The sequence below is a fragment of the Gymnogyps californianus genome, chromosome 3, assembly GCF_018139145.2.
Source record: "Gymnogyps californianus isolate 813 chromosome 3, ASM1813914v2, whole genome shotgun sequence".
Lineage (NCBI taxonomy): Eukaryota > Metazoa > Chordata > Aves > Accipitriformes > Cathartidae > Gymnogyps > Gymnogyps californianus.
Window position 1 is genome coordinate 33557134 of NC_059473.1, and position 72089 is coordinate 33629222.

General features: G+C 41.2%; 1 protein-coding gene across 2 annotated transcripts; it reads left to right on the forward strand.

The window, feature by feature from the left end:
- The first annotated feature begins 12465 nt into the window (after positions 1 to 12465).
- On the forward strand, positions 12466 to 49396 carry KCNK5 (potassium two pore domain channel subfamily K member 5). 2 transcript variants are annotated; one of them, XR_007766174.1, is made up of 6 exons: positions 12466 to 12705; positions 40303 to 40414; positions 41851 to 42017; positions 43155 to 43323; positions 44163 to 45927; positions 46168 to 49396. XR_007766174.1 is itself a non-coding variant. In XM_050893610.1 (5 exons), exons 1-5 carry the CDS (start codon positions 12520 to 12522, stop codon positions 44981 to 44983), a joined length of 1455 nt encoding a protein of 484 aa, XP_050749567.1. In that variant the 5' UTR covers positions 12466 to 12519; the 3' UTR covers positions 44984 to 49396. The 2 variants fall into 2 exon arrangements, 1 of the variants encoding a protein (XP_050749567.1); XM_050893610.1 differs by having other exon boundaries at positions 44163 to 49396.
- The last annotated feature ends 22693 nt before the right edge of the window (positions 49397 to 72089 follow it).

Sequence of the window (72089 nt, forward strand, 5' to 3'; positions counted from 1 at the left end):
AATTTGGGACCATTAAATAAAAGGTATAAAAACACTCTTTCTATTATTGCATTAATTCAAAGAGCTTCTGATGGTATATTTTTGGGCCAAATCCCGCTCTGTTTGCAACTCAGAGCAGGGCAAAAGCTTTTTCAGCCCATGATCATTTTGTACTACTTCCAACTTGCTGAAATATGTTCTGTCCACAGCTGAAGAGTTCCTGACGAATTCAGCCTGTTTTAACCTAAGAGTGCTTGAGTTTATGATGTGGTTATCTGTACAAATGTGCAGACCTACATGGTTAAAGTTCAGTGGTTTAAACAGTATATCTTCACACATACTTGGCCTCAGCTTTCTTAAGCATATTATTTAAAGCATTTTAAACAATGAAATTATTACAGCCACTGCACTCACAACTGATTTTTCTACATTTTTACCTTGAGTGATATCTTGCGCACACTATTCTATAATAAACAATCCATGACAACAGAGGTTAAGTGAGTTGACAACAGAGACAGGTCTGCTCCAAAACTCCAGTTCTGAATGTATCTGAACTTCAGCAAGTTCAAAGCGAAGTGTAGGGCAATGAAACTCTGCCCTTTCTGAAGTCCTTTTTTTCCTGACTTCATGGGTTCCTTTCATTTTCTGTGATACAAATTAGTCCTCACCGGGGGCATTTGCATTTACTTCTCTGAAACACAAATTTAAATTGAAGCTGGGGCTGGGAGGAGCATCCTGCTAGCACAGAAAAGAGAGCTGGTGGTTCAGAAACAGAGCTGGTGGTTCCTCTTTTTCTTGCTGGTTGAAGGGGCACTGTTCGTCTCACTGCCTCTCCTTCCTTCAGCTGGCGCCAGGAGATTTCCTCTCCTCTTCCACACTTCTGCAATTGCTGACACCCTTCTGAGAGCACAGAGCGCCGCACTTTCTGTGTTTGAATAGAAGCGCTTTTCAGTACTTTGGCTCTGAAACAGAGGAACCCAAAGAACTCGTATATTCTCTGACCTCCTTGCTATAATTTTTTTTTAATTCTTTAATGTACGCTAATCCCTTGACAATTTCAATGTTTTTCTAGGGAAAAGGGAACACTATTTGCTTTGTGAGGAAGCTACAAGAAGCTTAGTAACCTGTATGGTAACAGATTCTCATGAAAAGAACCTCTCTAGCCTAGCATAAACAAACTAATCTTTCAGCAATAAGATACAAGACACAGCATTTTTTGGAGATTAGAGAAGGCCTTGGGCTGATCTGGTAAAAAGAAACTGAAAGCTGACAGGTTGCAGCCATTTGGCAAGCCAAATAACATCCAAGCAATATGTGGTTCACTATATGAAATTTCTCCATTTTTAAAAGGAAAAGTCACCCTTGGTCATTATTTCTACCGTTGTGATGGCAGTGACGTGATCCATCGGTAGATGCCAAGAGGAGCCCTGCTGAGCCTGAGGCATTTTGAGTGAGATTGACTCTGCTGCCGCTCCTCCGCTGCGCCCATCCCTCCCGGTAGCACCCCCCAAGGTAAGAGCTGTTGCCAGCACTGCGGCTGCAGAGAGGAAGCGCTCAGGGCCGGAGCTGGAGCAGGTGGAGGAGACCCCGCAGGGGCCCGCATTCAAAGCAACCTGGTTAAGCAGCACGCGTCTGCCGGCAGTGGCATGCCCTGTGCATCTCCTCCACGCATGATCTGACATGCCCTGTGTCAGATCACGTATAGGAGCTGAGATGTGGGCATACATTCTCAAGTGATGATTCCCTCCGACCTCCTCCCCTCTCACGTGATGCAATTACCCGGGAGCCTTGCTGTTCCAGACTTTTGACAGTTCAGAGGTCTGCAAAGGGTTGAGCCAGACTCGTTTTGTATTAGGGATGAAATACATCTGGGAAGATGGTTAGAATAAGACCTGTCTGTCTATAAGACCTGGAGGATTTTAGAGGTATGGAAGACTTGTATCCATCCCCTGCATAAACAGAATTTCTTTCGATAGATAAAACAGGTTCCTGACTGGACCAACAGGAGAGGAAAAATCTGAACGAATTAAAGGCCTATTTGTTTTTCAATGAGATGCTTGTTGGTTTTTGCTTGTCCTATTCAGAGACACTATTTTTGGAGAAATATATTTGCTTCAGAAGTGCACTTGGGAGCCTTGACCCATGTCATCACAGCCACTGCACTCAGCTGAGCACCTTTTGCAGCAGGTTGGAAAGGCAGACCAATGCTCCGTGCCAGGCACCATACATGACACAATGTTCTGTTAACTGTCGCTGCATGTAGCAGACACTCAAGTGGCAATATTTCTGAAGAGAAACTGCACTGTCCAAGCATGAACAATGTATGGAGGTGGACCACTCAAACAGGACAGAGCAGCGGTGTAAAAGCTTTCCCCTGCCATAGTAGTTGCAACCTTCATTGTTTGTCTTCATAGTTCAGTAGGCACAAGGGCTTCAGTGGTCCTTTCCAGACTGAGAAGAAGAAGAAAAAATAAAGATCCCCACTCCTCCCAAATAATCTTTAGTTCTCTTTAATAAAAATTCTGCCATGTGCAGAAGTGTAACACAAAAGTTATATCCCACTTACAGCCAACCTGAGTAGCTGAAATTCACTCAGTATCGTGCTGTGCACAGTCCTTCAGTGAGAAAGTCAATACAAGGAATAAAGAATATACCAGTATTATCATTCTTATCCGATGTATGTATCTGGTTCCACTGTCTTCCCTGTTGGCCCCACAAGTGTTGATATTACAGCAGAGGCAGCTTATCCAGCTAGAAGACGAGCTGGCTGCAGGACTGGCCATAGAGAAGATACTGTGAGGAGAAACAGAATATGAGAAACTGTCAGAGCTCAATGGGAGTAAGTTGTGTGCCTAAAACTCCCCACAGAAGAACAATAAATCTTTCTAGTTTGGAGGACTTCTTAGTATAGAGGACTTTATAGCTCAGCTTTGTGAATGTGACCGTTTCAGCTGAGGGCTTTGCATGTCGCAGGTGGCCTGTGTCGGTTTCAGTGGTTTTTCACAGGTGCCTAAAAGACGATTTGTGAGTTCTGATATATTGCCTGGAAATGGCCTCCCATATGTGAGATAATACTTAGTGTTACAGAAAGATATGACTTTTTGTGTCCTGCATTCCAGTTCACGTGTAACCTCCCACTCTCATTTTTACCTACTTTACCAACATATCATTTGGATAGCTTTAAGAAATATAAATGTGCTGGGAGCAGGGAAAGTTCTACTGACTTTTTCCTCTACAACTGCATAGTCTGCCTTTCTGTGGAGCTGAGTTTAAAAGTTGGATCAGGTGTGCTGGAATCTCTTCTCCTACTCAGTCTGTTTAAAACCAGGCATAAATGGTGTAAAGAGACTGACCAAAAAAGGCAGAGAACTGGATATGCAGCTTTGAAGTTCGTTCAGGAGAGTATCAGAGTCATTCTTTCCATTGTTATTTGAACGCCTTCATTACTGCATGGTACGGTGTATTCTTTGGAAAAGAAGAGGAGTGCATATGGGGGAATAGATTGGACAGTGTTATAGTCTAAAGTTATTTGCTATTCACTCTGCAAGGTACAACTGGAAACATAATTCACTGCAGTGACTAACTGAAAGGTGCGTATTGCTTCTGTATGCATTGGCAAACTGTCAGGCTGCTAGTGTGAGCTCTTCCTTACCCCTGCATCCTCACCCTGATGTGGGGTACTCAACTGTTGTGAAAAGCCTGTGTGGAACTGCAAAACTCACACATGGAAAAGACCAAGAGGTTATTTGATCTGTCTCCTTCGCAGTTCCAGATTGCACCTTCTATATTATTCAAGGCATTTTTATTCTCCCTTTCTTTCTCTCTCTGCCACTGTTTGAAGGTATTAAATCCTGCTATCCACACAGGACTGAATTCAGGCTTTATGTCTAAACCATGATCAATGTAACAATATGAGATTTCTGATATGGAAAACTGCCAGACTCAGAGGCATTCTCCACAAAGTGGAGACCAGAAGGACAGAAAAAGTTCAGATTTGAACTGGATCTTAAAACTTGGGATCTCTGTTCAGAAACAGATATGAGTTTGCATCAAGATTAAATGGAGAAAAGACATTTTAGTTTAGCCGCTCCAGATATGAAAGCCAACTTTTTTCTGGAAAATACAAATGATAGTTGTAGCATCTGTTCATCATGTGGCCCTGTCGCCTACAACACGTTCAGTGAAGGCCTGCAATGGCAGCCAGCCTGCACAACCCTTCCTGTAGGCTTCTGTGCCACCCTTTCTTACAGTGCCCAACTTACTGCAGTAGCAGCCTCCCCACTGTGTCTTGTCAGTGAAGGACCACGCCAGCTTTTCCCGCTCTTCTGTACTAGTGACATTAGGTATCAAAATCCCCTCTCTGCTTTACCTATGAGCCCCAGTAATGTCCTTCCCACACTGCTCTGTTAACCGGTGCCAGATTTCCACACATTATCATGATAATGGATATTCCAATTGTAATCTTTCCACATTGCTCTCCAAGCAGATTTAGATGCCAGCATTGCAGCATGCCCTACAAGCAGTCCAACTATAAAGAAGGGCAAAGGAATTTAATCTCTCTAGATTTCATACAAGGCATCTGAACATTCCAATAGAGAGCTGCAAAATAACTCTCTTCCCACTGCTGAGAATAATTATTTGTTAGTTAATGTATAATTGTGTAACTAGGGCCTTTCCCGGCATTAGAAGGAAATTTGAAAGGCAGGTCTTCAGCTGATACATGCAGGTTTAATGATCTTGTCCCAAGTGCTTGTAAAAGACTAGTGTTGAGACAAGCCCAGAACTAAATGAGGCCTTGTTTATTAAGCAAGGCTGCTGTATTTGCACTAGACAGCACAGTAGAAGAAAGGTATTTCTGGCAGTTCTTTTATTCAGCTGGCTTAGACATTGCTTATTTGTCACGTTTTAATAGCTCTGTGTCAATTATCAGTTCCTTTAGTCAAAATGAAAGTTGCATTGTCATCTGTTTATAATAGACACACATTGAAATAACATACAACACAGTTAACGTCAACTGGCAGGTTCTGGCCACTTCTATTTAGTGAAAGCAGCACAGTTTCTTCAACCCAGTTAAGGAAAATGATGTTTCCGGTAGGGCAGAGGCAGATGTCGTGTGGTCTGTTGTAGACGTAGGACAATAGCTTCAGCAAGGCAGCCTAAGCCTGTCCCTGTGCTTGTGACACAGTGGCAGTAATGCGAGACTGTAAGCTCCAGACTACTTTTAGACTTATCTTGGACGTGGTGGGGTGGAGGCGGGGTGTGTGTGTGTGTGTAGTTTCTGCAGGACACATTTCTGCATTGAAATATGGGCTGTGGTAATCAGATCTCTCTTATGAAAATTAAGGGCTTCAGGCTTCTTGGTATATTGCCAGGGCAACCTTAACTTGGGCAAAATGTTGCGGCTCCTCCTTCCCCTGTGAAAATTTCATCACAAAAAATGATGATGCAAATTGCTTTATAGGATCACAGACACACCTTTTATTAACTCTGATTGTCACTGAATTGCAAAAGATTGGGGGTGAGAGTAGGGAGTGAAACAAGAGTAGAAGATGAGGCAGACCTAAGAGCCAGGCTCCCCAGCCTGTGGAATCTTTATTGTTACAAGTATCCCCAATCAGTGAGAGTTCTTGAGCAAAGGCTGCTGACCTGAGTAAGTGTTTGCAGATTGGTCCCATTATTTGCATACGCTTCCTTGTTCCAAAGAAATCTTAAACACACGCAAGAAAAGCACTGAATTTTCTGCCCTGACTGAAGCAATGCCATCTGCAGAGTTCACCCATCTCCTTACTGACTCAGTGTTTTAAAATAGATTAACTGCCCCATGTAGTTTTTATTTCCTCCTCCTCCCTTTTTCTCCTTCTGTCTTTGGCAAAAGAAATATTCAAAGGAAATGAGTTGTGAAACCTCTAACAGCCTGCTAACCATTAGTTTCTATAACCCATGTTGGCAATGCAATATTCACTGGGGACCTCTGGCTGGCTCAGATGGTCCTCTTGAGTAAAAGAAGCAGCTAGGGATGTTCACCTCTGTTTGGATGCCCTTAAAGAGCACCACATCACTTCATCTTGATGCGATCAGTGTTCCCTTACCCATCGCTCTTCTCTCCCTCTCCCCACCAACTGCTCCAGAGATTTTTGCAGATGTACCAGATCCCCAGGTATAGTTAGGGGTTGTCTGTTCTTACACTCTCTGCCTTCCCTCAACTCTGATTCCTGCCAGGCCTCTCCCACACCTCATTGCTGGCACCATTGTGAGTCTGACCTGAGTTACCAGGACTTCTCCATGAGCTCCTGAAGGAGAGCAGCAACGTGGGCAATTTGAATCTGCTCCCATTCACTCACTGCTTCCTCAGTTTCCCCAGACTTTGTTCCAATTCTGAGACCAACAGGCCATTGGACAGAATGAAGAACAGAGCTCTGCTGAGGTGCTACACAATACGAGGAAAACCTCCAGCATCTGACTTGCTTTACCACCTCAGTCATGGGTTATCTTGCAATTGACTGTGACCCTCCACACACATCCCTGAAAAGCCATTGAGAGCCAAGAGCATGGTGCTCACCATGAGACCAGAACCAGTGTAAGATATAACTTGCAGGCAGCTTTTATGTTTACAGCAGTGACAACAGTCTAGCTGTTGACTGAAGCACTAGACCAGGTGGATTTTTTCCTGATGTTCTAACTCAGTCATTTTTGTGCTGAGTTGCTTCCTTAGAGTCACATCTGCTAGTGACCTGGATTTGCTTGCTACTTCTACACCAGGTTTTGGCATGTGGGAGGCACCATTGGAAGGCAACAAACACTGAAATCCAAGTCCCCTCCAAACCTTCTGCTGATAATGGTCTAGGAGGGTACAAACCATAAGTTAAAAGCCACAAACAGCTTGCAAGCACTTCACTTGCAGGACAGCTGTGGGTGTTATGGCTCAGCCTTTGCTGTCTTCTTTCCCAATACCACACATGATGGAGGAGGGACCACAAAGGACCACATGACAGGCGAAGGGGCTGTGGAGGTAGACTATGCCAGGAACTCTTGTCTTCTTACAAAACTCCTTTAAGCACAGAAGGAAGAGGCACATGCCTGCAGACAGCGTGGGCCATGACTCTTCTTTCGCTCCAGGACACCAAGCACAAGAGCAACGAGTGTCCATAGAAAAAAATTCTCAAAAATTCGTATTCCTTTAACTGTATGTAGCCAACTGTCTCGCTTGCTTACTCGATCTTTCTTCCCCCCATATAAGACCCAATCTAACCTCACAAGTTGTTGCTGCTGCAGGATTTGGAACGGGAGAATAGATGATAAGAATATGATCCTTTTCAATATTTTTAGGGTGTATAGCTGTCCTCATTTGTTATCCACGAGACTCTATTCACCCAAGAGGGAAAAAAAAAAGCTGTCAACCTTCCCTCTGCTTTTCCTTTGCCGAAATTAATGTGGTGACTTTGTTTCTATAAAGGGAAGAGGTAGGTGGGAACAGCTCTTCAGGCATGTTGGCTAACAAAACGTGAGCACTACACGCCGGGCATGGAAGGGAGCCTGATGTGGATGTGGGAACTGCCCGGTCACACACAAGGCCCTCCGTTGCACAATGTGGCACACAGACATGCAGCTATGCAACCCAACTGGGAGATGGGGGAGGTCAACAGCTCCTTGAATTCTCCCCGTAATCTGCCCCCATCACATTCAGGCAGACGCTGTAACACTGGAGGAGACTTTTGCACTGCGTGACAGGAGATTGATAAAAGTTAATTTAAACTGGTTTGGGAAACAAGTCTTACAGCAATGTGCAGACATTCATCCATATTACTATACAGAAATAGAATTTAACTCCTTCTTAATGACACAAAAATAAGACTCGACAGTGATATTTTACATAACAAAATAACAGATTGTTGCATTATTCACTGACTCTGTTACCATGGTGCTCAGCTAGCCTTGAGCATACTATCTAGAACAGTAATGTGCTCCAGGTATCATGATGGTAAAACCCAGTCCAGGACCGACATTGTCCGACTTGGGGTTTTTTGTACAGCTGTATGCTGAACTGTCTAGATCGCTGACTGCCATAAGCGTTTGGTACTATCAGTGTTTGTCTGCAAGACTGAGGCCACGGTGAAGAAGAAAGAGAAGGCCAGAGTCTTTCTTTGTAAAATATTTTGAAGGAAACCGGGTTTCATCAGCCAGTTCTGAAGATCCAGTGACTGCTGTGGATGGCTGAGGAACAAGGCAGTCAAGGAAATACACGCAGAAGAAATGTTGAAATACCTGGACTTCCTGATGAAGACGTTTCTCTTGAACACTGCAGGTATCTCAGTGAAAAACAGATGATCCAAATGCGTGTTTTTCCTTGAACACATTACAGCCATTCCACACAGGTATTGTACTCATCACCAGTTATTCATTAAGCAGCATGACTAACATCTGTCATGTGGTGTTTGTTCACTCATTATCTGTCCATGGGTGAAGAAGTCTGTTGCAGTGGTATGCAGGTTGTTTTGGTAAAGGTTTTTATTCTTTTATTATTATTATTTAGTATGTGTTACTGTACATTCAGGGCACAAAACGTGCTACGTGTAAATACTTGGGCCAAGAGGTGTGAACAATCCCATGGAGAATTTTTGAACTTTCTACAAATGTCTCATATAAAATTCTGCATCATCTGCAGACCAGCCTTACCCTTTCTGTACGCACCGGACTGTACCAAAGAAGCCAAACTGCTTGTCACGATAGTACACCCCTCAACTTACTTAAAACCACACACGCCTAGATGTATGACACTTGAAAGCAATGTTGGAGGTGTCCAAATTTCTATGTATAAAGCAAAGTGAAAGATGGAAAGTTGGCAGGCATCATCGAGAACAGAGCCATCAACCAGCCAAAAATAGACTTCCAAGTGAAAAATGGCAGAGGATTGAAGAGAGGCTCATAGCTCATATTCAGTACAACATGCAGTCTTTGCCACTACATGACAGGTTTCCTTTGCTCAAATAATGTCTTTTATTTGCTCCATCTAAAACATTTTCTGACATTTATTCATTCATTTCAGGCTGTTCTAGGAAACATCTGTACAGCAAATGTGTCTTAGACATACGGCTTGGATGAAAGAGATTTCCTTTTGGACTGGACAGCCTGAAATAATGACCTATGCAAATAATACAAATGATTGATACTTGTGGTATTGCTCACCACAGTGCTATCTGCTGTTTCTCCCCTGATTTTTTAATGAGATTTAAAAGCCTTTGAGTGAATAACCCCAGCCTTTTCATTAACTTCGCTAGCATGAAAAGCTGTGGGGCCTATGTGGCAGGTGCTGTGGGTTAACAATAGGGGTACTGTTTAATCCAAGGGAAACAGAGAGTAGAAAAGGGCCATGAATAAAAGGATCTGGGATCTTTTATGAGGTCAGGAGAGGCATTTTGGATCAGGAGGTGCAAAGAGAGGCGAGCTACATAAAACATTCCTTCTTGCCACACTCACTTGGACAGCAGCATGAAATTATGCCTTGTAATTTGTTCTGCAAAAGACAAAGGAATCAAAGTGAAATATCTAAATGCAAGAAGTTTGTTGATACTCAGATGATCACCTCTACTTGTAGAAGTAGTTGGCTACGGTTCCTTGGGGAATAAACCATTCTTCTGGGTGGTGTTCCTTACCAGGCTCACCTCTTTGAAACTCTGAGAAACACAAAGAGACAGTCTAACAACTGCAATAGCATTTCAACACAGGGAAAAGTGGTATGTGATTTACAGGTTTGTCTGTTTTTAAACACTGACTCAGTTACTGAGAGCACTAGTTACGCAATCAGTGATTGGGAGTTTAGAGTGGAAAGTAGAAATGTTGAATCAAAATTGCAAACAAGCTTTCTATAAAATGCCTGAAAGTGGTTTTGCTCTCATATGCGCTTTATAATTGCAGTAGGTTCAGGGTCATTTGTGTCATTCCTTGTGCCTTTAAGATAGTGCTCCAATGGTATAAATGGGCCTTTAGAGACTTAGAGACAGATGGAGAAGAGTACAGTTTCAAAATTTAATCAAATACCTTCCAGTTACGAAGCACAGATGTTCAGGGTCAGGAACACACAAGTGTAATATTGCTATAATGTGTCAGGCTACTGATGCTGCTGTTGGAATAACCTAACCATTTGCAGGTGACTCAGAAGAAGGTGCAAGAGCACCAAAAGGAAAATTATATCATAGTTTGCCTATGGGAAGAGTTCTTCCTCAATGCTTTCAGTCACTTGCCGTAAGTATTTACATACCTTACAGTTTTTAACTTTAATTTTAAATCAGTAAGTGAGGCAATGATGGATGCCTACATTATTCATTTATGTGGCCAATGGCTTTTCAAGTTTTGCAAAGGTCTTGGGCCAAGTGATAACACCTGGGAATAATTTTCATGTGGTAATTATACATCATGAAATTCTTCTTTTCCTTTTAATTAAAAGTTCTGCCTTACAACTTCATGAAACTTCCCCCATTTTTGCCTTAATGAAAAAAAGGTTACTGTAGTTGCTCTATGACACTCATTTTAAAAATGTTTATTATGATGCCTTCTACTTGATCTCTCCTCTAGTACATATAAAAGCCTTTTTTTTTTTTTTTTTTTTTTTTTTTGCTACCACAGTTTGGCAATCCTTTTCTCTTCTTAATGTTTCCTTTACATAACTGGGGAATCCCATGCAAAGACAGCGATGCTGATCACATAACATGCTTGTGGATTTTGTGGTTTCTCCAGTCCTGCTTTTAGGCTGCCAGGAACCTCTTGCAGATGTATTTTCACTGAGCACTGTACACGTTAGTAGGAAGGACTGCTTAAGGGGCGTGTAATTTTCTGTGGGCAATCTCACAAGAGCATCCATTGAGCATAATTCAAAGTTTTACGGATAGGTGTCTCTGGATACCTCCTAACCAAGGCATGTTCCTTGGCCTTCCACGTGCTCTCCTTTTTGTTTTCTCATACTCCGTTGCCTATTTTCTACTTGTTTCCTTCCTCTTTCCCGTTCTCCTCCATTCTCCCTCCTCCTGTTTCAACTATGTCTGCGTGAGAAATTTCAGCTGGCTTATCTCAGCCTTTTGGTGCGTGGACTCCAGCTGACATACCTATACATCCCAAAATCCTTAGTGTTGATGCAGTTGATATGGACAACCCTATATTTTTGAGTGTTTTCTTCCTGTCAGGAGAGGGGGTGGGGAGCTGGAGAAGGCATAAAATAAGTTACCCCCACAAAAACAGTGTTTTTAAGATGAACAGTGTCCACACCAGAAGCGCTTTGCCGGGGGTGCATAACATATCGCTATATCCTCTCACTGACTTGCTCTTTCCCTGACCCATTTAACCCCATTTCCAGCCTCATTCATTCAAAACAGCCGAGTTGCCTTCCTTCTGCCTTGAAGTGTGAGCATGAAGGAGGAGCGTGCACTTGTGCGTGGCTGTAAGCAGCTCCTGGGAAAGGCTGCACGAACAGGGTGAGCTTCCAGAGAGCTTCAGCCCAGATGGGGTTTTGAGCATCTCGTGGAAAATCACTAGCCGGGGTCTCTCGCTCACTCCCAAACTCACAGACACACACACACGAGCGCGCAGAGGAACATCTATTGAACGCACAAAATGCATGAAGAAAGGGAGATACAGTTCCTGCCGTGAAGGATCTGTAACGCACGCGTCTGGACAACGTCTCGGGGAAGGGGTGAAACCTGCCGACAGCCCCCCGTCTTTTCTCCTCAGAGCTCCTGCTCGCCTTCCCTCCTGCACCTCGCTGGATCCCGGAAAGCCACAGCTCTCGTTTCACAGCCTTCCAGTGTCAAAAACGAGAAACTCCGCTGAACCTGGCAGCACGAGGGAAAAAGTAAAATAAAATTGAGGGACGTTACCCCTTCTTCCCTTGACTCAAGGAAAAATACGGAGGGGAAAACACGGCTGCGGGCGCAGGGACCACCCCTGCTCAGGGGGGAAGGCGCCCGGGGCCGGGCTCACCTCAGCCGCCCCCACACCCGCTCCCAACGGCCGCGCGGGCAGGGCGGGAGGGAGGGAGGTCGCGGCCCCGCTCCCCTCCCCCCAGGCGGCCCCTCACGGGCGGGCGATGGCGATGGCCAGACCCAGCCGCCGCTCTCCCGCCCCTCACCGGGGCGGCGGGGCCGGCCCAGCCCGCGGCGGGTACGGGAGCACCCCGGGGCGCCCCGCCGGCCTTTCCCCCGGCGGCAGCCCCGCATGCGCGGGCGGGTGTGTGAGGGGGAGGAAGCGGGAGGGCACGAAATTCAAATCGCTGCTGAGGAGGGAGGGGAGAAAACTGGGGGAAGGAGGCAGCTGGGGGGAGTGGAGTGGAGGAGGGAGGAAAGGAGGGCGGAGGAGAAGAAGAGAGTGGGAGGGGAGTGTGGAAGACGCTAAGGGAACGCGGCAGAGGCCGGGAGAGGCGGCACGGCGGACGGCGGGGGAAGGCAGAGGTGTCAGGGGAAGGACAGGGCGGTTTCGGGCACCCACGGCCGCAGCGCGGGGCAGCCGCCCCGGCCCGCCCGCCGCGCTCCGCCCGCCCGCCCTCCCGCCGGCACCATGGTGGACAGGGGCCCCTTGCTGACCTCGGCCATCATCTTCTACCTGTCCATCGGGGCGGCGATCTTCGAGGTGCTGGAGGAGCCGCACTGGCGCTCGGCTACCGACGACTACAAGCGGCAGAAGACGGAGCTGCTCAAGCAGTTCCCTTGCCTGGGCCAAGAGGGGCTGGACAAGATCCTGCAGGTACAACGGGCGCTGCTGGGGCCGGGGCCGGGCGGTGGCGGCGGGCGGCGGCGGCAGCAGGTGCTGCCGGGCGCCCCGGAGCGGAAAATACCGCGCCTTTGGGCCGGCGGGCGGGCGGGCGGGAGGAGTGCTGCCGGGCTGGAAAGCCGGTCGGCTCCCCGGGAAAAGCCGACCGTAGCCGCGTCCTCACAAAGCCCGGTGCCTAAAAACTGTCCCTCGACCGGGAGCGCGGGGAAAGCTGTTAATCGTTCCTAACTCCTTAATGATAGAGTGACTAAATGGGTCCGCGTTTCTTTCTCTTTCCTCCCCCAAGTGATAAAGGAGCTCGGGGTTGATTTCGGTTTTAGCTGGATGGTCCGGGGGGCTGGAGGAGTTCGCGCACGGAGTGTGCTCCCGCAAGCCCGTCTGCTGCTAAACCCAGTAGCCGTGAATGCAGCTCTTGTTTTAGCACCCAGGGTGGTTTCTCCTGCCTCAAAGGATGTTGTGTTATAAGGAAGGGAAGGTGAAGCCAGGCGTCTTGATCCTCTTCTGTTTGGTCTGATTTCCTTCCCCTCCTCTTTTTTTTTTTTTTTTTTTTTTCCTTCTCTGTACTGAATGCTCTCGTTGTGAGACGTGTCTGGGGGTCCGAGTGCGGGTCCCGGAGGTCAGTCGGGGTAACTGCGGGAAAGGCTGAATGACTCGCACGGAGGGATGCTTGCAACTCTTGCACTGTTCGTTTTACTTTAGGAGAATGACTTCTTTCCAAGCCATAAGGAGTTGATAATCGTCCTATCTCGCTCATCTGGCAGAATGCCTCTTCAAAACTAATTATTAATCAATAGCACGTATTAAATCATAGAGCGGTATAAACTTGGTTAGTGCCTTTTTATGGATGTGGTATCCTTTAAAACGTGGTGGCAAGCAATGGTGAACCATGAAAAATAGGCTACCCAGATATGTGGGACTCCAGTGGTGAGAATGAGTCATTTGAGACTTTATTTCAGAAATGTTTATATTGACTAGATCTTCTGGTCATTGTGTTTTGGATTTTTTTAATTATTATTTTATTTTTAAATTCACTAAAAGTCTACTAAAATGCTAAAATACAGACGACTGGGAAAATGGCTCATTAGTTCTATTGGTGTAATCAATACTGTGCAAGCTTAGAAGAGGATATGGTTCTTGATCCTAAAAGTTTGTGGGTTAAATTCTCTTTCTTCAGTTGCTGGCTGCTTTCTGTCTGCTTCAGATAGCAGAGCTTTCTGGTGGTAGTGTCCTTGTTATTACCATCTTAGTACCCTATTAAATGTGTTTTTGTGGTATACTGTGGAACGGGTGGGTGGAGGCTTGAAACCATAAAGGGAAGTTGGAAAATGAAAGACATGCTATGTTTTTTGAGTATACTTTTGCTGTTCAGGAGTCTTACTGAAATCTTACTCTAGGTTATATCCCAAACCTGTTTTAACATCCTCAAGAAAAAACCCTTATTTGGATTGGGATGCGCATTAAGCCTGGCATGCCTAACTTGCTGCAGACATAATGCAGAATCTAGATTCTGGCTCAATTTAGGATGAAACTCATGTTGGTATGAGGGAATCATTAGCTATTTTTTCCCCCATGATCCTTATCCCAATTAATCCTGAAGTGGCAGAAAGATTTTTCTTAAAATGCAAAATTACAATGGAAAAAATTATTGGGCAGTCCATTAGAATGGACTGTACAATAGAGCACACTGTAGAATGGGGATGGGTGCAGAAGCAGTGAGGAGAAAAAAAGTGGTATAAGGTGAACTATGGCCAGATCAAAATACTTGGTTTGAGTATCTCTCCACAGCACAATGTGGAGGGCCTTCCCTTTTCAGTGCATGTTAGCTCCTGGTGATATTCTTATATTCATGTGATTTCAGTTTTGCCTCTGTACTACTTCCAATCATACCTTACTTTCCATGTCCAGTCTTGCTGGTCTGATGATCCCTCATAGATATTCTGTTGTCGTCTTAACCTCAGGTTAGCTAAAATGTAAGTCTTACCTTGCTCTTATTTCACTCTTACTGGTAACTGGAAGCTTCACTGCCTGCTTTCTTCCAGACTTGTAGTTTTGTTCCTGTTCTTACTCAACTTCTATGTGAGAATTGATGGGAAGAAGGGGAGTGGCATTTCTTACAGAGGAGGATGGCAGGGTGAAATCTAGCCTAGCTGAAGCTAACTGGGGTGGGGGAATCGTGTAAAGACATCAGGATTTCATACCGAGTAAGCTGTAAAGTATATCTGAAATAGTCTTCGGAGTTGTCCTTTCTCAACCACTATTCATGCTGCTTCTGTTGGGTTCTGCGGAATCTTTAAAACATTACTGACATCTGTTCTCTTTCGGCAAATCCTGATCATCCTGTTCTCATATTAAACCTCCAAATTTATTATCTTACAATACATCCAGAATGTTGTTGATTTGAAAACGTGCATTTCTCCGCCCCTCCCCCCCCCCCCCCCCCCGTTTTGTTCCTCTAAGCCTCTTCCTCTAGCCTCTTCCATGGACTGTCTGAGCTTGTTCTTGGGATTTTGCATTATTTGACTCATTTATCTGCTCTTGTCTCTCTTTTTTTTTTTTTTTTTTAAATGGCCTTCAGTCTTCATCTTAGAGCCTTATCTGTCACTCTGCTTGTGGTCCCCACTGACACTTATGTGACTCTACAGAGCCACATTGAGCTTTGCTATTACTTTGCTGATATTCTTTTTAATATCCCCATTTAAAACACACTGGATAAAGTTCTTCAACAAATATCACCAACTATAGAATTTTAAATGGTCGTTAGTAAAATGCAAGGACACCAAGAAATGTGTTCAAGTTGAACTAACAATACCAATTTTGTTTCCAGAAGCAGCCTGAAAGGTGTCAAGGACTGACTTACTCAGAGACCGATCTCTCTGCTGCCCTTGTTCCCCACCCAGGTTAGCTCGTGTGTTCATCTGAGCCTAATGTTAGCTGTAAGTGCAATGGAAACTCTGTGTGGAATGGCTACAAAGTTAGATCTGTAGTGTGATCTTAACCACTTAAATAGACAAGTAGGTTATCAGCACAGATTCTCAATTCACATACAAACTAGTATCTCTGTACCAACAGTTTAAGTGATTATTAAGTGGGCTGTATTAGGTCAAATACTGTCTAAAGTTTATATTCTGTAATAAAGATTTCACAATGCATTACAGTAGAAATACACTGCAATAAATGTTTATTGAAATGTGTTTAACACACTTTCAGAAAACTCACAAGCTGAGTATTGTAGGATATGCTAAAAAGAAAGCCTTTTTCCCCAATCCTAATTGAGAAATGCCTAAAAAAAAAAAACTTGTTTAAAAACAGCTTTTAGAAGTCTCTCATGTGAAGAATCCATTTGCTTTTGATTATTTTAAGTAGCATATTACTTATCATAACTATAAGAGGTAAAGAAAGTACTTAAACTCTTCTTGGAGTAATGCTATGTAGACCCTGATTTTAAAGGTGACTAACTCTGGACAGTGTATAGGCTGGTTGCTGCCTGCCCATGCTCTTCTGGATAAAGCTGATTGCTCAAATGAAAATGTGGCTGAGATGCTTCACGTGACAATTTATGTAGGCCTCCAAAAACACTCAACCACAACCCTGTATTGACAAAGGAACTCTGTAATCTCTCCTCACTATGTACAATTACCTCAGAATAGAAATGTCTCATAACACTGTGGAATATCTGCAAAAATAAACATTTTTAATAGTGATGTAACTGCCATATTTATTGGCATTGCAGAATCTTAAAAGTAGTGTAACACCTCTGTCTGTTGATAAAAGTCTATGGTTTGTCCTTACCACTTGCTGCTGTGGCCCGAAGTCCTGGGACCCTTTAGGAAGGGGGAGAGGGCAGAGATCCACAGTGATGACACCTTCACCTAGCCTACTGTAGGAATGAGTTTTGGAGACTGAAGCAAATGTAAGCCAATTCAGTCATTTCCTTCTTTTCCAGTTCCTTACTTTTACTCTTTATTGCTCCATCCTGATTGTGAAACATCAGCTTAATGATAAAGGAGCTATTCATGCAAGGAGGAGCCCTCTTGACCCTCATGTCACTATTCACATGAGCAAAGGTTTGCCAACAGTGGGCCACATGCCACATCTTATTTACTGGGAAATCTCTTACTGGCCCACCACAGTCATAAAAAAATTAAATGCTTCCCATTGATAAACATCAAGACTGGTGAAAAGAAAGGGAAGAACATGAAGATGAGTGAAAACGGTTACTTTCAAAACAGAGCAATAAAATGAAAAGAGAAACTGCTGGCTCCATCTAGGAGAAGCAGACAAACATACTGAGTATGAGAACAAATAATTGAGGTCTTTATTTGAAAAGCATACAGGACTCTAAACAGGCCTGAGAGATAACTTTAGAAACCTAAATGTTTAGACTTAAAGCCCAGTGCTGTGAACAAACATTTAGAAGACTTTTAAGGAGAGCTTCTGCTGGGATATACATGGCACACAGGAGGTTTACGCTAAAGGAAATAACAGTCAAGTGGCTTAATAGTAGTTTCTCCTCTCTGTTTTTTTTAAAGCCAGGATGTCTTTTCCACTCACAAATACTGACAGGTGCATTTACAGGATTTTGGTTTGTGTTTGAGTATGCTGAAGCTGCTTCTAGATTTGTTTATTCTTGGAGTTAGTCAGTTTTATTATGAAACTTTAAAAATAGTCTCTGATTCTGAGCACTGTTTCCCACAATGCTTTACTTCCAAGGTGCTACCTCAAGGTTTAAATCTATGTGCAATACTCTTGAGAGAGTCTGCAAACTATAGTTTTCTTAAAAACTTGAGCTAGGTTTTAAATGCTTTTCGTTAGTTCAACGTTTAGTAAAGAGATTATGGCTTTTGCTTACGCTTTGTAGAGTGTTTTGTTTTCCAATGTAAAGTTATTAGGGGCATATTTTTTGTAATCTTTCCCTTCCCCTGTGTTCTTCAGGAGGTGCATAAATGAGATTCTAGACTACTACGGTTTGTTTGGTCTTTAATTTCCTGATCCCTTCCATCTAAGGTATTGAAGGTGGGGGAGACAAATAGGAGACTGAATTCCTTAGCTGGAATGCCAGATGAGCTGTCCCTTTGAAGACTAAGACTTTTGCATGGGCTGAACAAAGTAAAGCTGAGCAGCTATCAGACAAAGACAAGTGACTGCTGATGGAAAGTCTTTAACTGCAAAGTTATTAACAACTACATCTAATACCTCTTGTATAAAAACTTGACGGTGTAAATTAAGGCTTATGTCTGAGATATAGGTATTGCTACATTTTTCAAATGTATATCTTGAATTATGCACCCTCTAAGTTCAGCAGGGGTGAACTGAATTGAAAGTGTAGGACCACTGTCCACAGTTCTCTGTGGCATCTCAGACTATGAGTTATGGATGTTGCCACTGCAGCATTAGGAGAAGAAAATTGAGGACAGGCAATACTATGTTAGTCCACAGCTTTTCTCTGCGTGTTTCTACGTGCAAAATCAAATGTAAGGACGCATGCTTTTCTCTTGGTTTGGTTTGTTTTGGTTTTTTTTTTTGTTTTTTTCCCCTTTTTCCCTGTTTAACCATTACATTGTTTAAACTTTCTTGGAACACAGTTAAACAAAGCTGATAGTGCATACACTGCAACTCTCTCTGCTGATGGAGCAATAGCAATCGATCAGAAATTATAATTTTCCTGCTGTGGGTTTTTCCTTTTTCCTGCTATGGACTTAATCCTTGAGTGCTTGTAGTATGTTGTCCTTCTGTTCCTTTAGGACAGAATGTTTGTATTACCTGACATGTTACCTTCTGCTACTAGGTGTGTATTCTGGCAAGCTCTGCTCTAGAGCCCATGGCATGCAAGAAGATTTGCAGGTTATCAACAGCTTCTTGTCCTAAAAGATCTTGGAACTCCTGCTTTGGTTCATACTGTATATATGGTTATTGCAAGATACCTTCTGTAGCCAGTGAAGATAGTGTAATGATGACTTTGTACAGATTTCCTTTTTTAAAACAAATTGTTGTTTTTGCTATTAATACTAATTAAACAAAATGAATTGTTTTGCTTTTCTCTGAATGCTGTTGACCTTCAGAGCAATCACATTTCATGCTGGTACTGCAAGTAGATATCAACATAGTAACATACAACCAGAAACAAGCTGGATTGCAAGTGGCAGTCAATAGTCTGATTAGCAGGGGAGCAAGTGAGAATGCTTTTGCGCTTCGGTGCTGTAGACCTGCTGATCACAGGGCCTGTATTTGCAGGGATTTTATTTTGTGCTTACTCCTGTATGATCCTATGGATTGAATGCCTATGAGCAAGTAGTTAAATTTCTTCATGGAGTATGTCTAGGTTTTGTTTAGTCCAACATGAGTTCAGCTCTTAACTCTGAGTCTGCTCTGTAGTATGAAACAAAACGTGATAACGGGACAACTGGAAGAGTCGCACTCTTAATCTAAATTAAAATCCTACTGTGGTCACACCTGAAGCTCTCTATAGTGCTACAGACGTCCTCAGGAGAGCCACACTTAGAGGCAGATTGAACCCTTAAAACATGACATGCAGTACGCACTCTGCATTTTTACTAGCTCTGTTTATTGAAGGGATGGCTTAGGCTTGAAGGCATAACTTCATCTTCCTTTATTTCCTGTCTTCATTCTGATTTAGGTTCCTCAACAGCACTGCTGGTTCTAGTGGCACTAGATCTTTTCTTTAAAACATCAAGTTCTTTAGCAGGGGACTTCAGACAGGCAGTTTGTTTCTGTGTCTACCCATCTTATTTTATGATGTCTTTATATTAGAGTTCTTAGATATTACTGTGTTAGTTATGTACTTGTCAACAATTTAATTGTAGGCAGGAGAGATCCCTCCTAGGCATGCCTTGCCCTAGCAGCTCTATTTACAGTCAAATCAGTAAGGAAGTTATAATTTCTTTTGTTTTGCATTGTGTTGTGTGAACTCTAGTGGATCAAAGGTACTGTTAGGTGCAAAGGAGCTTCTGAAATGTTTTGAACTCAAACCTCATACACTGTTTTCTTAAGAGAAAGAAACATAAGTGATGAAAAGTGAGTAGGAAACTAAAAATAGGTTGTATAACATAGCCTCTGTTGAATCTGAAATCGAGTTCCTTTTCTAACAATGCGTAGTGTTTCTTGTAATGGACCTGGTTTTTTAACCCCTGTTGTGGGATCAATTGCTACAGATCAGCCCATCTGTAGGACTATATTTCTGCCTTAAACAGCGGACGTGGATCGTGATTGAGCAAACTGGCAAATACTAAATTGACTTTGTTCTGTGCCAGCGTCTTACAAATGTTGTGTAAGCAGGTTCCAGCTGCTGAGAAACAAAACCCAGACCTGTGTGCCTCTTCGAGGTTGCAACAGGTGCAAAAAAGTCCCAGTTGGACCTATCACAGGTCTCTGAACTCTGATCCTTCTTAACAACAAAGATGTCAGTTATTTGACATTAATTTGGACTCCAAAGTTAAGTCATAAGATTGTCAGATAATGGCAGCTAATGAGTGATAGCTAATGGAACTTGAAAATAATTCTGCAAAGGGTTGTGAAGGTCCTGAGGTGTAAAGCATAGTCAGATATGATACAGTATTTTTGGTGCCTTGGCTAAAATATCAAATTCATCAGTGATGACTTCTGTGTGTGACTTCCAAGTGCTCGTATTGCTGCTCCTCTTTTCTACTCCCAACCCACTCCAAGGGAGTAAAAAAGCTTTGGAGGAAGGTTGCTCAAGAATCACGTGTGGTCCCTTGCTAGAGAAACAGCAGCTGTAAGTATGTTTGTTCTGGCCTATGGGGGAAGTGAGGCTGATGAGTCTCCTCCAGGCACCAAAGAAACAGGGGAGGTGTTTGGAGCCAAGCAGCTGCATAAAGAGAAGGGGTCTAATCAAACTCACTGGTGGTACTGACTTTTCCCTTGGCTTCTCTTGCACCTATCTGGCTGGAACCCTCACCCTACTACATGCCTGGCTGTTACAGTTGCTGCTACCCAGCTCAACAGACTGTAATGCAAATATGTTAAAATCAAGTTAAATAGTTGAACTATGATAACTTGCCAGTTAAGTTAGAATTTCAACCTTCAGGCCTGTGTAAGTGGTGTGTACGTGACTGTAGAATGACAGAGGGCAGTTCTGTAATCAATGCTTGCCTTGTTGGCACAAGGGTTTTTGAAGGGCAGTGGAGTTTATGCTTAGAAAATCACTCTTTCTTATTGGTACCAGTGCACTCTGAAAGCTTTCCACCTGTGTCACCATCAATTTGCCCTTTTAAAATAATACTTGCGTGTTTCTGACTTAATTTTTTTTATGGCTTTTGGGGTGGAAGGCAAGAGAAGGGAGAGGAAGAATGAAAAACTTTAAAGTTGCTTCTGTTGTAGCAGCAAAACCAGTAGCTAACTTTATTGTGTCTCTACGTGATTTGTTACAGTAATACTAGGTTTTCAAGGTAGTATCTTAGCTGGATTGTGACTGTAGGATAACTGCCCTTTTCCTGAAGTTGCTATGTAGTATCTGCAAGGTCCTAAAGCTGTCAACTGGATTAATGAAATGAGCATTCATATCTTTTACATCTAAGAGAAATGAAATATAGTTCACACTCTGAGACTGCCTTGGCTTTATTTGCATGTGTTTTAAGAATGCTTGCTCAGCTCTGCTACAATTAGACAGTTGGTTATTTGGACAGATGTCTCCACAGCTGGCTGCTTGTTGTTGTTGTTTCCTAGCAGAGAAACACTGCAATAAAGTGGTTTCACACTAGGCATTGACTAGGTGCTTTCAGCTGAATTCTGTGCATCTTTCCTAGGAAAACAGTCTCACTTATTTGAGGTAACTGCAGCTTTTCTCTGGTTTTGATGACTCTCTGAGCTTCTTGTATGCTGAGCAGCTTTTAAGCTTGAGGGTTCTCTACTTAGCAATGTGCGAGTGCTTCCTCTGTCTCAGCTTCTTAGAAGGTAATAGATGCCTGCTGAATGGTTAGAGATGTCAGTTGCAAGAAATCCAGGCTAGGAAGGAAAAGAGTGTAACAAACAGAAGGCAGCAACTATAGTGCTTCTGCCAGCTGATCCCTCTTCTTTTTAATACATTAGCAAGAAGATAGCAAAGTGGTTTGGCTTTCATACACCCTCAGGGGTGGGACAGTTGAGAAGTGACAGAGCACAGAGTCTGTTAATTACCTACCACATGTCAATGCTGTACATTACTCTTTGCCTTCAACTTGTCTTGTGTTAGATGTTTAGGAGTGACCTGCAAATATATGGGAAACTTTATGAATCTGGTAGTGTGCACAGTTTGGTAGTCTTAAAGTTGAAAGATTTTTCAGTTGACTAAACTTGCTTTTCCACTTATTCAAAACACTTTCTACAGGATATATGCAATGACTTGTTTACCATTGGTTTTTGTCCAGGAACTAAATGTGATATGGGACTGAAAAGATTATTGAAGCAGTATCTGCTCTGCTTTTTGCCAAAGTTATTGATTGGAAGTTCTCTTGGGAAGAAAGCCCCTTCTGTGTACTTAGTAATATAGTGCTAAACATAATAAAGTAGCAGAAGATAGTGTTCCAGTGTACATGGTGTGTGTGTGTGTGTGTGTTTTTCAACGTTATACTATTCCTGCAAAAATGGGGTTTGTGTGTATGCTGACACAACTGTGTTTAAGAAATATTCTAATGCATAGGCAGCTCTTACCAGCAAACTGATGCTATTACCAGTCTCATTCACTCACCCAGCAGAAGAAGCAAGATAGACTAGGCAAGTTATGCTATTATAGGTCTGGGAGTGTCTAGATGAGACTGTTACCCAGCATGCTTGTCTTAGTTACTGATCGCACTTCTTTCTATTCTGCCATAACTGTGCTGGCAGATCTCTGTATCTATATTTGAAAACACTTGTCCAGAGCAGCCTCCTCTCCTTCCCCAATCATCCTCAAAGATCAATCTTGAGCTAATCTAGTGCTGAAGGGATTTATAGTAACATAACAAAATTTTGTTTCAGGTTAAGCCCTGGACAAAGCTAAATACATAGTAATAGGAATCTCAAACCAAATAGCGTTTCTGTGGCACGTTTTTCCCCCTTGTTACTCCTCTTAACATAAACCCATCACCTTGCTATTCATACAAAGCATCCTGTCCATGTGGACATTGGAAGCCTGCCTTGCCTTGCCTCCTCCTCGACCTGCTGTCAGATGGACCAATACAGGGAGAGAGACTAGTGGGGTTGAGGTTATGTAAAGGTTTTGGTTGACCCTGGAAACTTTGTTGTTTGTTTGGCTTAACAAGGTGAGTTAGTAAAGGTTCTGCCCCAAAGAGTTAATAGACAACAGTGTGACTCTTTCTTGCTCCTGTTCTGTAGTTCAAAAGTCTCCTTGATTAAAAATGTTGTTACACTTAGTACTCTGCTCCACCCAAGCCTGATCACTTTTAGTTTTGTTTCATTGATTTGACACTGTTGGGACAAATAAGATTTTTATTCTAGCATGTGTAAGCTCACTGATCTGTCAGACAAGTAACAGTTGTTTTACCAGGACCTGCCTTTTTTTTTTTTTTTTTCCAGACTTGTTTCTCCTTAAGATACGTTGTTAAATAGGAAATGAGATGTGTGACGCTACTAGCACACTTCGGCAGCAGCTTCTAGTTTGTCTTCAGAGAAGCAAGACCTTTAAAGTTGTATTGAAATTTGGGGATGAAATACAAAAATGCTTGTGAAACCAAAAGCCTATAACATTTTGGTCCTAGCTACTAAGAAACAAACTCCAAACAGTTTTTAAGGTGTTCTAACAAAGTGACTTTCTGTAAATTTCTTAATCTGAAGCATGTTTTTATGCATGGCTATAAATGAGAGAGAGCATAATATGCTTCTTAATGCAATGTTACTTTATGCTGCAATTCATTCACTGAGTTGAAAAGCTTATTTAGGCCTCTGTAAGCAAGGTTGTCAAGCTTGGATCACCTGTGTTTTGACTTGTCCTAATGAAGTATTCTTATACACTGAAAGCATGGGGGGGGGGGGGAAGCTTAATTTTAAACTCAGCTTCCTCTTTTACTTCTGTGTAATATCAAGGCTTTTCTGTCCAAATATTCCAGTTTATACCATTTTATGGGTGGGTGAAAATCTGCAAAGATTAACCAGATTGCTGGGTTACTGCTCCAGGTCTTGAGGCCTTGTTTGAATAAGGGGAAAAAAAAACTGCAACACTTCAATGATATGGTCCAACCCCTCCCCATCTAGTAAATTAATCTCAGTAAACTGTTTTTATTGACACTAGGGTTGTTCTGGTTTAATTTAAATCTACTTAAATCAATTGCAGATAAACTGAAATATATTATTTCGGAAAGTCAGACTGCTGCATGCGTTAGCATCTGCTTATGCAACTGGTACCAACTCTGTTGCAATAGTCTCGTGTAAACACTGTCTGGTTCTAACTCTGCCTGACATAGGTCACCAACTGGTGTGAGGGCTTGATTAAACTCTTGACTCTTCTGCTTCCACTTTCTTATCTCTAAAATGGGGACAACAGCATTTTCCAAAGCTCTTTTAAAGGGGAGTTGGCTACATTAGTCACCATGTATGTATTCAGATAGGAAGGAAGCCTAATCTGCTATTATAGATTATTCCAACCTCTTAATTTCAGCTGATGCAATGTAAAAGTTGTTGAAATACTTTTTTCTTCCAACCAAGGAAAAGTGTGTTATAAGCATATTGGCACAGAAGCCCTCAAAATTAAGCTGTATTAATGAAAGCTATGAAATTGTCTGATAGGTTTTATTTCTGAATGAGAGTAATCGTAGACCAAAGAAAAGTTGGGACACTCAGCATCTGCAGAACAGCTGCAGTTCTCATGCAGCAGTAACCTTTAGTTAATTTGTCTTCAAAACATGTCTATGTGGAACTTGGGAAAGTGAAAAGGAAACAGTTCTATAATTGCATTAATCACAAGAGCAAGGGAATGCTGGTAAAGCACTGAATATGCTTTTCATCAAAATAGTTTATTAACCAGTTCATTAAACTGGAATCTAGTCCTGAAATTAATAGGGGGAAAAATCCATATCAACTGTTAAATTCTGTAGTCATGATCTGTCAAAGAAGCCAGCTGCCTTTTCAAAACTGTTGGTGTTTACATCCATTGCACATAAGTGGAAAGGACAAATAAAGTTAAGCAGCATTAGTTCATTCAAGCATAGGATCTGCAAGTATCAAAACCAGGTAAGCTTCAGCGTTCAATTCTGTAATAACAAAATAGTTCCAGTTAACTAATTTGCTGAATTATGGGTTTCACTTATTATTTAACTCTGCAGAAAGCCACAAAAAGGAAGTAACCTTGTTGATCTCTTTCCATTAATATCCCTCACATTGTTTGTCCTATGAATTATGACTTATAGGAAAATTAACTGTCCATGCTATACATCATACACAAGCAAGTCTTAAACAGTGCATGCTGTAAAAATATTGACATGCCTCCAAGAGGTTAATATCCCTACAAATTAGAACCTTTTTTCCAGAGGAAATAGTAACACCTATTTGTACTGCAGAATGGAAGTAGAGCTCCATTTGTTCAAACTATTTTTTTTTTTTTTAAATGGGCTCTTACCACCTAAGTCTCACTTCACATTTCATCCTAAAATAGAAACTATTCCAAAACTTGGGGGTTTATTGCAGAATAAATTCATTCTCTCATTACAATTGTTTACCCTTAGTTGTCTTTTTCACACATCTGGGCTGGGAGGTCACTAATAAAGTGTGCTGTTAGCTAGTTGTTATGGCAAAGAGGTTAGCAGCAGGACAGCAAGGGTTGGTAGTGAGGGGAAACTTAATCATTCAACTGTAATGGTTCAATTTGCCAAAAAAATTCAAAATTCACCATGTAGCAGCTTATGACTGCTTGATTTCTGATCAAACAGTGGCTTTAAGTTCTTCTGTTCTTTCTTTTAGGGGCTTGATTGCATACTTGTTTTCATTTCTAAGAATGAATACTGCTGATGTAGCCATGAGAGTTCATTATTACACACTTAATGTACAGAAACAGCAATAAATATTTCCAAAGACCTGACTACTTACAGTTTTTCTGTCAAGTCATGTGAGCAATGCTGACTTGGCGTCAACTTGCCTTAGTAAGGAAGAAGGGGCATGTGCTTAGGTCCAACTTTGTTTGGGCTGAACATCCTTTTGTGGCCTTATTCTTGAATTTACTGTGTGAAAACTGAAGCCTCAGACTTGGGGCATTCCTTTCAGTAGAGGTATTTTGGGAAAGCAATGGGGAGTTTCCACGAGGATGGAGAAAAAGGCAAAACACAGAACTTGTTGCAGACCATGAAATCAATAAGCATTATCCAAATCCCAGCTGGGCAGAGTACAACAGGTTTCCACAGATACACATGTACAAAATGTGAGGACTTTTTAGAAAACGCTTATGTGTCTTTTGACAGAGAATGTCTCAAACTGCCTATTTTCAAAATACTATTTTGTAAAATAGAGGTTTATGATGGAAAGCTGCAAGAATAAATGTAACTCTTGCTTTGCTTTTTACAAAACAAAAGAACAAAGACATACCCTTCTTCACTTCCCTCCCTCCAGTTGTGTAGTGTTTCTGCTGCAATCCTTGATTAGTGTTCTGTTTCCATTATCAGCTGGAATATTTTCATGCAAAACTTGGTTAATCTGAAGAGGATAGCTCTTGTGTTATGTCTGTAGCTGTAGACGTAACAGCCATCTGTAAACCTTCAGTAGAACAGCACTTTGTACAGTACGAGTGCAAACTATCATTACAAAATCACTAATCTTGACTTGTACTTCTCTTAAATGTGGCCTTAAGACGAGGCTTCACAAAATCAGTAGGGCAATGTGTCCACTTTGTAGAACCACTAGTGTCCTCAGTAAAGGAAATGACATGTATTTTATGATGCTTGAGCCTTGTTGAAAGACCTTTTTAAACTCTTGTTAGAAGTCTGCCAGGAAAAAATATAAATCAAGCTGGTGCTGCAAAAGTTTTGGTGTTCTATTTATCAGTACAGTTGTTTCTTTCCAAGTAACTTGTTTTACTCTTTAGCATTTATCTCTCGTCTACTCTGCATCGTGTCAATCCTTGAGGAAGAACTCCTGCATACCTTTGAATGGTGCCACAGAAAGAGTAAACAATTTCACCATTCTCACAACTTCTGTCTGAAGAACTCCTTCTCTCTTACTAAGAGGATTTTACTGTAGTAATAATATGCTCCCCAATGCATTATAATTGTAATAAGGATTTCAGATCCAAAATCTTACCTGTAAAGAAATATTTACATTAAACTAAACCAATCACTGTTAAGCTGCATCTTGGTTTAGACAGGGAGGTTCATCTACACTACCATGCTGAATGTTTTGATTAAAAACTATTGCATAGGTTGAGAACCTGTTTTAATTTACAGCTTAATTTCACTCATGCTTAGGTTTTTTTGTTTTGTTCTTATACCGACACTGGGTTTTGGTTTAAATAGCTTTTGTTTGTGGTCTTGCATTGTAGTTTCTGAGGCAGTACAAAAGAAAGCAATGCTATCCCCTCTCAGCCTTTGTTTTTTGCAGTACAAATTGCTTTGGCTGACCCATAATAGTCTCCTCATTCTTCTAGTCCTTGTCTGCATTTGTTCCCATTTCTTGAAGGCAGATGACCAGAATTGTAGAAATCTTGCCAGCTAAGTTTCACCAGTGCTTTGCAGAATGACAGCATGATATCAGGAAAGGGATTTCAAGCATCTAGCTGTTCCTTGAAGTTTTTATTGATGAGCTTCTGTTGTTGAGATGCCTAAACGGTATGACTGGACTGATGAGATGTAACAAAAAAAATGTATTCCCCTTGCATTTACTGCTGTAGGTTATGATAGTGCTTTTATGTCAGAGAATGGGAAAGGAGAGGCAGAATAAAGTGCAGTAGGTGACTAGGACATCTTAAAGCTGACTTTAAAAATACCCAATTTTTGAAACATGGTTCTTCATCAAGATACGTTACCCTTGAAACTAAAGCAGTAATGATTTAGTGTACAATTGGCCAGGACTGTTTGCAGACCTCTCAAATCAGCTGAGCAATAAATGTTTGAAAAAGGTGTTTGTATGTTGAAGGCATGTCAAAGTCTATAATATCACCAGATTTACAGGGTGCCCAAGTACGTGGGTAATATGAATGAAAGGTCTGGTGCCATACTTGCTAATGACTGAAATGATGCCAGTAAATGACTCAAAGATACAGCTAGTGTGCCAGCTGATTGCTCTGTCATTACTTTTTTTAAGCTTACAGCACTGCTGGGGCTTATCACAACCCATGCGCTACCTGTATAAGACCTTATCTTCTCTAAATAAAATTGATGACAAAATCTATATTGCTTTCAAGGGCAATAAGGTCCAATTTCAAGATATGGAAGTTCTGGAACTCTCCTCTTACTTCAGGCTAATTGAAGGAGAGATTCAGTTCATAGGATAGACTGATACGGAAACTAGATAAATTTTAAGCTGTGTTTTGCCAGTCTGCTCTCTCTTGTGGAAGGATATAATTCAACTAAGTCAAATGGTTTTCCAGTGGTTCTTTTCTACAGGCAGGCATTTTCTGTTGTTAAATCAACATCCTTTCCTGGAACTACTGTTTTTCTATTAATTTTCAGATACTGCAGAAGTTGGGAAGCTAGGAGGGTTAAGTGGTACATTTGTTCCCCGCCCACTTGTTTGTCCCACAGGAGATAATTCTCTCCTCATGTCAATGGTGATTATTTCCCAGGATATTTTCCATTAACTTTAAAACTCTCAGCCCTTGTTCTCCATGCCAAGGGACAGAAAAAAAAAAAAACCCACACCAAACCAAAAAAGAGTGCACTTACATCTTGGGAAGCATCATGTCCTCAGGCAAGCTCTCTCAATTAGGTTTATTACTCAGCTGTAACTTTCCATGCAAAACTCAAAAATGTCAATACATTTTGTGAAGCTTGTGTTCACCCTGGTGGGAATGAAGAGGTAATGGTGGTAGTTACCAGTGCTGATTGAGTAGGTAATCTTGCAGTACATTACAGCAATACTAAGACTGTTTCTCCAAGTAGAAGCAACCCTAAGTACTTGCTGTAGGTAGAGCAGAATTCATTGCAGTAATCAGCATTTACATTTGTGTGAACTACTAATATGGTCAGCACATGAATGTCTGGTTTCAGTGGGGGGGGAGGGAGGAGGCAGGGGGAGGGAGGAAAGAAGAGTATTCAATATATCTAATGCTGGCACTATAGAAGTGCCCAAGATATTTATCCTCACTACTTCTGTATCCTGTTTCATCCTGCTCATGCTTTGTCTAATTTTGATCACCTTTCCAAGCAGGGAATAGCTGGCACAACTATTTACCTTCTCTATTTCCAAACAATAATGTGGAATTAATTTGACTGTAGACTCATAAATTGTTTCCACTGGACTGTGTCCTGAGGCCTCTAGGCTCATAAATATTAGCCACAATTAAATTTTTATGAGTCTTTCAGGTTCAAGCAAGTACAAAGATGGTTCTTTACATCTCCTCTAAATTCATGATTTATTGAGTGGCCTTCAGATAACAAGCTAAAACCAGGGTAGAGCATGTATCTTCTAATTTTGCATGTAAAAACCTTCCCCGCCATCTTGTCTCTGACTGATTAGAGCTATTTCTGGTTAATAAATTGAGATTATGCTTGAAGAGCATGATTTGTTCTGCCCAATATGGGTTAATTAACAGATTGCCTTTTTAAAGGATCACTTAGTCTGGTTAAATTGTAATCGAAAAACAAGAAAACAAATGAGGACTTGAAAGAATGAAATAACAAGTGTTTCTATCTGTGACAAATGTGTATTCTCCACCCTCATTCTTTTTGCCAACTAGGAAGCACATAGAGTAAGAGAACACAGTGGCAAGAAGAGATGCTTGTGCCTGTAGTACTGTCTTTAGCGAGAATACCCTTTGCAGGTTAAACCAATTATTTCTTCTGTTCGCTGGGTTGCCAGTGTCAGCAGTTACGGATTAAGAAAGTTTGATGCTTGGTCCCTGTTACAAATTTATCTTTTTAATATTGTTCCCCCACACACATTGCATTTGCAAAAAGGTAAAACAAAACCCAGGAGAAAAAAACTGAAGCCCAGACTTATTTAAGTTTTCACTCTGTTCCTTTTGAGACAGTCCACCAAAGAACTTCCTTCATTGTTTAACATAATTGGTGGTGTGTTAAAATAATGATGCCAGAGGGGGGGAAAAAAGTGCTGTCGTCAGTGCTTGGGAGAAGGTGGGGGGAAAACTCCTTTCCGCTTAGCAGAATAGTTAGAAGATCTCTTCTGCAAGGTCAGGATGGATTTGTAGGCCACTAGCCTAATAAAAAGGTAGGGACCTGTGACAGTATTATCTCTTCAGTTTTATTTATGATGGCATTGCATCCAAATGCAAGTGCTGTTGAAAAACTTCGCTCACAACATTTTTGGAAAGTCCTGGAGTCTGTATGCAGTAGTACACTAACCCATAGCAAGGATGCTCTTGTTTAAATCCTCTCTGTACATACAGGTTATTCTGGGATTGGGTAGTGTGAATTTTAAAAAGAACAGCTAACCTGATACAACTTCATGTACAAATAGGAATTCATTGGCTTATCTAACAAACTGTCTCTTTCGCAGAGATATCTTAGAGCTCGCTGTTGAGCAGTCCCAGTTTGCTTTGGGATATTTCTGTGTTATTCCTCAGTTCTGAGCACCTAAATAAACGTCAGATGAAGCTTCCTCAGAACTACACTAAATAGAGAATATTTTCCAGCGTAAAAGTATGTGCGTAGGGTTAAGATGTGAATACTTTTTAGTTCCTCTTCAAGCTCAGTCATGTTCTTCGAAGGACATACACAGGTTTTCTTTACAGCAGAGTGATGCAGTTATTTAGTCAAGGGTATTTTCCCTCTGTTGAAGACCACTTCTGTGTTTCTCTGTGTTTGGTAGTATCTTGTATGCCTAACTGTTTAATGCTGTGATCTTCAGGTGTTCTTACTAGACAGCCTGTTCTGCTTTCCTGGCTAATCAGTAAATTTAAAGGAATCTGTAGCTCTAATCTGTGGCTTTCCTCATAGCATGTACTTAAATTACTTTCATTGGAATCTGGTTTCAAAGTCCAGTACACGACAATGTATCCCACTCTGTGCTTTCTCCATCTAATAAAACTAGCAAGGCTGCTTTAAAAAAAAAAAAAGAGTGCTAGGCACATTGAAGTCTAGGAACAGGAGTTTCCCCAATACTTAAAAAAAAAAAAAAAAAAATCAATAAAGAATTGTGACAAAATGGCCTAATTAAGAAATCAAGACCAAGACGCATGTAAAAAGCCCTGTGGGTGTGCTGTAGTCTAAATTAACAGACACAAATGATGTCTGGTTTGCTGTCCTGTTATATAACAAAACTATGCAAAGTGAAAACCAGGCATGTATTTACGTGCATTCTTTAAATATCAGGCTTAGATGTAGGGACAGCTCTGTATGAAGTGGCATGTGCTGGAGGCTCTATTAGGTAAGAAAAGGTATGCTTAGATGGAGGTCCAAGTTGCTGACAGACGAAAGTTAAGCGTAATGAAGGGAAAGCAATAGAGTGTCTTGGTTCTGTAATTCATTTATGCATTGAGAAGCACTGTTGCACGAATAGAATGAAACACCGAGAAGTTGCCTGGGTAAATGAAGAATCAACAGTATTAGCTAAACCTTCTCTGCAGAGCAAGTTCAATCTTGTTTTATAATCTTTTGGATAAAATGTGGTATCTACAGTGCATTTGACCTATATATGTACCTTTCTATTTTGTATGCTAAGATACTGGTGGATCATTTAAAGTTACTTTTAGCAAATTTAAATAACTTTTATAATTGCCTTTTTTAAAAAAAAAGAAGCACTGATATTTTGAAGCAGTTAAAAAGAAGAGTTGAGGTGAACTTAAAGATCTCCTTTCTCTGAAGACTGTGGAAAACTGACTAGATAACATTCTATCTGCTGTATTGGTAGGAGTGTGAAAATACCATCTAATTCTGGATTAAATCTTGCTATTGCTGGAAAGAAAACCCTTCCCTGAAATATGTAAACCCATATTTTGCCAGGATTTCTTTTTCCCAAGTGGGTATTTTCAAAAGTTTGCCCTTTGATAGGAACTGTATTTTAAGACTAAACTGTTGATTGAAAAATGCAAAATATGTTTTTACTTGCAATAACACTTAATCAACCATTTTATAAATGCAGTGTATGACAGCAAGGGGAAAGATTGTCCCCTGCTATTTGTAGTTGATCTGTGTAGGAATGTAAACACTGGGACTAACACTTGCTTTCCAGGGTTTGATTTTATTTTTGTTCTAGTTCAATTCATAGATAAGGGGGAAGGAATCCTGTATACCCATATTGATCTCTCTAGCTTTTCGGCTAATGTTCGTGTATGCTTTTGATTTGGTTTATTATTTACATCTGTCAACACCAAGCATGAGGCTTGTGGGGTTTTTATTCTTCTAGAAGTAAAAGTTAACATTATTCCCTCAATGACTACTTCCTATTTTTTGCCTCAGTTTCAACTTTGGCCTTGTGGTAGGTGGCTACTGGCCATAACCCCATTGTGCTATTAGAAACAAGCTGTTTCTGCCTTGGATTTTACATTTGTTAAAATAGACTGTACAAGTTCTAGGATTAGCGAGAGTCTTGGAGAACCTAGCAACTCTTAGTATAGGCCAGCTGGGAAGAAGTGCTGTGCTCAGCAGTTGAATTGACTGCGGATTCACTCCTATATGCTCAGTTGATCCAGAATCAGACTTGTGTAGTCAACTGATGTCCTATTTAATAAATGTGGAGTTTATTAAATCCCACCATCCTTCTCTAATGCAGGTGCTGCTGACTCATGTCCTGCATCTCTTGTCCTTACCACCTTCCAGCTCAACTCTCTGCATAGGTCAGTAAAGGACAGTAAAACTTTCACAGGTTAGCAAGACACAAGGGTGTTGCCTGTTAGACCGAGACAATGTGGTTCACTTGTCTTATTTTTCTTTCCACAAAAAAAGGTCGCAAACCATTCCCCACAGAAGTGAAGGAGGAAATCCAGGACTCAGCTAAAAGATTTCTTTTTATATCTGGCATGGTTCTTGTCCTGACAAACATGAAATTCATATTGTGAACGCAGATAATGCTGAGAGGGAAATGAAAGGTCAGTTATCCTAAGCCCTGCTGTTTAGCATAGTCCTGCAGAGACTGTCAAGTGGCTAAGGCAGCCTGAAAGGCTTGTTCGCTTGGCCCTGTGTGCTGGCCCTGGTCATGTGCCAGCGTGTGTCAGTCAGCTGGGAACTCAGAGCCCAAGTGAGCAATCAGGATAAGCCTGTCATTACACTAGAGATGAGGGTGAAAAAAAGGATGGCAGGAACCACAAGCGTATGCTTTTCTGGTGACTTTGAACTGCTGTAGAGGGGTGGATAGTTACTACCATCCTTCCCTGAGAACTCTTGCCTTGAGCCGATTATGTACTAAATGTGCCAGGTGCCAAGTGGCTGGCAGAAATATGTGTGTCCGAATCGGGTGCTGCTGTTTTGTATTCTAGGCTGTGTCTTTTTCTGTTCTAATCCTCAAAGGATTTCTCCCCCCCCCCCCCCCGAAGCAATGAACTTTGGTTTCTCTGTGCAGAGACACGTGTATAGCAGCCCTCCTAAAGATGACATTGGAATAGCTGCTCTTTCTGCTGTTTTGATGAAATCACTTAACCTTATGTGTATTCTCTCATCTTTCTGCAGCTCTGCCACGTTGTGTCTCTGGCTACCAAAGTGAGCATCGTGGCATTGCAAGATTTTCTTAGCAGTAGTGCAGCTGTCTTTGGAAGTGAAGGCTGGGAAGAGAGGTGAAATATTTTAGTCTCAAGAATATATAGGTTAATATGAAGGTTTTGGAGAACTCAAACAGAAAAATTTAATAAATCATTACATGTATACACCTCATATATCTAGACATGAAAGGTAATTGGGGGGAAAAAAGTTTCTTACTCATTGGTAAAACCATTAGTTGCATAGTTGGCTTCTCTTTCCCTTTCCTTACCCAAACCCCAAGCTGCCAAGATACTCTAGTGAGGAAAATATTTTCTCTGATGCCTGATGCACAGTATCCTCCATTCAGTCAGGACATATCGGGGGTGTGGAGGGAAGGCAGTTGGCTTTAAATTTCTCTTTTTTCCTTTTTTTTTTTTTTTCTTCTTTTCTCTTTCTGCAACTACTATAACTCAAAAACCTATTATGGCTTTATTATATTAAATATATATTTGTTGCTTAACAATTAGACACACAAACTTACTCAATAGATGAGCTGTGACAGCTGTCAGCTAGGATTAATATATTCCTAGTTTGACTGTGAATCTACTACTTTTGATCTAGCTATAAAGTACTTACAAATCCAGACTGTGCCTGTGAAATAGCTTCTGCTGCTTTTAATATGCAAGCGGATGTCAAAGTGCAATATGCCAAGAGGGCAGGAAATTTCTGGCCATGGCCACTGTGTTGCCTGTCTGCATGATGAGTCTGAGGCAGTTGTTCTGTCAATCTAGCTGTGACCACCCACAGACTTTTTTCCTTCAAAAGGGTTACTGACTGAGAAGGTTTCTTTTCTCTTTATTTACATGTAATCCTGAGACAATATTATCTAGATCAGCAGAACTTTGTGATGTATATCTAACCTGGGAGTCTTAATATGTGACTCAATTTTTTTTATTAGTGGAAAGATAAACATTAACAATTAAATATGTTTTGATTGCATTTAAAAATCTGATTATTATAAACAGCTGACTGCTACTGTAACTTTATAGCTGGAGCCAGAAAACCTAGGTAACTGCAAAAACCATGGGGGACAAGTAAAAGGGCATGCAATTTGCATGGCATGGACTATTTTTTTAATTATTATTTTTAAAGTAACTTAGGAGTTACTTTAAGCCTTTTCTTGATTTTAAAAGCTATGAAAAATGTCCATACAGCTTCTTGTACCACTTCACATATTTGTTTTGCTCTGCTAGTGCTGGATTTGGTTAAAATTAAAATCTGTTTAAAGATGAACAGCAGTATAGAGTTTCACCTGATATCATAAATCTAAACCTTATTACCCTGGACAATTTTATTATGATTGGCTAAATTGTCAGTATTGTATGTACCCATGATTAGATAACTACTGCACAGTTTTCTGTTTTCTTCAAATTGTATAAAATATTTGGATGTCAATGTGACAAGAGATTGCTGTTGAAGATTTATTCCTTGTAGGAAGGTCTCTAAAGTACTTGGTAAATTTGTAATTCTCAGTGTTTTTCCGTGCATTAAATCTTTACATCCTCAATAAAAGAACCTGAGAAAGAAGCAAAATTACTCCATGTTCCTTCAGGGTCAGAAGTGGGGACAAAGCCTAGTAGTCCTGAAAGGATGTATCAGTTTTTGCTTTAATGGACTCTGCTTTTGGATGCAGCAGCCAGCTGTGATTGTCCTTTATGTACATGGTAATACTCTTGAGAGTAGAATGAAAGCCACTGGTTCTGATTTCAGGCTTAATAGTTCAATTATATCTCCTTTCTTATGGACAAACACTTAGCATTTGCAAAAGGGAATTGTTCATACCACTGGGAGAAGCTTAAGACTACCATTAGACTTATGTGTCAGATCTCCAGGGAATGCTTTGAATAACATGGGAGGCTTCAGCCTCTTCAAAAGAGACCTGGCACTGAGCAATAGCTGGCTGTTCTTCTTGTATGTAATAGGGTGCCTGTGGGGCAGGATCTGTTGCTGTAGTTTATATAGCCTGTTTACTGTCTTGTGTCTTTAGTCTGGACTATCTCTCTGTCTGGCCTATCTGTCTATTTGGCCATAAATACCCCAGAAGTCCTTTTTCTTTCCTATTGCTCATTGTTGTCAGATCCAGCTAATCCTTATTAAAGTGTCTAGGATTTCACACCAAATATGAAATTATTCCTACTTGATATGCAAAACCTGTATCACAGCTTTCTTGCAGTGCTTAACTCTTAGAATAAAATCACTAACTGCCTGTGGATCTATGTACCAGTACATGCTGGGGGCCACCTAGCTGGAAGGCAGCTTTGCAGAAAAGGAGCTGGGGACCTGGTGGACATCAAGTTGAACATGAGCCAACAATGCGCCCTTGCAGCAAAGGTGGCTAAAGGTGTCCTGGGCTGCATTAGGCAAAGCATTGCCAGCAGGTCAGGGGAAGTGATCCTTCCCCTCTTCTCTGTACTGGTGAGGCCACACCTGGAGTACTGTGTCCAGTTCTGGGCTCCCCAATACGAGACAGACATGGGACATGCTGGAGAGAGTCCAGCAAAGACTCACTAAGGTGATCAAGAGACTGGAGGGTGCTCCAGTCCTCCTCTGAGGAAAGGCTGCGAGAGCTGGGACTGTTCAGCCCGGAGAAGAAAAGGCTCAGGAGGATCTCATCAATGTATATAAATACCTGAAGGGAGACTGTAGAAGAATATTTGCTGCTTTTCGTAGAAAGAAAACAAAGCCTTGTGCATTTGTTCATGCTTACAGAGGCAGAAGGTGATATTTTTGTGCCATTTTTCCTTCTTCTGAAGGCCAAGAAGCTGAAGTAAAATGGCATAGTCCACATACCTAGTTATGATAAAACTCACTTGGAGGCAGTCTCCAATGTGCTTGTTCTCTTAGTTTTGTACCCTTGCATTACTTCTGCAGGGACTAAATGTCATTCTGTTGTGAACCATTTTACCTTGCGGTGGTATTGATCAAATTTCAAATTTAATCATCCTTCCTGCTAGTACAAAGACAAGGACAGCTAAGATGGGTCTTCTGACTATTGCAAGCTTTTAAGCCACCATAGAGACTTGCCCTAGCAAACCTTGACAGGACAGTAGAAAAAAACAATTTGAATAAATGCATTAGTACGTAGCTTCCCAGTCTGGGAAAACCTTGCTGCTGTTCTGGGCTTGCCCCCAGCAGAAAATGGAGAAGTAGAATAAATAGAGGTAGGAACATATCCATAATACCTATGTGGGTCAAGGCTTCTCCTTGCTATTTTCAAATTTGTTTTGAGAACTTTTCAGCCCTACTGTTACTCATGTAGGGGGGATGCAAGTGGCATGTGCCCAAAGCATCTGAGAGAAACCCCTCTCCTTTGCCCAAGATAGAGGAGATTTAACAACTAGTTCTTGTGATATCTGGTCAATCTTGAGTGAACCTGGTCATCAGAGGGTTAATAAAAATGTCACCAAGCCCAGGAAACAGAAGGCTGTATTGGAGCAGTGCTGGGGTTTGTCTGTGGGGAAGTACCTGCAAATGGAGCAAATTGTCTGCTTGATTATCTTCAAATGGCATGCCGCTTTCTACTTGTGTTAATGTCATCAGAAGCTGTATTAGTTTTTTTGTGTGTCTTAAATCTCCCTCTGCAATTGCAAGTCTGTTTACTTTCAGCAATAGCTCCAGGGACTCTAGATCTTTTTCCTTTGCCGAAGTGCAGAATTGGAGTGGTGGGGAGTGAGGGCGAAGAGGGGGCTTGATTCCTGTGAGGCAAAAGTCGTTTGACTGAAAATAAAGTGCTGCTTTTATCAGTACAAACTGTCATGAGGTGGGGTCTAAGGCGATGTGTAAATTCCGAGTGAGTTAGCTACTTTCAGCTTTTGAATTTGGGCATACTTGAAAACCTGTTTTCTAAATGACATCTTTCAAGATATTAAGAACACTTGCACCATCTACCCTCTTTTTCCTCTCCCTCCTTGCCCCCTGTTTTCCCATCCAAAGACTTTTTAGAGCAAGTTTTCTGTAGTTTAAGAAATCCAGCACAGGCAACCTGGAGCATTCTGTATCCTAGCATATGAAAATAAAGGCATCTCTGACATTGCCTAACAGATTTACCAAGGAAAAAGAAAACCATATTTGCTGTTCAGTTGTATAGTGTCCACTCACATTGTTGAAGCCAAAATATTTAATTATTTCAGTATGGGCAAAAGTTATGCTGCTTGGAAAGCAGCTATGTATTTCCCACTGCACCAAAGCTATCTAAGCATGTTTTGTGACCATCGTTGTTCCTGCAGCTGGGATGCATATAGTGCATTCAGGCTTATTGCAGGCATAAAGTAACTTAAAAGACTAGACTGTGGATCATAGATAATTGTGTGCTAATAGCAGATAGCTGTGTGCGCATAGGGACAGGAAGAGGGGTGGCAGCTTTGGCTGGAGAGTGTCTGTGATTCTCTATATAAAGTGTTTGTGTAACTCAGAGAGCTGGCCATCTCTCCGCCAAAATGTTAACTGCCTCGGTGTGAAGGGCAGCTGTGTGCTATTCGGTTCAGCAGCTTCTTCCCCTTGGGTATGGGCCCCCTTTACACCTCCAGACCTCAAACGCTGGTGGATCTTAGCGTAACTGTATGTACTGGGAAACTGAGCTCATTAGCTCAGGCTGAAGGTGGAGTAATGCAATGAGATAATGGCCCAGTGATAATGGAAACGGATACTTCAGTGTGTCTCTTATGAGATCAGTTGCTCTGTGAGGAAATAACAATAAAAAAAAATCCAAGTGCACTTATAACATGGAAAATGACTGGAGAACTGGTGTTTGATAGAACATTTAGTGCAGTGTCGCTGGGCAGTGGAAGACATCAAGGCATCTTTTCAGGGATAATAGATCACAGATTGTGTCTACCAGGTACTTTGGGTGCCCTTTGGGACTTTTAGGAAGTTCATCTGCAGACCATAGCAGAAATAAATGAAGTTACTTTGATTGGTCTCTACTCACATGAACTCTTGTGATCCAATGTAGCTGCCTCAAATATTTTTTTTGGAAGAGGGCAGCATTGTGTGTTTACTTGCCTGCTCTCGACCTGCCCGTTTTAGGGCTACTTCTCATTTCAACACTCCTTTCTTATGACAAATGACTGCCTTGGTGAGAACTCTCTATCCCTTTTTATCCAGAGCCTGTAGGCTATGGAAAGACACTGCATGCAGTTTTGCACACACATTGAGTTTACCAGGAGAAAAATCTAGTTCTGTACCTTCATTCACTTTCAATGCTTCTCCTTTTATCTTCTGTAATAGCTTGTCTGTTGAAAGTGCATTTTTAATTAAATTGTTTGCATCTTGTATATGCACAATACATTCACTTTGAGGGCATTTTTATTACAGTAGGAGGGTGGTGATATGTAATAAGTCTCAAGAATAATTAAAACCTGTGTTAACTTGTGTATGTTTTCAGTAGCGATTGAACTTTGTGTTTAGTCTCTGCTGGGTCCAAGATCAGATCTTAATCAAGCAGGAAGGAAGGAAGGGGTGACGAGGGAAGGAAGGGTTGGTTGTAGGTACCTCTAAGTTCTTACCAGTTTAAGATAAACCTCACCTCTCATGTTTGTTTAAAAAAAAAAAGTATATTGCCTCCAATTTTAGGTATTTAGCTCAAGATAGTTTTTGTGTTCAACACTTATTGAGGGAGAAACACGGAAAGTGGGATAACGTTATGAATCAACTTTTGGAGACACCTTCACCTCTCCTGTGTATGGATGTAGCCTCAGAGTTTTGTTCAGACAACCTTGGTTTACACTGAAGGGAAAAAAGCAGAGTAACCTGAGAAGGCTTTAACTGCATCATGATGTGACAGAGCAAAGATATAACTAACTAGGGATTTCTAGGAGAGAACATGATAAATCGTTTTTCTCTTTTACTTTGGGGAGGTAGAAATACATGTTGGAGTTGGCAAAATGCATGATTTTGATCTGAAACTTTGACTTTCTGCACTAAATAGTCATTAGGTTTTTTATCAATGCGTTTTCTATAGTCTAGTTTTGGAAAGGCAGGGGAGGCTGGGTCTTCCAAGTCCCTTCCTACAAAAGGTGAAGAAGGCTAATAATTCTTGAGCACCTGAAGACCTGAACAAATGTTAAAAAATTGACTTGCTGAATATGTGGAAATGCCAATAAGTACACTTGCTTCCCTAAAACATTGTAAACAAGTGCTTTGCATTCATCATGGCATACTAGATTCAAAGATGGGATAAGAAAGGGGCCTGATTCAAGGAAATGATTGGAGTCCTGTTGCATGAAATACTTTGGAAAAGTGTTTATTTGTCTGTCTTTGCTGAAAAGTACAGTTTTATATTGGCTTGTAGATGGTTTGACTTTGCCAGGGACAGCAGGTGAATTAACATTAATCACACTAGCTTTGCCAAGGATTCTATGACGTCCTGCTCATACCCAAGTCAAGCTGAGGCATGTAACAGTGTTTTGAAATGGATAGTAGTTCTGAAGATGTCCCTAATATTAAACCAAATTCAAGAACTGCACTGGAGGTTAAATGCTAGTTCAATCTGGAGGAGTGCATTTGGTCTCTGGAAGAGATCCATTTGGGTTAAACTGGTAAATCAAGTAAAAGCTTATCTAATTATCACTCCCTATTTAAATGTCAGAGCACCTGCACTACTTAGGTGAAGCAAGTTTTTAATATTTCATAAAATTATTGTTAGCAAATATACTAGGCTAGCCTTCACAAAAAACCTTGAGTGATTATTTTGAAAGTATGAACTGAGGGGGAAAACCTGAGAGGGACAGACACATTTCTTTTTCAGGCTGCCAGGATTTTCCAAGAATGACTGTAAACTGTTTTCTTACAGGTTGTGTCAAATGCTGCTGGACAGGGGGTTGCCATCACTGGGAACAATACCTTCAACAACTGGAATTGGCCTAATGCTGTGATCTTTGCTGCTACTGTGATCACTACAATTGGTAAGTATTTATTATGTTAACTTTCCTAACTGTAGTTTTCTGTGTGCTCTAGGATGTTTGTAGTCTTCCATTTGTGTCAAGCTAGCCACTGAATAAAGTCCCCATGACTGGAGTTGCCTAGAAAACGTGTTCACCTGCATGCTTATAGAGGAAAACAACAGGTTTTTGGCACTCTCTCCATGGGTATACAGAAAAGAAATGTGTGCCTTTCCAATAAGTAACGGATTCAAGGTGCTGTTGGGGATGACTGGTGTCATTCCAGTTCCATTAATTTGTGCACTTAAATTTCCAAATCATAAAATCCCAAAACAAAAGCGTTACAAAGCATTCCATTAAACTAATTCTTAAAGCATGTGCATATGACGTTTTTGTATAGCTATCCTGTTACTCACGTGCATCCTCTTAAGCTGAATTATCAGTGTTCTTGGCTTGCAGAACAATCTAGACTTTTTACCTATCTCTTAAAGAAGGCAAAGCAGAACAAGTGTTGTCTTCTACACTACTGATTTGTGCTTGTAAAACCCTCTGCATTGAAAGACTCCTTCCTCCTTTGATATACAGATTTTCAGAGCTCAACATCATCTGCCTTCTGCTTTTACAGAAAAATCTTTGCTACATGGTATTGCTACACCCTTGCTACACCTACAATGCAAAAAAACAGGAATGCAAAATAACCAGAGAAGGCTGGAGGTATACAGAAATGGAAGTCTTACTGTTAAACCATATGCAGTACTGCGGTTTTCTTTATTATTTGAAACTCACAATACCCAGCTTATATTATAACTTATGACAAAACGTTGAAGTCAGGAATGCATCTAAATAAGACAGCTCTGACAGAAGTTCAGAAAATAGGCTGCTGATTTTAGAGCCTGAGTTTGTAATGCCCTGTTGGGTTCTGTGACCAGCAAATAACTAAATTCAGTTGAAATACCTTGCTATGTCACAACTCACTTTGCACTTAACTCACAAACTCTTACCCTGGAAAGGTACCAGGTCTCAAGTTAAATGTGTATAGTGGATCTTTCACATGGAAACTAGCTTCAAGATGAATTTTGAGCTTTTATTCCATAAAATTGAATCAATCAAGTTTTTAACAGTCTGCTTAAGGTTGGGGAATCATATTAGATGTTTTGAGATGAGCTTTATTTCATATTTATCTCATCTTGTCAAGAAAAAGATGCACAAAACCTAGGAAACACTTAAAATGCACTAATCCTCTCAGCTTGTATTGATGGAATACGTGTTTGCTAGAGCAGAATTGGAAGGCATCCAGATTTGGAAGATCAGCAGCTGGAGTAGACTAAAGCTCTTATAGATGGTGAAGTAAGGAGCATCTGATACAGCAGAAGCCCACACAATGTTGTTTTGTGCATAGGTAGAATTGCCTTGAATTCCCTGCAACAAGAACAGACCGTGCATATGCTTATCTCTTTTAGGTTACGGAAACGTTTCTCCAAAGACACCCTCTGGGCGTCTCTTCTGCATATTTTATGGGCTCTTTGGAGTTCCTCTCTGCTTGACGTGGATCAGTGCTCTGGGGAAGTTCTTTGGAGGACGTGCCAAGAGGTTGGGCCAGTTTCTGACGAAAAGAGGAGTAAGCCTGGTAAGGCCCTCGCTTGTTTACCCTCATGCTGTGTATTTTTGATGCGTGAATTAAGCTTACACTTCTTAATTTACCTGCTAATCTTGGTAGTAAATGATCACTTGCACAAATACGAATTTTCCCAAATGGTGTTGCATAGAAATAACTGAAAGGGGGATTGGGTCTGATATGTTAGTTCTGCAAGAAGTTTTACTAAAAATGAGATCTTGTAGAAACCTTTGATACTAAATATAGATCTTGCAGCTTCTATGGAAACCTGTAGGACAAATGTAGGTGAGGCTCCGTTTCACAGACATTCTGTGCAAACTCCTCTGGCACAGAAATAAGCTGTCCTGCTTTGTTCCCACCTGCTTCTATGCTAGCATGAGTACTTCCTGCTGTGCAGTGAGCCAACTGGAAAATAATGTTTTGTTCTGAGTTACTGGCTTGTGGGGTTTTTTTTGTGGCTTTTTGTTGTTTTTTTGGTGGTGGTTTGGTTTTTGTTGTTCCCCCCCCCAGTGAGTTCTATCTTGGTTCTAACTCTGCACAGAGATGGGAGGCAATGCAGGGCCATAGTGCCTGGAGGACAGTGGGACTGGTTTAGGTCCTGGTTTCATAAACAGAGCAAGAACTTTCTTGGTTCAGCACCTGAGAAGAAAGTACAGAAAATGATGGTGAAATGCATGTGTCTGCGCAGCGTTGTGCAGAGGTTGCATGAGTGGCAAAGGTTAGGAGGCATAAATAGGAGAGAAGCACTTATTATATTAAGTGTTATTAAACACTTCTGATCCTCTATACTCAAATGAATAAAAGGAAAATCAGAGGTACTGACTGCTTTTTCGACTAGAGTGCTATGTCTGTATCCCATGCCTATTTATAAAATATCAGGAACTCCTTAAACTTTTCAAGAGTGTGAAAGAAAACTGTGAGGAAATAATCCTGTTTGAGCAAGTAGTTGTAAGAATAGTGAGTTCTGCATAAAGGAAAAAAAATAGTTGTGTGTTTACTTCAGTCGGTGACTTTTAGTTATGGCTGATAAACTTAGTCTAAAGCTCTGAAATGTCTGATACCGTCAGACAATGCTTGATGCCATGGATGGGAAAATAAATTTAGAGATCTTTCCCTGACTTTTTTCTTTTTTTTCTTTTTTCTTTACAGAGGAAAGCACAAATTACATGCACAGCTATTTTCATTGTTTGGGGTGTCTTGGTCCATCTGGTTATTCCTCCCTTTGTCTTTATGGTGACTGAAGGATGGGATTACATTGAAGGCCTCTATTTCTCATTCATCACTATCACCACCATAGGATTTGGAGATTTTGTTGCTGGTCAGTAATTGTATTTTATGTATTATTTCACTACATGCATAGTGTGGCAATTCTATTTCCAAACTCTAATTTGAAAAGGTGCTTTCTAAGCTTTTGGAAAACATTTTGCTGAATAGAAGATTCAATTAAAGCTGAGTACTGATCCAGTGGACTAGATCTGGCTCTTCAATCTTGGTTTAGATGCCTAAGGCCTTTATTGGGCTATGTCTGGAGCCAAGTTCTGGAGTTCGTAACTTTCAGGTGCCTCAGGTCCCTGTTTCAGGCAAGGAGCTATCCTATCCACCATGATAGTTAAGCACCTTTGAATGGGATCCAGTATACTAAGCAGGGCACGTAAGTACTGGGCAATGCTCTCTGTGCAGCTGTCTAGAACTAGTCAACAGGAAATGCTGGGCATATTGATGTCTCCCTCCTAAATCTTGTCTTTCTCTGAAATCCACTGCCTTGTTCAGGGTTTTGGAGATGGTCCTTGTAAATGGAATTCTGAATCCTTTTCTCAGGGAAGGTACCTACATCCATACCTCAATGGCAGGGAGAAGGCTTATAACTTTCAAACAGGAAAAAAGTTCACTTTTATAGGTTACAAGGAGAGGATAAATATGCTGCCATTTTACGTTGTAGTCCAGTGGTCAGAATACATGCAGGCAAGAAGTGGAAGACCTGGGATCAACTTTTTCTTTCAGAGGGGTTTCGCATCCCCACTTACCACCTCTCAGGGCAGTGTTCAAACAACTAGGCTCTGTTAGTGTGGAAGGGAGTAGTTCTCGGGGTCATAAATTCAAAGGTTTATCAGCTGCGAGTCCTCTTTCAGTAATGTTCTTGCTTTTAATTCTTTGTAGGTGTAAATCCAGATGCAAACTATCATGCCCTTTACAGATATTTTGTGGAGTTATGGATCTATCTGGGACTAGCTTGGCTTTCACTCTTTGTTAACTGGAAGGTCAGTATGTTTGTGGAAGTCCACAAAGCAATCAAGAAACGGAGGAAAAAAAGAAAAGAGTCATTTGACAACCATCCTCGGTCTAAAAAACCCCTTCAAATGGGTACCTCAAAGGATGTCAACATTTTCAGCTTCCTTTCAAAGAAGGAAGAGACATACAATGATCTTATTAAGCAAATTGGGAAGAAGGCCTTGAAGACAAACAATGACAAAATGATTAAAGTAGAAAATGCCAAACAAAATATGCAGAATGCCAGTATAGATGCCCAGGTGACTTACACAAAGACAGAGTCATTTGAGTATGATGAGGCTTCCCTGGACATTCAGAATGGTCATGTACTGAGACCCCTGCATGATAAACGTATTGGAGATAGCCCTGTAGAAGGAACCATGTTCGTAAACCAGCTGGACAGGATTAGTGAAGAAGAAGGCGAAGTGTGGGATTCCAGAGACTATCGACCCTTAATATTTGAGAATGCCAATATAACATTTGTAAATGAAGATGATGATGAAGAGGAAGATATCTCAGATGATGAGGAAACGTCAAAATCCTCCATGGATGATAATCTTGCAGAGGAATCTGAAACTGCAAAAAAACTGGTAAAATTCCCATCCTCTGATGAATCTACCTTTACCAATAACGAGCTAGAACTTTCTGTGCCTTACGAACAACTGATGAATGAATATAATACAGTAAGCAACGTGAAGGCTGCAACGTGAAGCATGTTTGACAATGGTTTTCTGAAAGTGGTCAGTGCATATTGAACAAATTAACAAAGCAAGGAGAAAAGCATGTTTTTGCAGCTTCTCCTGTCTCTTTGAAAACAAAAGCAAGTCCCAAACTAATAAACTGCAGTGTCCTTTTCCCACCCTAAGTTGGTTTCTGAGCCCATCAGCTTTGCTTATCTGAAAAACTTGTAAAATAACAGTTGAATTTAGAGTCCTGCTCCTTCTTGGGATTTTATGGTTCTTGAACAAAGTAGAAAAGAAAAGACTAGTTAATACACTGGACCTGCTCTGTGTTTATGCATTTCATTGAGGAATTAGTTTGGGAGTGTAATTATACTGTTGCAAAGAGACTGTTTTGGGCATCAGTGTGTTCGGTTACTCCATTAGCCTTCCACCTCTGAAAACCTGGATTTGAATCCTGCTTTGATCACAAATGAAAGCAAAGGGGTTGCTTTTTTTTTTTTAAGTTGCCCATTGTTAAGTTGTTACCACAAAAAAATGGTGCAACCACTAGTTGTACTTAATGAGAAACTTTAGATGGAATACCAGGACATACAGATCTGAGCTGAGGTGCGCTGGCAGACTGAGGAGGAAGCTTCTGAAACATCTGTCTAGAATATGTCAGTGCTTGTCAAATTATAGTGAATTGTAATTTCATAAAGAAAATATTAAAATTAAAAATTCCAAAGGAATGGATTGAGAAGGAGCCCTCTAACAAGGAAGAATCATCTGGGATAAAGCTCACCAATTGGGCTGCTAAACTGCACATCAGCCCCAGAACTGTTAAAGAGTAAAGTGACTGGAAGACCTATTGATCAAAGCATGTATGAGCACAAGCAGGATGCAATGAACTTTTTTAATGTTGAAAGTGTCCTTCCACTGTCCATTTCCTAGAGGAAATACTTGAATGAACCTTATACAGTATCTATGTACAGGTAAGTTTTATTGACACTGTTCTTCTGAGGAAAAAATTGCCTTGGGAGGCACAGATATTCTCCAAATGCCCTAATGCCTGTCAGAAGGGACCTGTAGCACTGCTGCTGATCTGTGCAGTGTGTTAGTCAGTATTGTTGTTTGATGTTCCTCCCTGCCTTGGTACTTCAGACTAGACTTGAATGAGAGATGATTTTTGAAACAGTTGATTACACTTTGCTTATTTGTTTTGTTTGACCTAGGTGCATATACAATGGTTATTCTATCCCACTTTCAAGAAGGCTGGGCAATGTCAAATCTTGGGCAAAGTGAGATGTCATCAAGTGACTTAAGGCCGTAAGGCACTTTTAAAAAGGAACTGTGGCTCTAAGCTCCTGAAAGTATTATCTTTTGGCTTGGAGATGGGCTTCTCATTGAGAAGGAAGTATGTCTCTTCATAACGTTTATGCCCAAATTGTTTTGGCTACAAAGAAAATTATACCATGGTTTTATTTTTCTTTCTTTTTTCATATCTATGTGTTAACCCTGACAACTCTTTCAAATGAGGCTTTTGACTACATGTTGACAAAAGGTACTGACTTCAGTTGTATCCAGTATACTTGGAACAGAAAATAGCTAAGACCTTTGAACCTTAACATGTCAAGTTCCGTTGTTCTGTTTAGTTTTACAGTATTTAAGTCATTCCAGTATGTCCGAAAGTTTCCAAAATTCAGTGAACAGTTAAAAGTTGTCTCATTCTCATTTTCGGTGTAATGCTGGCAGACTCACTAGCTCTGTAAGAAGAGCTTATGGAATCTTGCAATGCTAATCTTGAATTACTAGCTATTTCTAATAACTGCAAATATTGGCTGCAGCTTCAGTTGCTGGCTTCTTCCACGGAAGAAGGAGGACATATGGGAAACTGGCACTCTGGTTGGATAGCCTGTTGATGGGAAGTTTTGAAGTCATCTACTGTGAAACAAGGGACTGTCTTTACTAGTCTTTTTTTCAGAATTTTCCACATATATGACATTTTTTCAAATGGAAAGTGAACGTAAGGCTAGGGGCAACTCTGTTATACTGGCAAAAATGTGGAATCGACATCATTGGATTTGGTAGTTAATCCGTATTTTATGATAATATCACTGAAGAGAGATTCTAATTTGAAATCAAATTTTATTATATTACTGCTATTTGGAGCAGGGGTGACTGGATGAATTTGACTTGTATCTGACAGGAAAGGGGGAGAGGCCCTATCAAGAACATTCTGATTTACTTCTAATAGACACCCCCACCCCCATTGTTTTAAAATTACTCCGAGCTCTTCAAGTATTACTATATATCTGAAGGGTTGTGGTTCACAGCTATACGTTGTAACTGTAAGAAATGGTAGGTAAGACTACATGCATGATACACAGGATGCTTGTGTAGCAAGTCTAGCCTTCTCTCTTTTTTTTTGTTTAAAAAAACTGCACACTAACTTAAAAGAAAATGAGAAAGCACTCCATATAGCTTTTGTTGTCCTCCAACTTGTCTTCCATTATTGATGCAAAGATCAAAGTTTTAGTGACAGTTAGAAAGCTACAGGACAGTGAGGAAAGAAAAGGCTTGCTGAAAGTGCATGAAATGGAAAAGCATAGTCCAATCTTCATTTAAAAAAGAAACAAATTCTCTTTACAGAAATAATACAACCCAGACACTTGGCTGGGCTGCTTTGATTGGGAGGGGATATTGCACACTGGAACCCAGACTCTCCGTTCTCCGTAGTGAAGTGCACTTGTATGCCAGAGCTGAGAATGGATAGGATCTGTTTCGTATTATCAAGTTAGATGTGGCTCTCTGGCCTTTCCCAGTGTAGTCAGCATAGACTATAAGTCTGCATAATAAGTATCATGGGATTTAAAGTAATAGTTTAAATTTATTAAAGTGAAGTACAATATTCCCGCTTTTTTGGGAAACATGATCACACCTCACAAAACTGTTCTCAAGACATCCCACCATGTGCCTTAATGTAATCCCTAACACTGGGAAAAAATTCCTCTTTACACAGGGGCCAACACAACTGGTCTCGTTAAACCCTACTTGTTTTCAGAGTTTTGGAGGGGTTTAGTTGGCGCATACCTTTCATACTGGCGCTCTCCAAAAAGTTGAACCATTTCCCAGGGTTTTTAAAATTATGGTGCCATCTCAGAACTGCCGAAGTGCTAAGCAAGACAGCTTTTGCCTGCCTGTCTTCCACGTCTTGAGAAAAGCAGCTGCCTGGAGGATCTAAATTACTGTCTTTTCTGCCTTCAGATTTACATGTAGTGAGTTAGAGGGGTGTCCATGCTGGATTTTGAGCTATTCAGCCCCAAAAGTGCCTCTGAGTGAATTCCCCAGTGCTACTTGGTAAGGTCTTGTAGTTATTTCAATTATCTTGTCAATCTGGAAACATTTTCTTTGGATGCCATGTAAGATTTCATTTGGCTGACCAATAATGTTAACAGCTCTCTTAATGCTATGGAATTGGTTTTATAGGTGAGACAGATCTCTTCCTGGAAAGAGAGAAAAGGGGATTTTTAAAAAAGAAGAAGAAAAAAGAAGCTTAAAAGCACATATAAGGAAGGGATGGAATAGAAGTAGAAACTTCTTTCTAGCTATTGCTTACAAGTCGATTATATTTCCAGTCACATGTGAAGCATGGGTCCACTTTCACAATATAAACTTACTAATTTTGCTAAGATGAGCCAGTACTTTAAAGAATTTAAAAAAAAAAAGTTAAAAAATCCTGAAATGTGACAACAAAAGTCTGTTCCTACAAAAGCCCTTTTAAGTGCTATAGATTATGTGACCCCATCCTTCATGACATCATTGTGACATTTCTTGGTTTTGTCTTGTGCTATTAAAGCCTATTTTTACCAGAAGAGCATCATTTTCAGATACATATCTCGCAGCAGGCATTCTAACACATCTGATACACTGGTACGAAATCACTGAGGAAATATGAAAAGTAGTGTGTTAAATTTTTCTGAACTAATGATTTATGAATCTGTTGCTGGCAATGGATGTCACGAAACATGCAGAAATAAAACCATAGACTGATAACAGATCCATGGTGACACAATTGTATATGTTGAGATTTTTTTTTCTCCAGTTGATCTGGGAGAGTATGTGTAGAGACAGACAAGCGTCACTGATGAGGAGAGCAAAAAGCAATATACAAGTCTGTTGACCTAAACAAAAAACACCCCAAGAACTCTGATGTAGACTTGTAATTTTTGTGCCTCATGGGATTCATTCCATTTGTGATGGATTTACCTTTTAAAAAATTAGCTTGTCTTTCATATGGCTTTTGAAGTTTGTACAGTTCTGACTCTTATCACTCCATAATATGCCTGTCTGTCTGTTCTTTGTTGCCGATTGTCACTGGAATCACACTGTATGTAAATATTTGCTAAGTCTTTGTAAAATGTAATTTATTTTAATATTTTGCAATAAAAAATTTACAATTTATCCTCTCTGTCATGAGGAGAATGGCAATCAAGAAATGAGATTTCTTTTTACAACTCCCTATACTTGTAATGCGCCTCACAGATGAGACTGGTCCTGGTCCAAAGAGCTTGAAGGTAAGGAGCTGATAAAGCAAGTTGTTTTATGCAAGCAGATGCCTGTACTTTTATGGGGTATCAATGACTTCAGTTCAACGGGATCTGGTCTTCAATTAGATACAGCATAGCAAAGTATTATTCAATGAGGGTTTTGGTCAGCTATTGAAAGATAAACAAAAGTTTATTCTGGGGACTGTGTTTTTTCAGGAGGCTGTTCTTAAAGAAGATGCACTGAGACAGGAAGTGTTAGAATTGATCGGTACTACAATAAAATAAAATGGGTGTTTATGACTGCTATCTGAATCTCATGCCAGAGCTATTAAAATATCTGAGTAGCTGTTTATGAATTTTCACAAGATTTCTAGCAGCAGTGCTCACCATTTTGCAGGCTAGAAGTATTTGCAGTCCTTCAACTCCAGCAGTTCCCTTAAAACACCTTGGAAAATAGATAACTACCTACATTAATGGGTAGCAAAAAGTGACTTGGTGATACCCATGATAGAGATGGAGCCATCTGCAGAAACTGGGACAGCCTCAGCCTGAGGGCGAAGAGACTGAACCTTAGCTTTTAGGCAACTGAGTGAAATTGCTGAGGCGTGAGCTAGGAAAGCGGGGAGATGCATAGGCACAGGAGGGAAGGGTGGATGCTAGCATGATTTGAGTAAGGGTAGCCAATCTGTACATTTTCCTCCAGCCATACAACAGAGGAGTAGTGGAGGAGGAAGAGGTGACTGATGCCAAAAACAGCCAAAAAGGGAGGTGGGGTCCCCTCATGGAGCTGAGGGTAGGACATAACATCAGTTTGGTAAGCACCCGATAACATTTCTCTCGGCTCCCAGTGGGTTGGAGCCCACAGACTACTGTTCACCTTCTGCCCCCGGTATTTTAGTAGAGAGTTAGTAATTTATAGGCGGGAGGGTAGCAAGAAGTAGGAGAACAGGATAAACCTGTATCTGTTAAGCACCTGTTCTTATGATGCATGCCTGGCTGTGGGTCCCTCTGAACACAATAGCTTAATAGATAAAATCGCAGACCAGCTGACACTTAAGCCTTCAGTGAAAAGATTTCAGTTTTTTTATCATAGGTCTTTACAATGCATGGTGCAACATGATACTAGCAACCTGCAGTTCATGGAAATGGAGACCTCAGACCTTTAATTCTGGGAGATGAAGACTGTGACATAGCAGGTAGAGAGTTGCTGTTCAGGACCGTTTTACACAGCAAAATGCTACTTCATTTCCTTCAGGGCAATTTCCTGTAGCTGGACTTAAGTTCTGAAGAACCCATAAAATATCTCTTTCAACTCTTATGCAAGGACCTGTGGGGAGGTGGGGGAGATCTGTTGCCCTATAGTTTGAGCAGGAAGAGCTTTCTTTTTAAATTCATGACTTGTACCTTGTGCCTTTCAGCAAGGGTTGGGTGGGTTTTGTAGGTCTTTTGGTAAGATAACTAATACTGTAATATCTAGGAATAAAAGGTTGGGCTGAGCACAGCACCCATTAGATTTTTGGCTTCTTTTTGTTCCAGAAAGCCCTCGGAGAACTCCCCTGACCTGCACGCAGACTGCGCCTCCTCCACATTCCCTGCCTGGCTTCACAGTGTGACTGCGGGCTGTGGCTTTATTTTGACTCCATACCCAAGGAACAAGGGGAATGGGGGGTGGGTGGGAGCAAACCTGGCCCTGCCAGGGGCCACGCATCTCACAGAGAGAGCCTGTGGCATTGGCTTTCCCTGGCCGGCCCTTAGCTCTCCACTTAAACCTGTTCGTCACTTACAGGTCTTGTGCGGCCTGCGATACTTGAAGGGCTTGCTAAAGGATTGCTTTTCACTTTCATGTTGGCAGATACTTTATTCCGTGATGCAGCTAATGCGACTCCTGCTGACTCACGGCATGCGGGCAAAGTCTCGGGGAAAATGGGAGCACTACTGACCTTTACTGCCTTGCTTTCTGTCCCAGGTCCCAAGAAAACCAGACTCATAAGGGGTGGCTTTTTGGGGGGTTGATGTCTTGTGGAAACACAGATAGGTGTCCAAGCAGGTGTTTTGTGTCTTAGGATGAAAAAAAATTCAAGCAGTGGTTATCTTGGACTACACAGCCACCCTAGCACAGGGAGTGGTACCGCAACTGATAGGAGCACAGAGGTCCAAAATGAAACGCCCACAAAGATTCAGCTCACTGACCAAGGAAATTTGCTATTTCACATCAGAAGGGCTTATCTGGAAAGGGAGAGTTGAGGTGGACTGGGATGCTGGAGGCATTATCCTGCACAGAGTAGGTAGCATGCTCTAGTTAGGAGGACTTCCTCTGATGGCCAAATTTCCAAGTACAGCCCATAGCCAGAACTCCTTCTGGTTAAAAAATATATGTATATATGACAAATATATTGACATACGAGAAATATTCTGATGGAAATATTTTAATAATCACTTTGGATTTTACAAGTTGAACTGAAACAACTGTGAATAAAAGAGTTTTAGTTTTCTATTTTTAGAATATTTTTTAATGGGGTGCCAGAAGTTGCCTCCCAATTGTCACTCCTTGCTGCTCATAGGAAAGAGCTGAAGAAAGATGGTGACAACTTACTCCTTGTATTTTGATGGTTATGTTGTTTTCTACATGGAGGAAGTTGTGGAAAATACACCCTGCCCCCCTTTTCTCCTTACTAGGGTGGGGCTGTGAATGACGGAGAAAGCAGAACAAAAAAACTGAAAATATGAATTCTGAAGTTGGGGTGAGGAGGTTAAAACACAAACTATCTGAAGTAAAAGTTAACATTTTTCCCATAGACATTCTTTGAAATTTCCCATGTTAACCTTTAATAGAGTTCTTTTGGATACTTTCCTAAATATGCCAAACAAAAGTACTTGTGTTTTCAAAACAGATCTATGTGTTATTTATTCAGGAAAAAACCAAGTACTTTGACACACTTTTATATTCAAATAAGATTAAAAGTAGTGTGTGGCACGATGACATGCCTTTTAATTGTAAGGAGAACGAATACACTTTGTATGAATGACCATAGTCCCCCACCGAGAGCAAAAATCCTGTTCAAGGCCTGTCAACAGCTTTGCACTGTTATGTGGACTTATGGCTTTGGGCACTTGTTGATTACATTTCTGTTTATCTAGTCAAGTTTCTGGGTGTATGAGGAAGTATCATAATTCCTAATGCCGCTAAGATCAGAGACAAAAATCCTCTTGTGTGTTTCTTTGTGGGCTGGGCCCTACCCATGCTGATCAAAATAAACTGGGTGCAGAGGAGCACTCATTCCTACATACTCCTGGTTGCTGGGCAGAACTGCAAAATATGTGCATGCAAATATGAAATAAATCTGTGTTCATGTTGAAATAGAAGTTACAAGCTTCTGAAGCTAGAGGATAAGTGTTTATTCATAAAGCTGTGTTGTCCTTCTCTGGCAACCTTCATATTTGCTGCTTATCGGTTGTACGTTGGCAGTTAGCGAAAAGTAAAGGGACAAATCAAGACTTGAGACACAGACGACCCCTTTTGATATTTTCTATTCCTCTCAGCCTGGGACTTTTGCCAACTCCATCTCTAGCACGGCTGGAAAGGAAGGAAAAATAGTAAGCTAATTGGTCTGCTTTTTTAATTGCTGATTAGAATGGGAAATGAATACAAAAGCAAGAGTAAGCAATATGCCTTGGACATCTGAGGGGGATGCTGCCCTCTTTGGCTGATTTTGTGGCTGTCAGTTTTTGATAAATGATAGAAAATTGGTCGCTTAACTCAAAGTGAGAAAGGCTTGCAAGGGGGCTTTCTTTCATATAAGGAAGAAGGCCCAGGTTTTAAGATTTTCTTCTGTGCTGTGTTTCTTCAGAAAGTGAAGCTCTTTAATCTAAAATATACTAGACTCTGAGATGTACAATAGAGAGCAGATGAAGGCAAGAAGATAAAGCAAATACCTATTTTTAAACTTCAACCTCCAAGTTCTCTGCAGTTCTGTGGTGCAAGTTCTCTATCCTCTACAGCTGCTTAAATTGAAGAGAGCACCTGACATTTAGCCCCTACTCTGATAACCCCAGCATATCACTCAAGCAAAGTTAAAGGGGTGTGTTGTTGAATTGAGAACAATTTTTTTAGGGCAAGAGACACAATTTGTATCAAGTACAGGAAGAAATCAGAGACCGAAAACTATAGTAGCTGAGGAATCTGTTATTTGTGGGGAGATTTGCTCTAAAACACTAGGAAGTAAGTTTTCTGGCAAATAATTTCAAGCAGTTTTCTGAAGACATTGTCTGGCCAAGTGATATTGACTTCTCTGAGGGAGTTTAATTTTATGATGTTTATCAGTGGCTGAAAAGTATAATCTTATGGGGGCATAATAGCTGAAAGCTGCAAGATCTGCAGGAAAGAACTGACAGCCTGTTAAAATGTGTAGGCTTGAGTCAGACTTTTTCTTTCAGAGAATGCAATAAAGATAAAAAATAAGGTGGAAATGAATTGAAGCTCTAACTGGCTTTTATTTAAAAGTTTCTGACCCCATATGTTACTGTGCCTTCAGATGCTACGTGGTTTTGGAAATGCTTGGGATAAACTTAGCTTCCTCTGGCACAGGGAGGGAGGAAAAGGCTTTGGGGTTATCACAGTTTATTTACTGTGAAATGACCATTCTTTAAAACAACAACAACAAAATTCAGGATGGGGAGAGCAGTGACTGGTTTCAAATGCTCTTCTACTCAGACCTACGCAGTAATGACCCAACTCATTTTTCATGGAAGAATACCACTTCCACCCCTTTTGTCTGTCTCTTCTGGCTCCCACCACTTTTCTCCTTGCTTATATGTCTTAATTTTCCCTTTCCTCTGCTGCATTGCATCTGTCCCGTTACAATTCCTGTGGCCCCCTAGGAACGTCACGGCTGCCTGCAGGCAGGACATAACGGCAGCTTGGCATTTCAGGCTGACAGCCAGAAGACAGATTTGGCTTCTCCCGCTCAAAGAGTGCCAGCCTGAACTGCTTCAGCTAAAGGAGAAAGAGGCTGAATAACCAAGGCACCCAGCTTGAGTGGTCACGGCTTCTTTCAGTGAAAAAGTTCAAGCTTTATTTATATCTGCTGTGGATTTAGATTTGCAGGGATGTGGTTTGGTAAGGGCAAGGGTAGGGCTTCACTACGGGGCCATGAAGTGGACTAGGCAAGCCTATCTAAATACTAGCAGAGACTTGTTAGTGAGGCTGGGGTTCAAAATAGTTTTTGAAAGAGGCTGTGCCTATTGTGAGCTGTAGTTGTACATGTTCCAGCTCCATATTTCTCCTCCCCTTCTTCCCACTCCAGTTCTCTTTTATCACCACTCCTACACTCCCTGATCCCACTTTATGACCACAGTTGTCCCTACCGCTCCAGCCCCTGAACTGGGAGGATAAAGCTTAGCTCTTTTTAGTCTAGAACTCTCCAGAAGGCTTTCAAAGCCTTAGAAACACTTTAGCTTGTTGCTGTGTGTTCAGACTGCTTGACATGACTACGTTTGTCAGGTAGATGTGACCTAAAACTATGTTCCAGTTGCACCAAGTAAGCAGCGAAGTTATCACCTGTTTAAATAAACCTTTGGCTCCTAATCAACAATTCAACAGAAGAAAAGAAATTGAATAGAACAATATGTCTGATTATTTACTAAAGACATAATGGCCTGGAGACTGAAAACAAAGAGTGGGACTGAGAGCCAGATGGCAACCAATATAACCTAGACAGCCTACATGTCGAGTCTTTAGGGTACAGAAAACTCCCACGGTGGAATTTTTTTAAGCACTAGAGAAATCCATATGTGCTACTTTTCCAGTTACAGTTATTCCCAATAAATGCCAAAACTGTGACTTTAAAAATATCATAGATCGATGTCAGGAACCATTTATGTATTTCATAACACTTGAATGTAAGTGGCCCCAGAACACCAGTGAGAGGGCAGGAGTGGGAATGGGGTCTTACACCACATCCACGCAGAAGCCCCCATCGAGAGATTTGCCATCTGTGTTATCAAGCAGTCTACAGAAAGCTAGTAATACATGACAGCACAAGCTCATAGCATGGATATAGCTGGTACCGTGTGCCATAGTTGAATTCTAGTGTATTATAGTGCCAGGGAGCGTAAAGGGAACATTTTAGACAGGGACAATCAGCTGATAACAGACGGAGAAGAATAGACCATGAATAGCAGGTGCCACTGGCCCCAGGCAGAGTTATCGGTGGCATTCACATAGTTTACGTACTTCTTGGGTGGCTAGTCACGAACTGAGGTAGAGGAGTCTTCTTCAAGTACCAGGGATAGCTAGCACCATCAAAGTAATTGTATTTGTACACAAAAATATAACCCTGAGAATGAGAAACAGGGCTAGATGGGGACAGTCATCATCCAGAGCTTTGGGAAGGAAGAGGACAATGGAGTGGCCCTCACTCCAGAGCATCTGCACACAGTAGGTACTCTACACGAGGGGGAATAAGAAGCCTTGTTAACTATGGATGAAGAAGATTCTTCTACGTGCCCATGTCCTGCTAAACAGATCTTTGCTTTGGCTGATGTTTAGGCCTGACTGGTATTTGAAGTGGGAAGGGTAAGAACATGAGTTTGAATGAATGCAACAGCTTTAGGACACTTTCTCTTGTTTCTGTTGTTGGAGCTGAAGGCCCTCTCTTCAAGTATCCCTGTGCACTGGGACTCTGGGATGTAGCATGTTCCCTTAACTGGAGTCCGCAAGAGAGGAGGGCAGAGCATGTGCTGCCATATGCCACCTGCTGGGAAAGGAGTTTGGGGAAGCAAAAATTAGCATCTACTCACAAGGAACAAACAGTAGAGAGAGGTGTTTCCTCTCTTCCACTGAATCAGCACAGTGATCTTCAAGGGTTAAAAGGAGCTAAGCCTACATCTTCATACTGAAGGTCTCCATTATACGAAATTTAAACAAAAACTGATATGCTTATGCTTCATGAGAAGTGTACAACCTTCTCTTGTGGAGAAGACTCTTCAGGAGGGCAACTGACAATTACTGAGGAGATAAGCTTGTTCCCTGTTGCTCCAGACTATGAGGTGTCTCATGTCTTGTTGCTGCTTCTTCATTCACCCATCTTCTCACAGGGAAGGCAGTGGTACTGTTTCCCTCAGGGTCAGACCAGAACCTAGGTAGGTCTCCTTCACAGAATCCCTAACGCAAGCTTAGTTTTTGCTCAGCTGTTCAATGCTATTTATAGCCTTGGAAGGCCAAAGAGTGCGAGCAGACCTCTTTCCTCCCTAACTTAAGACTCTTTGCAGTAAGCAAACCTGTACAACTGTGTGCTGACAATGAGTAGCCAGCTAGTTGTAGCATTCGTGAGATCTACTGGTAGTGTTTCCACCACCTTGGCAGATTTTGTTTTTCAGGTAGCCTAATTTTTCTTATGTGTAATATGCAACTCTCTGAAGTTTAATTTCATGATCATTTTCTGTTCTCATTAGCAAGTAGAAATAATTAGTTCCTGTTCTCATCTTAGTTTTAATTTTTGCCTGCCCCAGGTGAAGAGGCCTCTGGGCAGCAAAATAGGAAGAAACTAAAAACAGAATTCATGAGAAAAAAATCAGCATGCATCAGTATAGAGCCCATACCAGGAAATTCTTCAAATCACATCCTCCCACCGCAAGAAAGTCATCCCAAACTCTTTAAAGATAATTAAAATCAAACAAAAGATCTGGAATAACGTCAGAATTACTACTGCATAAAAGGATCTGGGAGGTATAAAAGTTCCCCCACCAAACAAGTGTGATGGCTTCCAAAAGGATGAGTGTTATCCTGGGATGTATGAGCAAAAGTAGCATGTGTGAGAGACAGGAGGTATTATTCCACTCTCTAGGACAGTGGGGCTAGTATGGGCTCAGATCATCGGATTTTAAGGAAGCTGTAGATAAGCCGAGAGTAGTCTGTATCACAGCAACAAGAAAATGTTTTAAGAAAGCATGATGTTTGAGAAAACCATTAGAAGAGGCTGAAAAAATGGGTTTATTCAGACTAGAAAAGAAAACAAAACAGCTAGTACACATAAATTTTCTGATGGGTAAAAGACTGTTGAAGAGCGCTAAGCGGGGGCTAAACTGTTTCTTGTAGACCTTGGAGAAAATAAAAAAAGAAATCTGTCCACATTGCAATAAACAAGACAGAGCCTGATGCTACAAAATGCTTTCCAGCTGTAAGAGCAATAAACTCTTCTAGATGGACATAGACTTCAAACTATTGGAGGATCTGAGAACAGTTTAGGCAAACAGCTGTCAGGGATGGTCTTGCTACATTTACTGGCCCCCAGTACAGAAGGGATTCAGTAATCTCTTGAGGTCCTTTTCAGCTTTACACTTCTGTGGTTTGTGTCCATTTCTAAGAGGTCTGATATATTCTTTTCACTCCCTAACAATATTCCTATATTGTATAATCAGGGTTACTCAGCATACTCAGTGTCTGCTAGAAATCTGATGCAATATTTCACACACATCTTAGAAATAAAATATTCTCTTCCACTTACCAAGACTAACTGGCTGCCCTAACATGGTTCAAATGTACTAACATAAAAAAGAATGAAACGGTGTAAATAAGAAAAAGACAAGGAGACTTCATATCATTTCTATTTCCTGAGCTTCCTTAGTTGTTGAGGCCATTGGAAAATGATGTTGTATGGGATCTTCTAGTTCATTGTCTGGCTCCCCTTTCCAGTGCTGAGTGTTTGGATATAATAGTGTTAAGGCAAAGTTTGCTATGCCTAGGACAGTGTATTCCATCTGTTTCTCTTCTTGAAAAGAAACAAGGATTTTTTCTTTTCAAGCAGCTTCTTCTTGAACAGTGTGTCCTCCTTGTCTAGCTTTTCCTCCCACTCCTTATTCACTTTCCATTGCTTTTCAACCACATGAATGGATTTTTGTGACTTGGATGAAGTGGTTGTACTGTACATCAGTTGTCATGCATGTAAAGTTACAAAAGTAATCTCTTGATTATAGTCCTCTGGATTCTGAATTTGGTGGCCTTTCACTGCTGTGTAGCAGGTCCCTGCTCATTTACCCCACTGTTTAATAGAAGGGAGGGAAAAAGAGGTAAGAAATTCTGTGAAAGGCTTTGCCTTCCAGAGTAGCACAGATGCTTTGCACAGCCACAGCTAAAAAGTAGCAACTGGTATCTCAGAGGAATGTCATTCCCTTCGTGGGTGAGAGAACTGGCAAAACCTCTGACTGTTGGGAAGTTTTATAAAAACAGCTCTCTCAGGAAAAAGAACAAGAAGCTTATTTACAATTCACTTCCAATTTTATCCCTGATATTTTTTTTTTTTGTGAAAGGTTTTACATCAGCTCCTGAGACAGACTCCTACAATTTTACAAAATGTTAAGCTATTTCTGTTTCTGGAGCAGAGGAATAAACAATCTTCTCAGACACCTAGGATTTGCTTGTATAGAAGAGAAGCATATTATAATGAACTGATAAATCAGCTGGACATATGATTCAAAATTGCAGTGAAAAGAGAAAACATTGCTTTACTAAGGTATGTTAGAGACCATCTGAAATACTTACTGACGTAAATCATGTTTTATTCAGCTCAGGGAAAGGTTCTAAATAAGATCGGCATTTGAGAGTCTTAATTTCTTGGGTTATTTGGATTACAAGGCCTTTAAAGACTGTTTATATTACAGCTAATTACATTTCCCCAGACTAGAGCCAAAAAACTTATTTACTCTTGTATTTAAGCTTTCCTGGTAAAGAAATGGGAAATATTCAGCTGCCACAAGGTCCCACATGATATACCAATGGAAGACCCTTCCTTGTAGCCCATGTTAAGCAGGCCGTTCAGGAAAGACAGAGGGAAAGCTGATGAAGAAGTGAGGGTTGGACCAGCGTAAGAGAGCAGCCTCTGTTCACAACAGATGCAGCAGCCAGGCCTGTCCCTTTCCCGGGCGCGGCAGGGACCGACAGCACCTCAGCCAGACAGGGACACATCTGTCCTGCTGAGGACAGACGGGCTCCTCTGGGTCTGAGGCGGACAGCCCCTTGGGTCCTGCAACGCACTCACAGCAGCGTGGGGCTCACCACCATGATTCACGGCGCCTTGCTGTGTCGCATGGAAACTTGTGCTTGCAAGACAGGAGCAAGAGCTAAGAAAGCAGTCCTGGGACACCTCTTTTTCCCAAACTCCCATTAATTTTTTGCATTTTCCCCTAACTCATGCAATTTTTCTGCTCTGCAGGGCAACCTGTGTGATTTCTCACATCAAGCCTAAAGTCATCTTTGCCCTCTACTGGCATCCTGTAGAAATACAGGAGCACATCAAGCAATAGCTCCGTCACTTCAGCTATTCAAAATCATCGCACAGGAGGACAGGGTACACAGAGACTACATGCAGTCAGTGGTGGGACCGTGCTCTTGGGGTGGGGAGCAAACCTGCATGAAAGCTCAGTGAGCACCTTCCTACAGCTCCTCTAGCAGGAACGTCCTGGTGAGATAGGGCACGGCAACCCCTTCCCCTCACTCTGTCCAGACGTTTGCAAGGGAAGAATCTGTCACTTTTTAAAGTGGTGTCTGATTTCAGGTTATTTATGAACAAGCCAGTCTAGAAAATGAGAAGTGGCTCTGCCAATTGCTGTTCATAGTGTTTCCTTCCGTCATTTCTAGGTATAATGCACTCCGACTGGTTTGCAAGCTCAGGGAATGGGAGCAAGAGTGGTCAAAGACAATGACTTGAATGGCTACCATGGATGTGAGAGCAGGCTGGTAATCTTAGATGGCACTTTTAATCCTGAAGGATCACACAGTGCTTGAACATAGTATAGGCTTGAAACATTGCACTGAAACCTGCTGGAAAGCCAGCTTCGGAGTGGGATGCAGTGGCTGCTCAACAGTATGTAGATATTTGGGACAAAGTAGAAAAAGCATTTTATTCACTTGAAGATATGTGGACACTTTAGCTTGGCAACAGATTACTGGATAAATGAAGTCAGCACACAAACACTTATGAAAATTTAGACCACAGTTTCAGTATTCAGGCTGACCTATTCCTGTCTTGCAAGGTTTAGAGGGATATTTCATATCAGCCCCAGCTGTAAAATCCAATAGATTCTGGTTCCTGATAAAATACACAATGAAAAGACTCACAGAAGAGCTTGTTAATATAAAATAGCTCACAATAGTTAGGTAGCTAATGCTAAATAAACTACTGTTAGTCACTATCATTCTTTTTTATTTTTAAAATTCAATGTGTCAGAAATAAATATGAAACTACATACAAGTAACAATTTTCAGAAAATAATTATACACTTCCCTCAATTTGTACATCAATAATAACAACTAGCAAGGGACACCTCCAGCAATGGCACAAATAACTTAAACAGAGAACAGCAATTGTTTTTTCAGAGAAGAAATGTTAAAATGGCAGCTGTAATTCAAAACTTGTGATGCCATTTGTAATCTTTAGTTGTATATGTCTAAAACAAAGTTATTAAAATAAGTTATTTATTTTAATCATCTCTTAAAACACCAATTAGAAAACCTGGATTATTCTTTGAGGACATTGTCGATGTACACATTACTGTGGATATATGTGCATACCATGTGCCAAGATCGGATGTTTTGCCTTCCCAAAACCTGCATAGCAGTGCCATTGGTGCTATATCCTCCTTAGCCCTGATGACAGGAAGGGCAGTGCAAACTCTCCATTCCTCAGTTTCTCTCAGTGTCGTCGTTTAATCCCAGCCAGCAACTAAGCACCTTGCAGCCACTCTCTCACCCCTCCCCCCTCCCAGTAGGATGGGGAGGAGGATGGGGAAAGAAGGTAAAACTCGTGGGTTGAGATAAGAACGGTTTAATAATGAAAGTAAAATATACTACTAACAATAATAATAATGAAATATAATAATAATAACAACAATAATAATAGTAATGAAAAGGCATATAACAAAAAAAAAGGGAAAAAAAAGAAATAAAACTCAAGGGAAAAAACCCAGTGATGCACAGTGCAATTGCTCACCACTCGCTGACCGATGGCCAAGCAGCAATCCGCCCCTCCCAGCCAACTCTCCCCCCATTTATATACTGAGCATGACGTCCTATGGTATGGAATATCCCTTTGGCTAGTTTGGGTCAGCTGTCCTGGCTATGCTCCTTCCCAGCTTCTTGTACACCTTGCTTGCTGGCAGAGCATGGGAAACTGAAAAGTCCTTAACTTAGGATAAGCGCTACTTAGCAACACCTAAAACATCAGTGTGTTATCAACATTATTCTCACACTAAATCCAAAACACAGCACTGTACCAGCTACTAAGAAGAAAATTAACTCTGTCCCAGCCGAAACCAGGACACTCAGGCAGCTTCTAGTGTGCTTTTCTGCAAGCCATTTTGATCAGTCTTCAGCATCGACACTTAGAATGGACTTACCCTCCACCTTTTTCCTCTGCTTCTGCTTTTTGCAACCACAAGTTGACCTCAAAAGCTCAAGAATGACTGAACATCTCTCAACATCTCAAAGGTAGCAAGATTTTCACACGGAGCTTTCCGCTTTGGCCTTTGCCAGCAGAAGCTGCCCTTGTGGTGTGTCCTGGTTTCGGCTGGGATAGAGTTAATTTTCTTCTTAGTAGCTGGTACAGTGCTGTGTTTTGGATTTAGTGTGAGAATAATGTTGATAACACGCTGACGTTTTAGTTGTTGCTAAGTAGCGCTATCTTGAGTTAAGGATTTTTCAGTTTCCCATGCTCTGCCAGCAAGCAGGTGGACAAGAAGCTGGGCGGGAACATAGCCAGGACAGCCGACCTGAACTAGCCAAAGGGGTATTCCATACCATAGAACATCATGCCCAGTATATAAACTTGAGGGGGGGGGAGTTAGCTGGGAGGTGCGGATCACTGCTCAGGCATCGGTCAGCGGGTGGTGAGCAATTGCACTGTGCATCACTGGGTTTTTTCCCTTGAGTTTTGGGGGGTTTTTCCCCTTTTTTCCCCCTTTTTTTTGTTATATTCCTTTTCATTACTATTATTATTATTATTATTATTATAATATTTCATCATTATTATTGTTAGTATTATATTTTACTTTCATTATTAAACCATTCTTATCTCAACCCATGAGTTTTACCTTTTTTCCCGATTCTCCTCCCCATCCCACTGGGAGCAGGGAGGAGTGAGGGAGTGGCTGTATGGTGCTTAGTTGCTGGCTGGGGTTAAACCACAACATGGTGTTATATCACCCTAAGCCAGAGAGATAGAGGCTCAAAGTTGCCATTAGATCCTGCCCCAGCCCTAAATCAACTTGTTTTTTTCTCTGCTCAGCCTGAGAGGATGTCTTTGTCCTGCTTATGTCCACAGTGACTTAACTGCAGTACAAGCATTTACCTTGAAACGACGCGATCTATCAACACCTGACTTTGCAGTAACACTGGATTCTCCAACCCTTCCCATCATCTTGCCACCCAAATTTGTGTCTGAGACAGATGTGATCAGAACTTCACCGGATCCTACCAGCACCTAGTGCAAATATTCTGCATTCCCCATCCTCCTTTGAAACTGCATCAGTCTTTACAGTAACAGGTACTGGTCTTTGGAACATGTTTTGGCAGAGCCAGAATGTTTAACGTTGCATCCCAGACATCATTCCCATGTGGCTTTGCCCTTGGATGCTCTAATGCTCTGGTGGCTCCCAGGAAGACCATATACCTCAAAAAGCTTTTGAGACTTTGGCATAAGCTTCAAAAGCTGTTTCTTTTCTGTCATTGGTTTTCCATCTCCAGATCATAAGGAATTTGTGGAACTGATTTACAACCCAAATCAAACCCTTACAGCCCTTGTGCCCTGTAGAAATGATTGCTCCTCTGAACTAAAAAGACAAGTATACGTATCTGAGATACTCCATCCAGTTACCCAAAGGCCATGTCTCCCTCTTACTTATGCAGACCTTCAGAAATGTCCCATACTACCACTAGTGAATGGATGTAGGTGCTCTGCTATTTACATCACCTTGATCCTTATCTCCAGCTTTTGGTCTCCCACCCTTTTCAACCTAGAGATCTTTCTCTCAAGATCCCACTGCATTGAGATGTTTCTTTGCTACTGTCTTCTCTGCAGCATTAAAGAAGCAGTGGAGAAGCTCCGTTTTGGGATGTGAATGTTCACATTAGCATCAAGCTTCACCACAGAAAAGATCTAAGGCTTTTGGTGAGCTTGCATTAATTACCAGAGCTTTCATGGGAGAGGCAGCCCACTGGCCAATGAATTACATAGCAAGGTAGTCCAATAGACATATAAAAATGAGTCACAATATCATCTTATTTATCAAAGAAACATCTCCTGGATTGCTTGTTTGCTTGTCTGTAATAAACTCCAAATGTATACTGCTTCCATAGTATCTAAGAAATGACATCTTAGGTAATTCAATTTAATTTTAATAACAGCTGAGAAACAGCAATATTTTCCCCTGTTTTTGTATAGGGTAACAATTTCTTTCAAATTGACCCTTTGGTCACCAATTTCTTCAATTACAAAGAAAGAGAACTATTTTTCCTCTGTAATTCACAAATAAGGCTTTTATTCACCAGTAGCAAGAGTTGCTGAGACGAAAGCGAAAGAGGCATCTGGCCTATTGAAGTCACTAGCAGAACTCCCACTGCCTGCAGCATTGTCAGAATTTCACACTAAGGATTAGGCATATCCTAATCTGTCCTGATCTTTTATGCAAAAGACTGGTAAAACAGCATTTAAAGTTTTATCAGATTAGACACACACATACTTAACAAATCTAAAGCCTTTTAAAGATAAATCTTGTGCCTCTAAGAGGCCTGAGTCATGATGTCTGAACGTTTGGAGACTGTGACTTAATTCTGCTGAGAGGGATACCTTGTTCAGGCTAATGATCTCACCGGGGCTGATGCCTGAAGAATTGTGTTGCCAGCAGAAAAACACAAGAGGCAGTTTACCTCAATAGTCTGATGTAGCAAAGGTTTGGCAGGCCTGATTCCCCATTGACTCTTCTGCCCTTCAGATTCACCAACTCCCATTAAATTAGGTATTTTGTTTCCTCTCTCTTCTTGCTGCCTAGGCATACTAGGGAGGATTGTTTACACTCCTATAAACATGTATTAATAACTGAATCTTTGCAATTGATAGATGTAAAACAATACTGTCTTGGAGGAACTCAGCAAGGTCATTTCCAAAGTGATAAAGTTTCTCCCTTTTATCCTTCCTACCAAGGGAGGACATTCCTGGCTTCTTTCCTTTGGGGACAAAATACAGCATGGAGAGAAACAAGCAACTAAAATACAGCGTGGGGAGAAACAAGTAACTTTTTTCACTTGTTGAAGATTTGGTTTTCCTTAGTTTGACTGATAACAACTCTGAGCTTGAGTAAGGCCATGTTTCAACTCCTACTGACAGATGCACGAGAGGTGCACACATACTGCCCTGTAATTGTACGGCAAAGACATCCCAAGGTGTATATCGGGCCTGTGTACTTTCTGAGATTTTTTCATGCTGCATCCAAAAGGAAGGGCTGAAAATAAAAATATCAGAGCAGAGAGTATCTCCTGTGTGATCAGGCATATTCCATGGGCATCACAGGTATCGTTTTCACAAATACATCCAGCTTCCTTTTAAAACTAGTGAGGGATTTTGGCCCTAGAAGAAGGCTGTTCCAAATTCTCATTCCTCTGGGGTTCGGAAACCTGATTTCCAACATAGATTTATTCTTGACCAGTTCTTACCTATTTTTAGTAAGCTAACATTGTCCTTTAGCTTAAGTATTCTCTTCCTTTCCTGGTGTATTTACTTACAGTAATTGTAACACCACTCCACTGATTTGTCCTTATTTTGCTAGACTAAACAAGCTGATGTCCTTTATCTTCTCCTTAACTAGCATATTTGCCTCTCTCTGTTCCACTCTAGTGTGCACAGGAGTAGTCAGGTATTTTCACAGATTAAAGCTCATCAGATAAAGACTCTTTTTTCATTCTAAGAAATTCAACAAGGAAAACTATATTGTAGCAATAAACTCTTGGTACTATTGCTATTGATACTATTGCTATTTTATCGATGGTAATAAACTATACTGTATCTCCTGTTCATACTATAATTGACCGATGCATTTGCTTCTTTCTTCTCCCCTTTCAAGGTACCCTGAAAATGCATCAAGGCTGAAGCATCATTTTGAGGCCTTAGTTTACTGGCTCTCATTTTTTCCAGCTAGAACCACAATCCTGGAGCCAGAGTCACTTGCTTCTTAATGATTCACACTGTATTTTTAACACACTTCAGTGTATGAGAGCTGATATCACATTTTAGGTCAGCTTTAACTCAGAATCTAGCTGAACTTTCCCAAGCTTCTCTAGGGGAACAAAACCAAACCCTGTGTATTCCAGGGAACAGCCCCACAAGATGCAGAAAAGGAGAGATTAAAAGCAAGACTTGATTTCATCTGAAAAAAAATTGTTTTGTGTCTCAATTAGGAATGCGGGAGGGAAAACCATGGTAACTACAGCTGCAAAACTCTTGATGCAGACAAAGTAATAGCAAAGAAGTGTCTTTTTTTCTGGTATAGCTTACATTGCATGGGGGATTGACTGGAGCTCTGTTAGCAAATAACTGCAGTGTTGTGCCTTCTGTAGTGGATGCAGGTTGCTGACAGCACCCCAAGTCTGGAGAAAAGCCCTAAAACAGAGTAACAGTACTTGGGACTACAGCGGGAGCTGGGGACGCAGGCTGAGCACTGAAGGCAGGCCCAGAAAGGTTCTGCACATCTAAAATGACTCTCCTAAGAGGCTCTGAAGACACCCTATAAACAGTGATGCTGTCACTGGAGGGGTGAGAGGAACTGCTTTCCCCGTGGTGCCTCGTGCCATTGATGGCCAGACACTCTGCCAAGGTCTGCTGCTCTGGTGACCTGTCTCTCCTCCCAGACACTGAGCTCATCTTTCCCAAGGAGGAAGGCTGTAATCCCCAAAAAGCCTGGAGAGGAATCAGTCAGGCTTCTCAAGGCAGACCTGTGCACGCTGCATGACTTCTGTGACCCCGAAATATGGCATTGGTGTAAATCTGTTCAGAAGTTAGCCTTCATTTATTAAGAAGTTAGTTTCCAACCACTGTGATTGCAAGGAAACCTGAACACAAGCTGATGCATCGGTATTCACTACCTGAAAAATGGCACTTTAAGCTACTCTGCTCACCTTAGCAGGTATATGACTGTTAGTGCCTTGTGATGAAAATGAAATATTGGTGGATTTTAGGAAGAAGAACCAACTAACTTGTTTATCATCCCCACCCCACACTGCCTCTCATTCCTTCACAGCTGCTTAAGTAAGCAGCTGTCCTCATTCCAGCTCTATCTCCTTTTGATAATTCTGCAATACTGTCACATGTTTTCAACCTAGTTTTGCAGCACACTGAAATTTTGAAAGTGTGGAGGACTTACAAACCAAATTGCACTTATGCATAGAAATATTGTTTTACCAGCTTTCTCCAATGTATGCTTAGTTCAGTAAATAAATACACATTTAATTGACCACCAGCTGAATTTTCTCTCTTTCAATTTCATATGCCCTCAAATCTAAACACCTTGCTGTCAAAAGTGGGTCTAATTTGCTAAAGAATAGTTGATCTAAGTAAATATCCAGCTTGACTGCACTGCCAAGATCTTTGTGCTGAAGACTTTTGGTTATGGAACCTCATTTTCCTGTCATAAACAGCTGCATGTGACAAGGACTACAACTCTCTGAGGCCTCAGTGTGAGAAACAAAAACTGAATTACACTGGTAAATAGGTGAAACCTACTGTTTTGGTTTTTTTTTTTACCTCACCCAGTGCATATACTGTAAGGAAACCTGTAAGGCTCTACAGTAAAAAAATTTTAAAACACCAGAAACTTCTTCTCCCCACCAAAATGTTCACTCTGTAAACCTCTGCAAACACAAAAACGTATTCAAAGATGTGTCTGGCTATGCTATTATTCAACAGTTTCTTTGCCCCTAAAACACCAAACAAATGAAAATACTTGGAAGTGCTTTGTGGAGAAGGGAACACCAGCATCACGGAATAAGCCACTTAAGGCAACCTGCTGTTCTTCTAACAACTCCCAATACCTTCAAGTGACACTTAGAGGTTTCCTCTGCTTCTGGAAGAGCAGATTCATAGAAATACCTAGCACAAAGGTAATCTGAGTGTTGATGTCAGCCCACACTGGATCAGTCTGGCATATCTTTCTTCTCTCCTGGGGACAGATGTCTTTGATTGCAACACGTCCTTATTCCTACATAGAATTTCAGGTCTGAAACAGACTTTCAGAAGCAAGGATTCGGCTTTGAGTCTCATTAAAGAACTGCTGAGCATCCATCATGAAGGCACTTATCAGGCATTTTTGAATATATGTTTCAAAACATCTACAGGAAGAGAATGCAACAGGCAGAAATATTGGGAGAGACTCTAACAGAGCTCAAAAGGAGATGCCAGCTCATACAGAGCCCTTCCTACTACAGATCTGATCCTTGCAAAGACTACGTTTGCTTCCTTGAATGTATCTCCAGGCCTGAGTTACCCACCCTACGTTATTTTAATTAATAGAAAAAGCAAGTTCTCTTTAGAGTGTTGTGTGCACCGAGTCCTGGCTCAAAAGTCCTGCGTGTCTCACAGGGTAACTTAGAACATGTTCTGGTACATCTCTGTGCTCCAGTTGTCCCAGCTGAAAAAGGGGTAAAGCACTCCAATTTCACCCTGGTGTGAAGTGTTTTGAAATCTGCAAGATCAAAAGAGCTTCAAAGCAAAGGGCAATATTATCACTCTACTATGTAGGCAAACTCCTCGTATGTATTGCTAATTTCTGATTGCTTCTTGTCCCCCTCTCCCCAGAGTGGCAGCTACAGGAAAGGCAAGGCAGGCACCACATATCTTATCAGTTGTTTCAGATGAAGACAGAAGGAAATGGAAGGGGGAGAGCCAGAGACAAAGAGGGGAAAAACACCCATTAGTTTGCATCCCCATTTCGATGAGATTAGTCTTCACTGGCTTCTGGTGTACATCTAATCTGGACATTACCCGGAGGTTAATTTTACACTGATGAGAGCACTACAGCCCTTTGTACCACAGCTTAGGCTTCCACCTAGTTGTCAGTGTAACTGACAGAGACAGTAAATCACAACTCCCTGATTTAGCCTGAACTTGCTGGTTCTTGCCGTCTGCAGGAACACGTCCTGAGCACTAAGTGATTTAGAACAATGCTCTGAATAATCAAAGGCATAGTGTGTGCACCCACTGTTATATTATACTGATGAGTATGATAAATTAATTGACCTGTAATTTCCCGCAGCGTTAGCTAGAGCAAGTATTTCCTTTTGTAGATTGTATTTATGGAAACCTAACTGTAGCAGGTCAGAGTGACTTGATACATGGCTGAGGCAAGCAAAGATCTTTTTAAAGTCAGACAGGCTGGGAAGAAGCTTTCCTCCCGTCAGGCTCAAACATGGTTCTGTCACTTTGTCTCCTGCAACTATGAGAAATGCAGGTAACTGGTTGCTGCCAGTCACACCACAATCATGCAAGGATTGTCACAGTTGAATTATTTGCAGCACTCAAGAGGTATCTATTCAGAAATGCCTTTGAGAGGATCACTCCAGGTCGGTGATGGTAAAGCACTGGCACCGGTACCTAGTTTAGCACAGGCAAAAATTTGGACCAGTCATAAGATCCAATAATTTTTTAAAAGAAATTTCGTACCACACATCAGGAGAATTTACTGCCATTGATCTAAGTAATGATTTCTTGACATAGACGGTACAGAAGTGTGGCTGCATATAAGGAGATTCATACTTTTATACATTTGGGAAACCAGCAAAAATTCACATAAGAAAAAATAATATGCTGAAGGCAACTATCACCTACCAGCTAGTGTCTCCATGTGGCTAAAATAAATTAATAATCTTTCTGATTGCAGACAGTCTTTAAAAAAACCTAGGCACTCAGTATCACTTTTCCTGATTCATAAGAAAGCCTACTTAAAATTCCCAAAGGCTTTACCAAGCCCAGACTCAGGCTTCCAGGCACACTCCTTTGGCACTTCTGTGACCCACTAGGACCCAGCTGTGCTATCAGGTACCTCCCCTGGACAGTCTCTGGGAAGCATGCAGCAAGAATAAGTGTTACCTGAGCAAACTTCAGTGCAATTATCTTTATTTAAACAAACAGTTTACTGTAGTAATTTCCCCCCCGCCCCCATTTTCTTATTTGTCTTGCAAGCAGGGGCTGGGGAAAACATTCCCCACCCTCAGACACAAGCCATTTTTTGAGCGTGAGTTGTACATATTTCGAAACTTTGTATTATGAGTAACTCTCCAGAGCCCCGTCACGTTCCAGCCCAACTGACCAATTCCAGCAAATTTCTAATGTGCCACCCTATGTCTCCTGCACTTTCCTTTAGTTGCTCTTCCCTTCTCTCCTCCTGACCAGACTGCTGGGAGGGTTATAGTAGCTAATGGGAGAGAAATGGGGAGCTCCCCAGGGGTGGGTTTTGCCACAACCCTGGCTCTGAACCCTGCCCTTCCTCCCCTTCCTTCCTCCCTCCTGCTTTTCATCTTGGGGTGTAAGGAAGTGGCATCCGGCTGCAAAGTCTTCTGCTTGACCTTCTCTAGGGCAGGATAAACCAATCCTCCTCATGCTCAAATCCCATCCCCTAGCACATGACAGGCAGCTTCATCACCCTCCACCTCCCATGGTTTCCCTCTGCTACCATGTGCTGTTGCCCACAGCAGGCAAACAGTCACCATCAGGGTGACTGTTGCTGTATCCTGATGTTGCTGCATCTTCCTGACCATAAGAAAGTCAAAAACAGTGGTTCCACAGAAGAATGTACCCATTAGAAAGTGAGGCAGCGCACAGGCAGCGCGTCTGGAAAAAAACGAGAGATGTTTCTATTCCTTTGCTACAGCCAGGATCTGCCAGATGTTTTTGCAAAGTTCACAGCACCACCTATGCTGACGCTCCTTCGCTCTCCCTCTGTAACTGTGCTAGGGAAAAAAGAGACACTAAACTGCTGCTGTGATCTTAGTAGTGCAATGACAAAAGCTTACCGGCATGTATGCAATAAGCCTCCTTTTCTCTGTCTCCTCAATATAAAATAGCCCACTTTAGCTTACTAAATATTATCAAGAAATTTTGGACTGAGATCACCACTCCCTTAGTAAGAAATACACTATCTATCTCCACCCAAATGGAAAGAAAAGGTGATTGTTCCTTGGGGAGGGTGACTCAGAGTTTGGTGGCAATACAATGTGCCTTTTGATCACTACGTTAAACAAACAAAGTCTACATAGGAGAATGCCAATAGCTCTTACTGCACGCGAAGACGGTTCACACAGTGTTGCCAAACACTTGCACAACATTTTCAACTGACAGATGCCCAAATGCTGTGTAAGAACAAGGATGAAAAAAATGCTCATAATTATTAGCAAATCTTTGCAAAATGCCTGTACTATTAATCCCGTTTTACTGGATGTTAAATAGTGGTATGCAAAATTAAGGAATTGCCCCTGCTGTGGACAGCAATTCAGTAACACAATCACAAATAAACATCACATAAACACCCAGTCCTCTGATGTACAACTTAAGACACCTTAAATGATGGAAACATTAATCTGTGATATCTCTCCATTGACTTCTGTTGTGTTGAGCAAACGGAACTGAAAAGAAGTTCAATGAATTAACATGTTGCTGGACAGGAATATTATATGAGCCTATCAGCACAAATAGCTATCTTGTTAGGAAGAAAAGTAATTTATATCTGAAGTCATGCAAGTAACTATATTGTTATAAAGAAGCTCAAATCTTCAGTTAGAGGGAAAATAGTTTTCCTGGTCTATGAACACAGCCTCCCAAAATTTCAAAGTCTCAAATTTACACAAAATGAAGACAACGTAAAAGTGCATCCCCAGTGGCATAGGCCTTCAAAAATCTTTTGACAAAGGCACCACAGTTCACTGTAGATATCACAAATTGCAATGATCAAGAAGGATGATGATAAGAGCTATGTGGAAGGTGGAGGAAGTTTGAAAGAATATATTTAGTCCAGATGAAAGACATCAGGTTGTCTGATAACAGATTTCAAACATATAAAAAAGCTGTTGCAAAGATGATAGTGATCAATTGCTCTCCATGTCCAGTACAGGCAGGATATAAAAGTGAAGAAATCAGCACTCATCTGCAGGACTGGAAAGAGGTTTCTAAGTTCAGGAATAAGCTACATAGCCCGTTTTGGAGACTCCGATATCGGAGGTTTTTAAAACAGCTGATATATATACCAGGGAACATCTAGGTCCAGCTATTCTTATCTGGATCAAACAGGTTGTAGGTGATATCTTGAGGTCCTTATAGATTTAAACTTCTGTGATTCCAAGATAGTCTCCTGAAGTTTCAGTTTTGAACATTTGCCATTTTCTGACAATTTTTTTTGCAAAAAACCCAAATAATTCTAAAAGTCTATTTAAAATGGCCTCTTACTGTCTTCATCCTGTCTTGACATGAGATAAGCATACAAAATATTGCTGTGAGGTTTTTCCATAATCAGGAAGTTAGTTGACGTTGCTTGCGGTTGCTGCCCGCCCAGGCTGAAGGCTACAGAAGCCTCCAACATGT

What these genes read in the sequence shown, in the direction of transcription:
- KCNK5 (XM_050893610.1), top strand. Translation starts at nt 12,520, where the DNA reads ATGGTGGACAGGGGCCCCTTGCTGACCTCGGCCATCATCTTCTACCTG. An exon ending in GGCTGGACAAGATCCTGCAG is followed by an intron (nt 12,706 to 40,302) that starts GTACAACGGGCG and finishes GTTTTCTTACAG; the next exon opens with GTTGTGTCAAATGCTGCTGG. An exon ending in TACTGTGATCACTACAATTG is followed by an intron (nt 40,415 to 41,850) that starts GTAAGTATTTAT and finishes TATCTCTTTTAG; the next exon opens with GTTACGGAAACGTTTCTCCA.